At 53.4% G+C, this 53,136-nt stretch overlaps 1 protein-coding gene across 1 annotated transcript; it reads right to left on the minus strand.

Moving 5' to 3' along the window:
• Positions 1-5,418: 5,418 nt before the first annotated feature.
• On the minus strand, positions 5,419-29,147 carry WNT9B (Wnt family member 9B). Its single transcript, XM_061176942.1, has 4 exons — positions 29,068-29,147; positions 12,372-12,628; positions 10,126-10,391; positions 5,419-9,239 (listed from the first exon to the last, which is right to left on the minus strand). The coding sequence occupies exons 1-4, from the start codon at positions 29,145-29,147 to the stop codon at positions 8,766-8,768; spliced, it is 1,077 nt and encodes a 358-aa protein (XP_061032925.1). The 3' UTR covers positions 5,419-8,765.
• Positions 29,148-53,136: the final 23,989 nt, after the last annotated feature.

Below are 53,136 nucleotides of genomic sequence, written 5' to 3' on the forward strand. Positions count from 1 at the left end.
AGCCAATCTGGCCATGTTCCTAGCTGTGGGTCAGGACAATTTTCTCCTTGTCAGCCAATCTGGCCATGTTCCTAGCTCTGGCCCAGGTCAAGGGTCAAGCACACACAGCCATAGGTCCTCTGCAGAGTTGGAGGGAGAGGCAAGAGGGAGAAATTCATCCTGGGGAAGCAGGTAGAGCTGAGTGGTGAGGACCACATTGGGGAAGGTGGGTTGGCCCACGCACCATCTTTACCAGGGGACCAGTAGGCTGCTTTCCAGCTAGATTAGCTCATTCCCTGCCTGGGGATTCAGCAAGCAGCCTGCATCTTGTGGAAACTCCAGGTTCAGGCTTCTGCATGGCCTTGTTCCTGGTGGTCGAGGCAGCCAGGGATTCTGGGGATTGGGTAGGGGAGGAAAGAGGGAGGGAGGGGAAGGAAAGGGAGAAGAGAAAAAGGCAGGGAGCATGGCTAGTGAGGAGCCAGTGTGTCAGGGAGGGACACGGTTCCAGGAAGCCTGCTATGGTAAGGTGCTGCTGGGGAGGGAAATGGAGAAGGGGGGAACAGGACACAGAGCAAGATTCATAAATTCATTTGTTCATCTTTTCCTTCATTCATCCAATAAAACAAAGGATGCCAGTGTTGTGATAATTGCTAATCAAGATACAGGCATATGCAAAAGGCGAAGAAGATTTAAAGAAGGAGCAAATAACTTTTTGGGGGGTTGCAGGAGTGGGGAAGTTAGGGGAGCAGGCAAATTTCACTGAAGACATTTAGGTCAAGCCATGAAGCAAGCAAAGGAGAAATCAGGCCCCAAGCCCTCCCCGGCTCTGTGGCCCATCTCTTCCCAGACCTCCAAATCCCGGTCCAGCTGCTGCCCTCACTGGGTTTGAGTCTGAGCTCTGCTACGTGCTTGTCGTGTGACTTCAGGGAAGTGATCTAACCTCTCCGAACCTCCATTTTCTCAGCTGTAAAGTAGGGACGACGCCGACTTGGAGGGTGGTCGTGAGATTCAAATATGACAGTGCATGAGAGGCACTTTGCAGGGTGCCTGGCCCCTGTATAGCACATGCTCAGAATGATCTGCTGTTGATACTGTCAGTATCAGCAGTGGCAGCAACTTCATTTCCCCCCAAGTCTGGGCCTCTGTCTTTGGGCGGAGAGGAAAGCAGAGGCTGTTCCCATCATCCCCCATCCCTGGCCCCCCTGGCCCTTGGGGAAATATGAGAAGCAGAGCTTGAGGATCTAATGTGTGCCCCCCACGCCCCTTAATCCTTCCTGAACTTGGGGGGGTTGGGTGCGGGGTGGGGGGCGGCACCACTGTAACACCTGCGCAGCTCTGACATCTCCTGCCTCTGGGCAGAGAAAGCAATTTCAGAAATGACATGTTGCCAACAAGCAGAAATCAGCTTCTGAATTAAAATGTGTCGGCGTCAGGTGACCCCAGGCTTGGAGGGCCGGCTGCATGAAGACAGCTGAGATTAGGGCCTGTCAGCCAGGGGAGGGGCTGTGCGGGAAGGGGTGCGGGGACCCCAGGGGCTACCGTTGGCCGCCCGGGATTTGTTCGGACAGGGGGGCAGGAATTCGGACGCTGGGTCAGCTTCTCCTGCGGCTCTGACCAGCCACCACCTCGCAACTGTCTGCTCTCCGTGGTGGGGGGCGGGGTGGGAGTGCCCGGGCTCTGCTCCCCTGGGATGGCTCCAGCGTAAACACTCTAATGGGCCCGAGAGAGCCAGGGAGGAATGTGGGCCCCACAGCCCCTGGGGACTCGAGGACGGATGGGAGTAGAGGGGATAAGACACCCAAGAGGCTGTCAGCCTCAGCTCTGCAGGTATGCAGGGAGGAGAGAGAGGGAGAGGGAAGGAGAGGAAGATGAGAAGCAGGCGGCCCGAGGGAGAGGGAGGAAGATGCCACCGGCCAGGCTGAATCCTTGCAATTCCCCGATGCCGCCAAGGTGTCCAGACCTTGGCACAAACTGTGCTCTACACTGTGGGAGAAGACGCATGAAGAGGCCATTTAATTTTCAGCCCTGCTATTTATTGTAGGGCTTTGGGCGTGTCAGGGAGCCTCTCTGAGCTTTAGTTTCCTCCTCTATAAAATGGGGTCGTGGTTGTATGTACCCCTAGGGTTGCCATATCCGTTAAATGAGATAATACAGGGAGATGGCGCAAGGGTTTCGGTGTAGTCGGGCGCCTGTCACAGTGCTTAACCACTAGGGATCTCATTCCTTGTCTGTCTCTTTGTCTGTGACTCCCTGAAGGCTGGGCCTAAGTCTTGTCGCCACAGCACCCCGGCACGTGCCTGGCACACTCTTTAGGTGGCCAGTCAGTGTTCGCTGAGTGAGTGTTTCCATGAAGGGACCACGTGTGAGATGTGTAAGTAAAGAGTGGGAAATGAAACGGGAGGGTTGGGGCTTCCCTGGTAGCGCAGTGGTTGAGAATCCGCCTGCCAATGCAGGGGACACGGGTTCGAGCCCTGGTCCAGGAAGATTCCCACATGCCGCGGAGCAACTAAGCCCGGCCGCCACAACTTCTGAAGCCCGTGCGCCTAGAGCCCATGCTCCACAACGAGAAGCCACCACGATGAGAAGCCCGCGCACCGCAACGAAGAGTAGCCCCCGAAGAGTAGCCCCTGCTCGCCGCAACTAGAGAAAGCCCACGTGCAGCAACGAAGACCCAACGCAGCCAAAAATAAAGCAAATAAACTTTTTTAAAAAAAATAAAATAAGTGAAAAGGGAGGGTCGGGGTAGGCAGGGGACCCCACTGCCACTCTCCCTCCAGAATGTCCCCACTCCGATCACAGGTCATCCCTCTGGCCTTTCTTCTAGAGCAGAGCTTAGGCAGGATATGCTTGCTGGCCAGACGGTGACCATATCTCCCCAATGGAAATCGGACATAGGGGATCATTCCACGTGTCTTTAGGAGTCATTGGGCAGTCATCAACCTTGGGCCCATCTGAGGAGCTCCAGGACTTGGGGTCACCACAGTCATGTTCCACAGCGCCGGGAGCCCAGCAAGGACAGAGTGGGGCTGGCAGGGGTGAGGGGCCCCCAGGGGCAGCAAAGAGGGAGGCTGAGGCACTGCTGAGCCTCTAAGGTGGAAGGCAGGTCAGGGAGGCTGGAGCAAGGCTGTCTCATGATTGCAAGAATGGAAATCTCCCTTCCTGACCCCCCACCGGTGCTACTCTAAACGCCTTCCCCACCTGCTACAGGAATTCCATCAGGAGAAGGCATGGCTTCTCCCCCCTGCTCAGAGCTAAGTCATCAGAGAAGAAACCCAGGAATTGGAGAAGATTCTAGAAGGCAGTGGGTATGAGCTCAGGCATGAAAAAGGCCTGAGTTTGAACCCCAGCTCTGCCACTCACTCAGTGAATGTTTCAAGCTCCCGGAACCTCCATTTCCTCATCTGTAAAATGGGGATAGCAATTCTTACCCTGCTGGGTGATTGTGAAAATTAAAAGGAATGGTATGGGGCTTCCCTGGTGGCGCAGTGGTTGAGAATCTGCCTGCCAATGCAGGGCACACGGGTTCGAGCCCTGGTCTGGGAAGATCCCACATGCCGCGGAGCAACTGGGCCCGTGAGCCACAATTACTGAGCCTGCGCGTCTGGAGCCTGTTCTCCGCAACAAGAGAAGCCGCGATAGTGAGAGGCCCGCGCACCGCGATGAAGAGAGGCCCCCGCTTGCCGCAACTGGAGAAAGCCCTCGCACAGAAACGAAGACCCAACACAGCCATAAATAAATAAATAAATAAGAGATCTTCTTTAAAAAAAAAAAAAAAAAGGAATGGTATGGTGGTAACAGAGAAGGAAAAGCTCTTCTTTACAGAAGAATACCAACTGAAAAATAGGCAAGGAATTATGGAATCAAAAAATCACCATTTGCAATTGATTTGGACAAGGATTACCAATGGATGCTGAAACTATTGGGTAAAACGTTGCTGGGCAACAGGATGGTCCCTGAGTCTCCAAGCATCACCCTACAGATGAGTCATGAACCACAAAGGGAAAAAGGTAACTACATGGGAGAGATTTGGGGGAAACCACCTTAACCAAGTGATGAAATTCAGCATCACCAGTAATGTTGACAAACCGTGGCTCCTGACAGCATGCACAGAGAAGGGTGCACACCACCAAGTAGACCTCTTGCCAAAATGTTTAACCAAAATCTAATCGTAAGGAAACAATCAGACAAATCTCAGTTGAGAGACATTCTACAAGACAGCCAGCCTGAACTCTTCAAAACATCAATGTCATGAAAACAAAGAAGGCAAGGAGACCCTTCTAGATTAGAGGGGGCTAGAGAGACATGACAGCACATTCAATGCCCGATTCTTGAGTGGATCCTGGATCAGGAAAAAAAGCTATGAAGGATATTTTGAGGGACAATTAGGGAAGTTTGAATAAGGAGTGTGTAGTAGATAATATTGTGTCAATGTTAAATCTCTCAGATGTGATGACAGCCTTGTGATTCTTTTGGAGAATGTTCTGGTTCTTAGGAGATTGGTGATAAATTATTTGTGTCTTGGTGTCTGCAATGTTCTCACAAATGGATCAAGAAAATATACATGTATTTCCCTCTCTCTCTCTACCCCTCCCCCCCCCGCCATCTACATAGGTATATATATATCTGCTCCGTGTGGGCACCTCTGTCACTGCTCAGAACCAGCAGGTCTCCGGGCCCAGGAACACAGGGTAGAAGGAACAGGTCAGAACAGGCACGCAGGTGGAAATGCAGGTGCCCTCATGGTTGGACTGTGGCTCTCCTTCTGCCTGCCCCCCTGGGGGCCCCGTGTGGATCCCAGCAGGCTGAAGAGCCAGGGCAGGGCAGGGACAAGGCTTCTCTGCTGACCTTCGCTCCAAAAGAGGCCTCCTCCCCCATCAGACCCCCAGGAGCAGCAGCTGGTTGAGGACATGCACTTGCACTTCCCAAAGCATGCTGGGAGGGCAGTGGCCAGGGAGGGACTCTGAGGCTGACAAGTAAATGACCAAAACCACTGCACGGCCGTGTGTCTCATTTCTCCTACGGAACCTTAAGTCCCTGAAGGCTCCTGCTCTGCCTTAACTTGCCCTACCCCAACCTGCATGGCTGGACATAGGATGCAGGCACTAAAAATACTTGTCATCTCCAGGAGGGGACCCAGGCTCTGGCCTGGTCCAACCTGGTATATAACCTTGGATGGGTCACCTCTTTCCTCTGGGCCTCAGCTTCCCCAGAATCCATAGAATGGGATGACCCATCCCCGTGCTACATACATCTGAGGGGAGGCAAGAACTCATACTTTGGAGGCCAGCAGCTCTGTGTTCTAATCCTGAGACCATTGCTTGCTAGTGGCATTCGGGAGCCTTCACACCTCATAGCCTCCGTTTCCTTGACCATGAGATGGGCATGGTCGTGTCCAATACGCAGGGTTATTGCAATAAAGCGAGACAAAATAGGTACAAATAGCTGACACGTGGTTTATTGGTTTATTGTCTCTCCTCTCCCACTAGAGTGGCAGCCCCACGAGGCAGGGACTTGGTCTCCTTCACTGCTGCACCCCAGCACCCGGGGTGGTGGCTGGCCCTCAGTAGGCGCTCCCTAAACCATCGCTGACTGAGTGGATGAACAGAACAGGTGCTCGATATACGATAGCTCTGGTTGTGATTCTAAAGTGTGCTGAGACAAAAGCGTTTGAAGTTCATGGTTGTTGAGAAAGGAAATTCTGGGAAGCAAGAAATAATCTTCAGGGCTGGCATGGGTGTCTCTGTCGCTCTGTCAGCCAGTGGAGGACACCAGGGAAGCTGGGCTTATCTGGACCAGGGGCAGACATGATGTGCCCACAAGAGCCAGGCAGCAGCATGCACGAGTGAGGTGGGAGGTACTTGGCAAACTGGGGAGCCCCCGTGCATCCTGTCTGATAGGGGTCCCTCTCTCTAGCTGACTGTGGCCAAGGTGGGAATGCAGGACCAATTTGCCAGTGCAGCTGATTTTACAAGAGAAGCCAGAAAGCCAATTGAAATCAAATCATTTTTAAAAGAAAAACACAAATGAGAGCAAACAAAGCCCAGCTGTGGGCTGGGAGGGGTCCTGTGTTGTAACCCAACCCTCTCAGGCGGTGTGGGCAGAAGGAGGGAGGGCCCGGTGGTGGGGCCCCTGGAGTGGCCGCTACGGGGTTCTCATCTCTCCAGGCCTCTCAGGCAGTCCCAGCCCCTGAGACACAGGAAATGCTGACATGCTGCCGAGATCCAAAAGGCAGGGTCACACACAGCCAGGGAAGCAGCCGCATCCCTGGGCTCTTGGACTCAGGGTGGATCCAGACTTGGGGCTCCCAGGCTCTGGGTAAGTCAGCTCCCATAATCTGGCCCAGGTTATTAAAGTTCAGTAAATATTCATTGAAAGAACCTCTTCAGTGTGACTCTGAACACAGCCCTCCATCTCTGGGCCGCATCTGTAAAATGGGCACAGTTACGTAGCCACACCTACCTCACAGGGATAATGGGGAAATCAAGTGAGATTAAAGGGACAAAAGTGTTTCCAAAGATCAAAAGTGCTTTACAAATGCAAAGTGTGGTCATCCTTGTCATCATTATTCCCATGAGCAAGACAAGTTTTGCCAGAGCAGAAGAGGGGGCCTGGGACCCAGAAGAGCAGAGAATTTACAACGACTTTACAAGGAGGATCTGGATCAAGCCCATCAGAGTTCTTGTGCGGAGGGGGTGCTGCTCACTAGCTCTGGGACAGACCCGGTCAAGGGACACGGAGCCCACAAGACCTTCTCCCCAGCCACTTGGTGTCCAGCTCAGTGGGCGCCCCAGTCAGGGCAGCTGTATCTCCCCAGATAGATGGCTTCCAACAAATTCACACGCCCCAGAGCAGCTGCCCATAAAATATAGAAACTATATAAATAACATAAATATTTTCTCATATATCTTAGCTATATAAATTATTCTCTTTTGCCCTAAAAACTATATATGCGAGGTAGACAAAAAAAAATACCCTGTGAGTGTTTCCCTTAAAGCTGTAGAAGGAGAGGTCAGTGGTCACTGGTCCCAGGGGCCCCAGCAGGGCTGAGGTGGACCTTTGGGGGCAATTGGAAGAGAACGGGGTGGGAACAGGGAAGTAGAAGAGGGGAGAGGGCTGCACAGGGAAGACCTCACAGGCCGAGGGGTCCTCAGAGCCTGACCTGTGCCCTTGGCCTGGTCAGTGTTAGTGGCCGACTGTGGCCACAGCCCCTCCGAGGCTACCCTTTATCTTCCTGCCACCCCGGCACTGCCAGCCATGGACTTGGGATGCAGATGGCATGTTGGTGGACTGGGGGCCCTCTTCCTGCTGCCTTATGCCTAGGGCTGAGCCAGGGTGGAGGCAGAGTTGGGGTCTCAGAGGAGGAGGATGGAGCGGGCTGGCAGAGAGAAAGTCTCCTTGCGGTTGGGGAGCGGAAGAAACTAGGGAAACAGCCCTCTGTCCTTTTTCTCTTCCTGCCAAGATGTGGGCCAGCTGCTTGGGTCAGCAGAGTCACTCTCAGGAGGGGCCTCAGGCTTCTCATCAGAGCCTCTGCAGCCAAAGATCCTTCCAGCATCCCTCCGGATGCTGCCTGATCCACCGAAGACGGGGCAGCTTCTCCTCACCCTTGGAGATCGCAGGGAACCCCGGGGGCTTCTTCCTGGGGCTTGCACAGACGGTTTCTCAGCATTCGGCTGATTCTGAAGAGTTTCCTGTCTCAGCAAAGGGTCAGCAACTCTGGGTTCCGGGAGAAGGGAAGCTGACAGAGGGCGCGGCAGGGCCAGCAAAGCAGCCAAGGGCGTCCCGAAGGAGGTCACTTCCTCCCGGCTGGCATCGGGCTCTGCTCTGGGAAAGCACACAGCTTCCAGCAAAGTGACCCCTGCAAAGTCTTGATCCTGAACCAGAGAGGTGTGTGTCACTGAATGAGAGCCCTCAGCCTGGCAGGTCCAAGGGCTGTGCATGCATGTGTCTGTGGGCTGCCTGTGTGCACCCGTGTGTATGTACCAGCTTCTCTCTCCTCCCTCTCAGGGCCTCAGTAGGCAGCAATGGAAAGGTCCACAGGATCAGAGGGAATTAGCAGTCACTTCTCTTCCTCAGGTAAGAGCCAAGGTGGGGGACCATTAGTAAATGAAGGGGTCCCCCAAGGAGCCAGGCTTAGCAAAGACTTTCCCACGCCTATAACGCTAGCCCTGGTAAAAATCTTAATTAGATGAGTAGCTGTGAGTGCACAAGTGTAACCGAATCAGAACTCATAAACCAACTCTTGTGTATCACGAATGCCAGCTGCACTGGGGCCTCACAGCATAAGTGGACCCCGGTCACACTTACAGCTGGACTGACCCATCCCAGGCAGACTCCAGCCTTTGCTTCTGACTGACCCTGCCTCCCTGGGCCTTCGTGGCCCAGAAGCTCACCTCCCAACATCTTGCTGGCTTTAGGCCACTAATCCCAGGAATCGAGATGGAGGGATGTACCCCCTCTCCTCTCCAAAACCTCAGTCCTGCCCTCCTCTTGGCCTCCCTTATTTCCCTCCACATCCTTCCCGCTCTGCCCTCCCGCTCCAAGTCCTCAACAAGGCTGGGGACCCTTGGGTTCAGGGGTGGGGCTCCCACCTTTCGAGTTGAGGGAGGGGAAGGCTGATGGGACCCAGTGGGGAGAGGAGCACAGGTGCCCTGGCACGCACATGGGTGAGTGCATGCACGCTGCGTGCACCTGCCCAGGGGGGCTGGCTGGACAGCTGGGTGGCCTCAAGGTGGCCCGGTGCCATGCAAGGTCCTGGCAGAGCCCAGCTGGCACGCTGGGCAGTGGGCCTAATGCTTACAGGTGTACACAAGCTCCTCCTGCACGCATTGCTGGCACTCCACGTAGCAACACCACTGCACCTGGCAGTGGCAGGAGAAGGCCACCAGGCGGCTCTGGGTGTCATAGCCCCGCCCGCAGCATAGGCTGCTGCAGCTGGCCTCCCGGGAGCACACCCTGCCTGCCGTGCCGGGCGAGTACTTGCTGGGCCGGCAGAAACTGGGTGAGTCCTCCATGTAGACCAGGTCCCCAGGCCGTGGGGCCGGGCCCTTGGTGGAGCTGCCTGCTCTGGCTGGTGCCCACAGCTCCAGGCGGCCCAAGGCCTCGTTGGTGGCACTGGACACCTTGACGGCTGAGTCGTGGCGCAGCTTTAACACCTGGCCTGTCTCGCGGAATGGGGAGAGCTGCTTCCAGCAGGTGCGCACGGCGCAGGAGCCCGACACGCCGTGGCACTTACACGTGGTCCTCAGGCCACTCTTCACGGCCTGCGAGGAGAGGCAGAAGGGACGCGTGGTCAGAGACCCGGGCCCACAGACCCTAGAGCACCAACCCTGGCCGGGGAGCAACAGGAGGATGGGAAAGAGACAGGGGAAGGTCCACATGGTGTGGAGGGGGGGGCAGATAAGACTCAAGCTGGCCCACGTGGCACCTTAGTGCAAACTAGCTCTAGGCGCCCCTTCCTCTGGGCAGAGACGGTCCTCACATCTTGGTGAGAGCAGTGTGGGCCGGATCTTAGCCCCAGCTCCTCCCCTGGCCCGAAGTCCTTGTGGAGCAGACAGCTTGCACAACTGAACACAGCAGCCCTGGTTTACACAAACTCAGTGATAAGGAAACAGAACACAGAACACAGTTTCTTAAAGAAATGGAGCCCTAGCCTCTCCCAGCTTTCTGGTCCGAATAGACCTAGATACTTTTTACCCTCCAGCCCTCCCACTACTGTGTGACCTCAGCCAAGTTCCTTCCCCTCTCTGGGCCTCCTCTGTCTTCCCATCTGTAAAATGGAGAAGGAACAGGGGTTGTACCAGATCAGTTTTCAAACTACCTTGGCTTCTAGGACCTCCAGGAAGGCCAGTGCTTGGAATGGAGACCCTTCTCCAAACACGTTTCTGCCTCACCAAGGCCCCGTCCTGAGCCAAGCGCCCACCTGCTGCCCAGCCGACAGTGATGCCCAGGATCCTTCCCTACTTCCTGGTACCTGGTAATGGTCCAGAATGGATGCCCAAGGAATGTTGGTTGAAAGGATGAGGCTCATCCTGGGCCGGCTCTGTGTGTGTGCTAGGGGGTAGGGCGGATAATGGCCTCCTAGAGACCTCGCTCCCCAGCCCTGCACTCTGGCTGGGAAGGGCTTGGGTCACCCGGGAACGTGCTCACCTTGATGCCCACGTGGGTGTTGTGGGCGTCTACTCGTGCCCGCAGGTCTTTGCTTCCTCTCTTGGGCCCCAGGAAGTTGTTCAGGAACTTGGTGCTGTACTTGAGGTTGTCGCCGCACACGCCCCACTGCCAGGCCTGCCGGCTCTCCAGGCCCGGAGAGTCATCACAGGTGCAACGCTCCATGCGCCCGGCGCTGCAGGCCCGGGCCAGAGTGTGCGTGAGGGCGGCCGAGGACACCGCGTACAGGAAGGCCGTCTCCTTGAAACCTGGGCCGGGTCCCGGGGGGGTCGGGAGGGAGGAGGAGAGTGGGCTCAGAGGCTGTCTCCTGCCCTCTGAGGATAGAGCGGGTGGTGGGGCCATTGTGGCGAGCAGGATGAAGGGCCTGTGAACCTGAGGGCACGGCTCAGGGCAGCCCCCCTGTCACCTGCCCCTTAAACTCAGGATGCAAGTTGCTGTTTAAATGGAACTTCCAATTCCCAAGGGAGTGTGTGCCCAGGTTCTAAGGGCGGCAGGACAGGGGCTGCTCCTTCTACTAAACAGGTGAGAACACAGATGCAGAGAAAAGTGACATGGGCATCTGGCGAGTGGCGAAGCTGGGTTAAACCATTGACCTTGACTCCAAGCTGATGTGTGAGCAAGTTGGACCGACCCGTTTCTGAGCCCCTGATCCTCTGAAATATGCTTCCTGTGCTTCCTGATGCCTCTCAATGTCACCCTCTGCTACCTACTGGGGAGTAGGCCCAATGACTGAGTGACCTTGGGTCTCCCGCCTGACTGGCCCCAAACCAACCATCCACCCACTTCCAGGACAATCACAACGCTTGCACTGTGGGGTGCAGCCCAGAGCTGGCCTCCCCTGTGCGCTCGCTACCTTCTACCTGCTCTCTGATGTACCTGGGGTGCTTGCGACACTGAGATGGGGGGGGGGCATCAGCTCTGCTCAGACCCTCCCAGCCACGGGGAACAGTTGCCTAAAAGGGGGTGGGCTGCTCTGATCCACCATCACTCCCTTTTTTGTCAAAGGCCCGTTGATGCTTGGTGATAGTCACAGGATGACCTTTTCCCCCACTTGGGCTGAATGCTTTCTGAGGGAAGATGGGGTCTTGTTCGGCTCCGTATCTCCAGCATCCAGCACAGTACCTGGCTCGCTGAGAGCCTCACCAGATGCTTAGTGAAGTGATGGCCAAGTGGAGACATGGGGCGGGCAGGGAGGGAGGGAAGTAGGGTGGGAATGGAAGGGAGGGAGGGAAGGATGGACTGATGCTAATGATCAACAAAGAAACAGGTGAGTGAATGAACAAATGAAGTCTTTTGTTGGCCTGTGTCATGTCACTTGGCCAACTATTAACTGCCATCCCTCCTTATCTGCTCTCATACCTTTGTGAGTGTGAGTGTGTGTGTGTGTGTGTGTGTGTGTGTGTGTAGGAGGCTGAGGGAAGGGACTGGGGGACCACCCATCTCATCTGTGGGCTCTTCCAGGAATGGGTGGTGCTCCTCCTCTCCTCTCTTGTGTCCTCCTTGCTCCCCTGCCCCCACCAAACAGGGAAAAGCTAGGCCTCATTAACTCCAGGACCCTTCTTACTCAGGACTGTGCTGGGTTCGTAAGGGCAACGTGGCCCGGGGACAGGGGCCTGGGGAGTGGGAAAGGCAGCCTCCTCCTCCCCAACCCTCCTCTTCCCAGCCCTCCTCCCCCAGCCCTCCTCCCCACAGCCTTCCTTCTCCCAGCCCTCCTCCCCCAGCCCTCTTCCTCCCAGCCCTCCTCCCCACAGCCCTCCTCCCCCACAGCCCTCCTCCCCCCAGCCCTCCTCCCCCAGCCTTCCTCCCCACAGCTCTCCTCCTCCCAGCCCTCCTCCCCCAGCCCTCCTCCCCCCAGCCCTCCTCCCCCAGCCCTCCTCCCCACAGCTCTCTTCCTCCCAGCCCTCCTCCCCCCAGCCCTCCTCCCCCAGCCCTCCTCCCCACAGCTCTCTTCCTCCCAGCCCTCCTCCCCCCAGCCCTCCTCCCCCAGCCCTCCTCCCCACAGCCCTCCTCCCTCCCAGCCCTCCTTCCCGCCAGCCCTCCTCCCCACAGCCCTCCTCCTCCCAGCCCTTTTCCCCCCAGCCCTCCTCCCCCAGCCCTCCTCCCCACAGCCCTCCTCCCTCCCAGCCCTCCTTCCCGCCAGCCCTCCTCCCCACAGCCCTCCTCCTCCCAGCCCTTTTCCCCCCAGCCCTCTTCCTCCCAGCCCTCCTCCTCCCAGCCCTCCTCCCTACCTCTCTTGAGCAGCCCCGTCCTCCCCTCTAGGCTGCAGTTCCAGCGCTCATGCCGGAACTGAAACTGGCACTCGAGCAGGCTGAGGTGTGCGGCATCCTGCAGGGTCTCAGCCAGGCCTGGCTCCCGCCGGCAGAGCTGCTTCTGCCGGCGGGACAGCTTCAGGAGGTCACACTGCTTCAGGTGGGCCCCACCCTGTGCTGGGGCAGGGGCGGTGCCCAGACCCGGGAAGGGTGTCAGGACCTCCCGCCCGGTCAGGCTAGAGGAGGCAAGAGAGAAGGGAGACCAGTGACCCTTGGATTGTGACAGGGGAGGAGGAAGGATGACAATTCCTAAGAATGTGGGGCAGGTGAGTGGAAGGGCCTTCCTGGGGGCTGCATTATTCGCCCTTCTAGGAGGGAGGCTGGCCCCATGGGGTCATGCCCCCAATTTACCGAGTAGGAAACCAAGGTGCTTATAACAAGAGCTAGTGCAAGATCTCAAACCCAAGTTTTCCAGAAGCCAAAGTCTCTGCTCTTCTCACCCACCTTATTTCCCAAACTTGCCCAATCAGAAAAATCATCTGAGGTGCTTATTAAAAATACAGATGCCCAGGATTTATACTTAGCAATTCTGCTTCTCTTGGTCTGGAATAGGACCTGGGAATCTGTATATTTTCCACATTCCCTGGGCAGCTTTGAGGATCAGGGCAGTTTGGGAAATATTGCACATAGCATTGGCTGCTGCCTGGCTTGCATGTTCCTAAGAGGGGCAGGCAGAGGGATGTCGACATTAAGAAGACGTCCAGCCAATTTCCCTGGTATCCCTCTCTCCCTTACATTAGGTTGCTGCCCAAGTAATGCCATGCCAACCTAACTTGTTTCCATAATCCCCAGATAGATCTTTAACCATCTGGCCACTCCATGCCTGTTACAAAAAGATACTTAGGGAATACCCGAATGGATGGAAAGGTGGAAGGATGGAGAGATGAAGGGAGGAAGGAAGGATGGGTGGATGGACTGACAGGTGGATGAAGATGAAGGAGGTATATTTTCATCAGGCCACCAGCTCCAGACTCTTTGCTCTACTATATCTGAAGTCCATGGATGCTGAATCAGGCTGCCACATTCCAGTGGCCCGTCACTTCCTAGCTGTGTAACCTAGAGGCACTGATTTTCTCCTCTGGAAAATGGAAAGTGTGATCCTCGCTACCTCCTGGGGCTGCTGGGAGGATTATTTGAAAAGTTACTAACCACAGGGGCTGGGACTTGTTGTTTCACTTTCCTGCTAGCTGGAGTTTCTCAAAACTCTTTCCTCTTGCAAGATGCTTTACTCTCTAACCTGGGCAGAGTCTTCCCTTTGTACAGATAAGGAAACAAAGGTTTTACAAGGAGGCAGTGACTAACTTGAGTCTTACAGCTGATCAGCAGCAAGGTGGGGACTACAGTGATTTTTTTTGGCTGTGCCCCGTGGCATCTTAGTTCCCCGACCAGGGATCGAACCCATGCCCTCTGCAGTGGAAGCTCGGAGTCTTAACCACTGGACTGCCAGGGAAGTCCCAAGGTGGGGACTACAAATAGAGCTCACCTTCCCTCCGCCCAGAAGCGGTCCATGAGATGTTTCTCCCAGTTCAAAATATCTGCTGTCCTGTACCCTGGTGGCCCTCGGAGTGGGTGAAATATACATCACTCTGGCACCCAGGCTTGAGGAAGCAGACCCTTTCTGGAATTTGCTGGCCTTGTGGCCGTGTTAAAAGATCAAAGGTGGAACCAGGCGATGGCTCTTAAAGCTCCTGCTTGGATGTGGCACTTGTCACTTGTGTGGCCAGGTCTGGGCTGCACCCCATAGTGCTCAAGTGCCACCAGCCAAGGCAAGCCCTGTGGCCAAGCCCTGAGTGGTCAGAGAGGCCCACTCCCACAGAGCCAAGGGCACGGCTCTCCTGTTTGGAGCCACCGGCCCCAGCCAGGACATCTGGCTGGATGCCACACCCTCCCCATCTACCCCAGGGAGGGTGTGGGTCCTGGCCAGGTCCCAGGTGCCCCCAGAAAGTGCCCGTAGATCCCAAATCCATCAGGTGCAGCCAACCCAGTGTGGAGCAAATCTCCAAAACCCTCGAGCAGAGACAGATGCTATCGGGCTCCTCCTGGCCCAGCCCGGCCCTGGGCTCCCCTCCCAGACAGGGTGAGGGCAGGGACCCGTTAATCATTAATCTGGGGGCAAATGGGTAAATTTCCAGTCCACCAGGTCTACACCCAAACCCCTCCCTGCAGTCTGGCAGGAAACCCTTAGAGCTTGACCCTTGGCAGGTCCAGAGCAGAACCCAATGTCAACTCCAGCCCAGGATACCCCACCCTGACTGGCTTCCGGTGTGGAGGGCAGCTTGGGGGCTGCAGGAGCAAAGGGCGCAGCAGCCATCTAGCCCCTCGAATGTCTTCCTCCCCACACCAGGGGCTGGTGTGAGGGGCAGCTTCTGTTCACGCAGTTCTTGTGTTTCAGAAATTGGGACCTCCCTTGTAGTAGTGATTAACAGATGAGAGAATGAGCAGGGAATGATGGGAATTTTGGCCAACAGGACTGCAGATCCTTCAAGGCCTGTCTCAAATTCCATTATAAGAACAATAGCTATTATTTTTATATCATTAAGCTATATTATATGTTATATAATGTATAATTTATATTCTATTATATAATATTATCTACCACGGTTTTTTTTTTTTTTTGGCCATGCCATGTGGCTTTGGGGTCTTAATCCCCTGACCAGGGATTGAACCCAGGCCCAGCAGTGAAAGTGCCAAGTCCTAACCACTGGACCACCAGGGAATTCCCTTATCTACCACATTTTGAGTGCTTATTACTAAGCCCTTTAAATTACTCTTTCAGACACCTGTTGGGTTGGCTGCCTACCTGTTCCTTCTACCTACATGGTTACCCTGTCAGCCATTTTATACCATATGATCTTGCTGCTCTGGCCTGTTGATTGGATCACTGAGGATCACATGACCCAGGCTGGGCCAATCAGTTCTTTCTCTAGGAATTTGGAATTTGACTTAAGAGAGCATACATTTGCTTTCTCTCTCTTTTCCTCTCCTTCTTTGACTTAAGAGAGCATACAGTTGTTTTCTCTTTCTTTGGGCTTGTAACTCAAGAGATAGAAAGCTGGTCCAAAGAGAGAGAAAAAGAATAAACCAAACCCGTAGAGAGAAACAGAGGTGAGAATGGGAGGGAGAATTTGGGGAGCTCTTCAGCCCCTGGCCCCAGAATCTTCCTGTGGTCATCTCTGTTCTTACTTGAGACACTCCTATCTGTAGAACGATGTCAAGGCTGAGAGTCAGTTTGTCTAATTAAGGGTGCCGTCCCTGATCACCACCTTCTGACAGCTGTGGAGTACCAGCACACCCTACGCTGCACTTGTGAGCCAGGCTCGGCAAACACATTTTCCCCCCCATCAACAGGCCACTGTTTTTTTAATTTCGTGTAATAGACCCTGTGATTGATGGCCCCAGGAGTCCAGTATAAAGTCGGTTAATTTTATTAGCAGTAATGACACTTAGTAGCGATTAATGGTCAGGAAAGGCAGCCAACCGCACAGGAGCTTCAGGCCATACTGGGCCCTGGTCTGCCCAGGGCTGCTCTCAAAAAAGGCCCCCTCACACTGCCTCAGGGGCCCCCATAGGACCTAGGAAGACAACTGAGAGACATACCAGGACCCAGTTTCCCTTTTATTTGTTTTCTATGTTGCAGTTTGGGACCATTTTTCCTTTGAAGAAATAGTGCCAGGACATCAAACTTAGAAAATACCTCAACTGATTTCCTTAAACAGTGCTAGTAAATGCTCTGACACATGCCCTGTGGATGCCATGGCATCTGCTAGAGACGGTTTCTTCTTGGACCTCAGAAGAATTCTAGGTGTTGCAGGTTCCAATCTGTTCCAGGGTCCGTGGGCATGATCCGTTCCCATTGAAGAAATCATTCTATCTAGCACTCCAAGCCTGAGAACCCCACCCACCAAGCCCTTCTGCAAAAATCTCCACATGTTAGTTGAGCATCTTGAGGGTAAGATGTACAACCAGAGAAGATCGAGTGAGCTTCGTTGAGTCTAAGGAATCCAGACAAAATCTGGGGCTTTAATGAAGACACCTCCCCATGGTCAGGTCGGATGCTATCAGTCAAGCAAGCGAGCAGTGTTCTGGACTGAAGAGCAGAGGACAAATTATCTGCAAACTTGCTGATTACCCTTCTGGGCTGAGGGATAAGAGCACCTTCAGGCCCCTGCCTGACTCAAGTGCCCCTGAGCCACCTGGGACCAACCCTTCCCCATCAGTTGCACCTGCTTTGGCCCAGCTGGTCTGTCTCCCCCATTCCTGTTTCCTGTCGGGCTCTCCCAGGTTGACTTCCAGCCCCTTTTGTCCCATTAGGAAAGCAACCACCCCACGTGACCAGCTCCATTCTCCTCCCTTCTTTGCCCCCAGCCTGTGCCCCTCTGTCCTTTGCACCCTCAGCCCATGGCCCTTGGTGGTCAGGTTGATAAGACTGGAAGCCCCCACCCTCACACAATGAGATGCCTTTGGCTTTGACCCCAGAGCCTCCCCAGCCGCTTCCCAGGCCACCTCGTCTCCCTCCAAAGTGGGAAAAGTCAAGGGTGCCCCTCCGGACTTCATCTCACATCCTACCCACCCAGACCCCCTCTGTCCATGCCTGGTCTTTCCTGCCCGTGCCTTCTTTCACCCTGTTCAAGGCTCACCCCATCCACAGTTTTGGCTAAAGCTGCCCCATCTGGGATGACCCTGAAGGAAGCAAAAGTAGGTTCTCCCAGGCTTTGGGGAAGCCTCCCAGGAGACTGCTTGGGTCTATCGTCCACAGGACCCCAGGGACCAGCGAACCCCTGAGCAGAACTAGAGTTCACCCTGGAATGATCACCCGCCACTTGCTAGAGTGTGGGGACCAAAGGACCTCAGGCCCCCAAGGCTGTTCTGGCCTGGGTAGTCTGGTCCCAGGTCTGCCCTCACTCACTGGTGACCCCAGGGATGTCCACTCACCCCCTAAGCTCATTCTATCTAACAAATACACCTTGACTAGTAGGAGAGCATGACTGGAGCCAGACTGCCTCAGTTCAAATCCCACCTCCGCCTCTTACTAGCTGTTCTACCTTGGGCAAGGCACTTCACCTCTCTGTGCCTGATCTGTGAAATGCAGATAATCACAGGACCTATTTCACATGGTTATTGTGAGGATTAAATGAATTAACATCTGTAGAGCTCTTAGAATAGTATCTGTCACACGGTAAGCTCCAGGTTAAGTGTCATTCTTAAGCATCTACTACGTGCCAGGTGCTGTGCTGGGTGCTGGGACCCACACTCAAAACCTCAAGGAGCTCACAGTCTGGAGGGAACTTGGTTGAATTCAGAGCACTGCAAACTCTCCCCAGACCCCAAGGGGCAGGGAAGAAGAAGGCTCTGAACCAGCCCAAGTCCCAGAGGAACAATAGCTGCTCAGGGACCCGGATCAGATCTCCTAACACCATCTGGGTAAGAACCTGACCTCAGCCAGTCCCCTCCTGCCTGTAGTGGGAGGCCCGGGGTGGAGACAGGGCTGAAGGAAGCTCTTGGGAGCTCTCTGGAGAAGGCCCGGCAGGTGTAGAGCACTTCCCATCACCTGGGGGTGCCCAGGCTCTGTTCTTCCACCCCTACCCCCATCCCTGTTTCTGCTCGAGAGGGTCTGACGGTTCCAGAGGAGACCGCCCCCAGGATGTGGGTGGGTGAGCAGGTGGGTGGCACAAGACAAGACTGGCGGTTCCCAGGACACCAGGTCATGCCAGCCTGTCTGGACACTTAGCTGGAGGGACCAGGAGCTGTTCCTGGCACCAGGGCTGGTGCCAACTGCAGGCAGCTACCTGGGAACCAGGAAAGCCTTGCCCTGCCTGGAGCATTGGCCTTGGCCCCGCAAAACCCTATTAGATGCTCCGATAACAGGCTTCCGCTGCAGGGCCATTTGCATGGTAAGTGCACCTTTTGTGCTTTCATCTCAAATATCTCAGCCCACCTCTCCCGCCCTCACTAAATCCCCCTACACACACACACACACACACACACACACACACACACACTCACACTCACACTCCCCACCCCCACCTGTCCTCTCCAGTCGCCACCTCTTCCCAGCAGGGGAGAGTTAGCCAGGACAGTGTCTGGCCCAGGAAAAGAGGACACATGGCTCCGGGCAGTCCTTCTTCAGAGAGGGGGCCCCCTCCACACCCCTGGCTCCTCTCCCCTCCTCCCGTCATCTGAGGGGCCCCGAGGTTTACACTGCTGAGAAGCACATCCCTCTCTCCATCCTTCAGACTCCTCTCTCCTTGACAAGACTCACTGTCACCTCATACCTCCTCCATGAGGACGTCCTTAGTGAGCAGCCTTAACGGCAAATTTGGCAGGTACCATTTCCCACTTTTCCTCCAACTCCTCCTCCCCCATCCTTTCACTCACTCTTCTATTTAAATATCAGTATTGAGCATCAGCTTCAGGCCACAGAAGACCAAAACAAACCAGACTGCTCGCTGTATCCCTGTCTGGGTCTCAGCCTTCCTCTCCTCCCCACCTCTTAGCCTCAGAACCCACCTCGAGGACTGAATCAGCACACCTCCCCGCCCCCCACCAGCCCACCCCTGGCTCAGAGAGAAAAGAGACTGGCCCAGCTGTGGGCTTTCTCTCTCCGAGAACAGCTCCACTTCCTGTTTTGCAGCCGCCCGACTGGGCTGCCTGCTGAGGATGGCATCGTGGAGACGGGTGCTCAGGAGCTAAGTGGGCAGCAAGCAGGCCGCCCAACAAGCTTGCTTTGCATCTCAACAATCTCGGGCATTTAGAGCCTGGCTGGTGCAACATCTGTGGAGGAAATGCTTCCCCCTTCTTCCTTCTGTCTCCCTGCCTCTCCACTCAGGCTCAGGCTGAAGCTGAGGAGGGGAAGTCTTTGTCCCTGGCATGGATAGATCAGGTGGCACAGTGGCCATGGAGGGTCCCAAAAGTCACTCCCGTGCAAAGGAATCCCTCCCCTTCACAAGTCTGGGATGATAAGCATCTCCCCCACTTCCCTGGCTGGGTCTAAATGTACACCACTTGAATCATTATATTCTAAGGCTGGGGAAACCCTTCAGGATCAATCACCCAGTCCAGATGTTTTGCCCTGATGGCTTCTGGGAGGTACCCCAGAGGCTTCTGCAGTGCAGGCAGGAAGGCAAGAGGTTTGCCAAGTATGCAAGTCTCTGCTTTGATCTGTCTGGTGCCCTGGAAGTTCATGTAAGATTTTTGTCCAAGATGATCCGCTGAGTTAGTGGCAGGGCTGGGACTGCACCCCGGGTCTCCCGATTGCTCCCATCAAGATTGGCGGTCTCTGCTTTCAGTTTTAATGTAACACTTCAGGGAAGCAAAAGCAGCCTTCATCATAGTAAACGTCTAGGGTGATCGGAACGCAAGACGGGTAGGATTGAAGGGAAGGAAGACTGGTCGGGACTCCTCTGGCTCCCTGAGCAGCTGAAGGGAGAGAGGACCCTGGTCTAAAACTCAGTTTCTTTTCAGCCAAGAGTCAGAAATAAAGCTTGGAGCAGTGGCCTGCCAATTCATATTGAAGTGTGAGAGTCTGATATAATAATGCCAGTACCTGAGAACATACTTTGCTAGACAGAGGAAGCTCAAAGGAGAGAGTCTGGGATCATGAAGAGAAGAGAGAAAGGGGAAGTCTGGGGTGAGGAAAGGAAGGGGAGGAGAGAAGAGGGGCTGGAAGCCTTAAGATAAGCTTCCCCAGCTTCTTGGGTTCACAGGCCCAGCCCTGACCCAGGGAAGGAGTCATTTAGGGGACACAGCATGGGAACGGCAGGGAAAGGCAAGTAGTCGCTGAGGCTGTATCATCTTGGGGCAACCAACACCCACACCCAGCTCTGCCCCGACCATGGGATCCTGGCTCATGGGCTGGACAACTTTGGCCAAGTTTTTTTAACCATGGTAAGTTGACCAACTAACCAGCTTGGCAGGCTCTTGGGTGGTCACCCTTATCCCTGAGCCCAGCAGGCTCAGGCTGGGCTGTGGACCCTGGGAGGGCCTGGCCCCTGGTGAATGCCTTGTGTGTGATCACCCTGTGATGTGGACAATTCCATTGTTTACATATGCTCTAGGAGGAGATGTCCCATGCTGCAGATTCCATTTGTCCTCCTGCAGGTCCCAGGGATGGCTCATGCCCCTCCACACCCCTCCCCTCAGCCCTAAGGATAGCAGGAACCTCCAGCCTGGTCAAGGAGCCACTCCCTGAATATGCCTAGTGAGGGCCCGTGTGGTCAGGACAGCCCCAGGGTATGGATGGAGTTATAAGTGGCTTCCTTGGGAATACAGCAGGGTCCTCCAGAGCAGGACCAGAACAACTTCCCACCTCAGACTCTCCTGGATGCAGAGCCAACCAGGGTTGTAGCAAAGGGCCCCTCCCCTCATGCCAGGCCAGGCTCCTCCTTGTCTTCCTGCCATGGCTAACTCAGTCCAACCTCCATGCCTCTCTTCATGCTGTAATTGCTACCTGGGTTGCCTTTCCCAGTCTAAAAGCCCTCATGGATCCCCTGGACTCTTATAACCACAGCCTTTTTCAACACTTGACTCAAAAATGCAGGGAATGGGAAAGGTGATCCTGAAGCCCTATCCAGCTCTAGTAGCCTAAGATGCTTGTCTGCCTCTTCCAGGAAGTCCTCCTTACTTGCCAGCCCCATCCCACTCTAACCATCCAACTTCTTTGTCTTCTCCCAGTTTTTCAGATGTAGTACCATTAGTTCTGCACGGCTCACATTTTTTCTTCCCCCTCAGGGCTGTATAGACAGTCTCTCCAAGTAGGCTGTAACCCCCTTGGCAGAGGTCCTGGTTCCTCATCCCCTGAGGCACCCCCATCCCCAGTCCAGGCACCTGCTGACTGCATACATCCCTCAGGTGTTAACGCCAGGCGCAGTATAGCTCCAGGCTCTCCCTCAGTCCCCTCCACACCCAGGTCCAAACCACTGGCCTCCCTGCTGTCTCACTCCCAGGCTGCAGGGGTTACCTAATATCCCCCATCCTCACCACCAAACCTTCCCAAGCTCAAGCCTCGAAGGCTCTGGAAGGGCGTGGCTCTGGAGAAGCTTCCCTGTGGCCATGCCTGCCCCAGCCCTCAAACTGGGATCTGGACCGACCCAGATCTCAGGGCAGTCCGGCCTCGGTCAGTCAGACCCTGACTCCTCCAACCAGCTCAGCCCCTATGGGGACAGGGAGAGCCAGGCTGCTTCCCTCTGAACCTCAGTTTCTGGGGACAAGCTGTGCTTGGGCAGCCAGAGCCTCCCTTTGATACACAGTGACAACCTGGCCCAGGTCTTTCTTTAAAACTCAATGTACCCAACCTCTCGTGATGACACGTGACAGGTTCACAAAATTTTATCCACGATTCCGGACTCCAGAAATCTCCGACAACTACAGTTCTTGGGTACAGTTGTGGCGAACTCATGTGGCAGCAAGACTTGAACTGAACCAAAGTGATAATATTTATGGTCTATATTTATCCCAACATGTAGATGTTTTTCTGCAAAAATAATCGTGTCTGATTACTGGGGGCTGCCCTATACCTTGCTAGGGATATTATGTTATACGTGGTATGCGTATTGTATTATCTTGCTAAAATTTGAAAACTCCTGAAATCTGATACACATCTGGCCTCAAAGGGATTGTCCCTATGGGGAAAGCAGACCTTCTCTGCTCTTGCCCTAAAACTAGTCTCTTTGGAATTTCCAAGACAGACTGAACATGGTGGTTTGATTTTCTCTAGGCTCTTTGAGACTCTTCACCTTCTCTCTTCAGTCTCTCCAGTGAGAGGGTCTGGGCTTGAGGTGTCTGCCCCACCCCCAGCTCATCTCTGCTGCCCCCAGGATTCCCATGGAAGGCCAGGTGTGGTTGACTTCCGGAGTCTGATGGGGGCTAGTGCCTGCTCTCTGCTTTGCTTCCCATTCCTATCCTGACAGAGGCCAGGTCATGGCCAAGCGGCATGTGCCTGAGAGGGCCATGCAGAAAGAGCAAACGTGATGGGGCAGAGAGGGAGGTTCTGGGGGCGAGGAAGGGTCAGCAAAAGGGAGAGGGGACTGCCCACCCCGACACTCACTGTGGACCAGGAAGCAATGCTAGGGACCGTGGGTGGAGTCAACAAACAACAGGGCCCCAAGACTTCCGCTTAAAGGGCGCTATGCACGCTTAAAGGGCACTATGCACGAATCGGAGACATGAGCACATAAAAAATTAGGTAACAAACCAAGAGTTGAAGACATGCAGTGCAAGAGATACCTACAACGTATGCCAAGTGAGAGATGTAGGCTACAGGGTGGAGGGCTCAGAGGGTCAGAGCTGCCCAGGGGAAGGCAGGCCTCAGCTGGTAGTCAACAGACGCAGGAGGCAGGGATGAAGAGGTTGGCTCCGGGTTCTGACAGACTAGAATTCAAATCTAGGTGCTGCCCACCACTGGCTCTGTGGCTGTGGGCAAGGCACTTGGCCTCTCTGAGCTTCTCCCCACGCCCCCACTCACCTGTAAATGAGGATAATTCCACCAGCATCTACCTCCTGGGATGTCACAATGGTTAAATGAGATTATGCACATAAAGGGCTGAGTATAGGAAGGATTCAAATTATATAATGACTGGGATAAAAATGAAGAGAGGAAGGAACAGATGTCAAAAAGATACTCCTTAACCTGGGATGCTCTAAGACGGGCCACTAGATTTCCTAGACTCCATACATGTGGAGAGCATTTCAGCACTTTTATATACATAAAACCCTCATAACAACCCTACAAGGTAAGGATTAGCTCATTTTATAGATGGGAAAACTGAGGTCAGAGCAGTTAACTGACTTGCTCTGGGTCACAGTTAGTGAGTGGTTGGCTGGAGGATTTGAACTCGATCTGTGTGATTCCAAGTCCAGCGCTCCTTACACTATAGCAGGGCATTAGGCTGGCTCCCATCCTGCTCAGGCTGATGCCAGGGTGAGGGTCTCCCTCATAGCACCTGGCCCACCTCCTCCTGAGCCCAACTTCTACCTGAGCACACAAGCCTAAAGGCACCAGGACCTCTCTTCCTTAGGAGATTCCAACCCAGGTGTCCCCCCGACCCCTTGCTTCTCTCTCTTCTGTTTCCTCCCCACTCAGCCTCAGAAACTCCACCACCGTCCATTGAGGAGGCTGGTTTGACCCCAGCTCTAAAGCCCAGCTCCACATGGGTTACAGCTGAGCCCAGAGACAACCTAGCTTAAATTCCTTCCCCCAATACAATGATTCTTATCAGTGATGTTTGGCTTGCAATCTACCACCCCAAAGCAGTAAAATTTATTTTACCCTTTCTTCCCTCCAACCGTGTTTTTCTCAGGACCCAGTCAATTCCTAAAACTGTTTTTAAAAAAACATCCAAATACATAAAACACTTAGGAATAATTTTTTAAATGTTTGTAAGACCTATACACTGAAAATTACAAAACACTGCTGAAAGAAATCTTAAAAGCCCCCAAAAGAGAGATATGGGTGGTTTATAAACCTGAAGACTCAATATTGTTAGAATGCCAATCATCTATAAATTGATTTATAGATGCAATGCAATCCCGATCAAAATCCCAGCAGTCCTTCCTACAGATATTGACAAGTTGATACTAAAATTTATGTGGAAATACAAAGGATCTAGAGTAGCCAAAACAATTTTGAAAAAGAAGGACAGAACTTATAGTACTTGGTTTCAAGACTTACCATACAGCTACGGTAATCAAGACTGTGGTATTGGCTTAACGATACACTTATGGAATAGAATAGAGAGTCCAGAAATAAGCCCTCATATATTGGGTCAATTAATTTGCAACAAAGACGACGATGAAAAAAGGATCACCTTTTTGACAAATGGTGCTGGAACAAGTAGATATCTACATGGAAAACAATAAACTTCAACCCTTACCTCATACCATCCACACAAATTAACCCAAAAAGAATCACAGACCCAAGTGTAAAAGCTAAAACTATGAAGCTTCTAGAAGAAAACATAGGAGGAAATCTTTGCAACCTCTAATAGGCAGAGATTTCTTGGATGAGACACACAAAAAGCACAAACCATACAAGAAAAAGTTCAAAAGTTGTACTTCATCACAATTAAAATCTTCTGTTCTTCATAAGATAACAATAAGAAAATGAAAAGGCAAGCTACAGACAGGGAAAAAATATTGCCAATACCTTCTGACACAGGACTTATATCCAAAACATGTAAAGAACTCTTACAACTCAATAAGACAAATAACCCAATGAAAAAGACATTCAAATGACCATATGATCCAAATATCCAGTCCTAGATATGTATTCAAGAGAAATAAAAACATATGTCCACAAAAAGGGATGTACATGAATGTTCATAGCAGCTTTATTTGGAATAGCCCCAAATTGGAAACGATCCAAATGTCCATCAACTGGTGAATGAATAAACAAATTGCGGTACATCCATACAATGGAATACTACTCAGCCGGAAAAAAGGAATGTGCTACTGATACATGCAACAACATGGATGAATCTCAAAAACATTATTTTGAGCAAAAGAATTCATATGCAAAAGGCTATATACCATATGATTCCATTTATATGAAATTCTACAATGGGCAAAACTAATGTGACAGAAAGCAGGGAAGTGGTGACGGGGTGTGGGTGGGAGAGTGTTGACTGCAAAGGAGCACAAAGGATCCTTTGGGATGATGGCACTGTTCCATATAGCAATTGTCGTGGTGGTTACACAGGGTATACATTTGTTAAAACCCAAACCGTGCACTTAGAATACATGCATTTTATTGTATGTAATGTTGATTTGGAAAAAAAAATTAAGGTTATGTTTTGCTTCTTCACAATGATGACACTCCCACAACCCAAGAAGATGGTTAGAACCCTAGCAACCACCAAGAGTGAGCCTGTACTGAACACTTAGTATGTGCCAGGCACCCTACCAGGCCCTTTCATTCATTGTCTGAATTAAGCCTCACACCAGCCTTTAGGATGGGTATTATCATCACCCAAAGCTCAGACAGGTTAAGACATGTGCCTGGAGTCACACAGCTAGCAAGAGGCAAAACCAGGATTCAAACTAAGTTCTAGATGACTCAAAAGCCTGTGCTTTCATAAACGGATCTGTACCATCCCTAGATAGGAAAGAAACCCAAACAGGGCAGAGGTCACACATTTAAAAAGCACCACCAAAGTCAACTACGATTTTAAAAGCTGCATCCACAGGAACTATTTCTAGATACAAAATTCATTGGGATGACTTAAAGACTGGACTGAATGACAAGGCCTAACATATACCCAGCTCATCACATAATACAGTGAGTGTTCATTTATAAGACACCACAGAACTTAATATTTGCAGAATTCCCAAGCCATTTGAGCCAAAACATGAGCTCTTGAGTAATCCTAGAGTTCCAAGCCAGGACCATCTGGTTAGGGAACATTAGGACCTCCAGATGCTAAAGACCTTGAAGGCAAGTGACTCGATCATGGACAACACTGAGAGTGGTCCAGAGCCAGGACAAACCTGGTCCACCTTCCATCCCACTGTCATCGTGCCATCCTCTGGGAGCCCACCTGATACCCGAGCAGGGCTCAGTGCATCCTATCTCACTGCTGAGGACAGAGGAGAATGCTGTGACCTCACCCATCCCACTACAGCCAAGAATCTGACAGATTTAACCAAGTAGGGGAGGGGGCAACTCTCTACCGCTTCACCCTCTGCAGCTCCTTTGCAGCTGCAGCTCTCCTGGGTGACCACACAGTATTAGCTCTAGTGGCTAATACTCTCTGTAGAACAAAGAGTCCAGATTGGCTGCAGGACCTGGTTTCTATCCTGCCTCTCCCACTAGCTTGCTGTGCGACATAGCGTGAGTCACTGAAACTTTCTGACCCTCAGTTTCCTTTTGGGAACTATTTACACCCATCCTGTATATACCTCAAGAATGGGTCTGAGGATCAGATGGCAGAGGGGCTGAACAAGAAAATTATTTGTAAACTGCAGTACTAGTTATGTTATTATCAGCATCACCAGAATTAGGTGCTAGACTCAAGTAAAAGCACCAGAAGCAGCTGCTGGCTCACTGATTTGGGGATGATGGTTCCTTCATCTGAAAAATAGGAGTAATAATACATGACCTGCTTGAAGCAGGGAGTTAGACCAGAGAAACTTTGCGGGTCACTTCCAACTCTAAAGTCTGATTCTATGATTTTAAAAACCCCAAGAAGATTGGCCTCACCTGCTCTCCTGATGTCTGAATTTTCTTTTATCAGGATGCCAAAACACTTGATCTTATAATCAGAAATGAGACTTCAAATGCAAATGACCTAGAGGAAGGAGAAGCACATTGCCTCACATTCTCACTACAGTGTTATAGATTCCTTCCAGAGAGTGAATTCGGATAGTACGATGGAAAACCTGGCCTAACTGAGTCATGACAGGGCTTCCTCAGCGAGAATTCAGGCTGCATCCTGTCTGTTCTCTGAGACCAAACACAGAACAGCACAAAGCCCCATTTTTAGCTTATTCTCTGAACATTTTTCCTCCTCCCCAGACTGGGGTGGTGGTGGCTGGAGTGTATTTTGCCAGCTCTGTCCAGGGGGGCTCATGACTTGGAAGAGGTGGCTCATACTCACATGTTCCCTCTCAGCCCCAACCCATGCCTGATCCACCATCTCCCTTTTCATTTCCAAGACCGCCCCCTTGCTCACGGCCCTCAAATTCTAACCCTGTGCACTGCCACAAACTCCTTTCCCTTCCAACCGCCTGGGTGGTTCCAGCTTCCTGGAGCCCCTCTCCTCCCATCTCATCTGGCCCTTGCGCCATCCTCAACCTCCAAACCCAAGCAAACACAAGGATTGTGAAAATGAGCTGATATCCAAGAGGATGCAGGCACCATTTGTCCACACCCCTCTCCTGCCCCCACTCTCCATTCCAGCTCAGAAACCCCTGCTGGGGCTGGAATATCAAGACACTGTATCTCCTTAATAATTAGTAACATTAGTTGAGCATTTACTATGTGCCAGACCCTGTTCTAAGTGCTTTACATGTACTAACTCACATGATCCTCCTATGAAATAAGCACTATTATCCTCATTTTACAGATAAGAAACTGAGGTACAGAGAGGTTAAGTGACTTGGCCAAGAGCACACAGCTAGCAAGCAGATGGATTGGGGATTGAGTCCAGAGTCTGTACCCTAACCATTTTATCCCGTCTGCTGAGGAGCAGTGCCTTTTCAAGCCTGAAATCATTGGGAAACGAACATGAATGCACAGTGCTCTTGAAATGGATAGAGAGGCTCAGTCATATCAAGTTTAGCCCCTTCTCTGTACAAAAGGGGACACTGAGGCCAGAGACTAAGTGATCTTCCCATTTCACCAGCAAGCTGAGCCCTGAGCTAGGGTCGGGGCTGACGCCACCCGCTATATATTTCAGGAGCGGCCACTGCCCACAGCCAAGGCATGTTTTAACCAGGGGTCATGACCTGGAAATTAGCCCACAGCCCTTATTCCAGCCTGCGCAGGACCTCTCAGACACTCTCAGACCCTTATTCGCCCCCTTCCTGCCAGGTCCTTAAGAGCAGCCTCTGGCAGGTCACTTGCTTGGCGGTTTATGTTTTTTGGTTTTTGTTTGTTTGTTTTTGCCTTTGCTGGGGTCAGACTGTAAACCTCACCTTGATTTGCGGTGAGAATCACAAAAAGTGCCATGATTTAAAGTAAGAGACTGTATATATTTAGAACAGGCTTTGGGTGGAGGTCAGGAAAGTCCCTTCACACCCACGACCCCATCTCCCACCCCAAGTCCCTGCAATTCAGGGTCAGAGAAGGAGGGACAACTGCCCTATAACTTGCTCTCCAAACACTGCCCACTCCCACCCATTCTCTCCCCAGTTGTCACCCCCAACTCTGACCCTCCTTTTCCAATCATGTATACCGCCTCCCCTCTTACTCTCTTCGTCATTCTCCTGAGAAGTCACCCGACGCCAGGTCTGAGATTTGGTTGGGTTTCCCCCACGGACGGTTCCCTCCCGCTCTCCAGCTGACACTCCCCACGGTCCGCAGGTTCCCCCATCCCTCTTGGATCAGCGCGATCCCCTCCCCCGGCCTCGGTAACAACCCACCCCACCCATCCAGCCAGCCCTCCGGGTCTCCGCTCTGCGGGGCGAAGGCAGAGGGTCGGGAGGGAGCCCCAGGCAAGGACGGGTGGCTGGACAGAGCCCAGGATGGGGGCGGACAGAGCACGGAGTGAGGATCCGAGAGGGCATCCGAGCGCGGGAGGGACGCCTCGGACAGGCAGGGACAGGGAGCCCCGGGGAGGACGGTGACAAGGTCCGAAACGCCTGCAGAGTCCGGGAGCTTGGGTGGGGGTCTGAGACCCGGCCGAGTGGGCGGGATGAGGTCTCGGACAGGACAGGGTGAGAAGAGCGGCGGTGAAGGGGACCAGAGCTCGGACGCTAGAAGGTGCGATCCGCGTCCGAGTCGGGGAAGCCAGAGAAGGAGCTCTGGACGCGAACTCCGACCCCGAGATGGGGCTGGGTACCACCGGGGCTAAGGTCTGAGTTCGAGATCCCGCCGGGGCCAGGGCCAGCGGAAGGGAAAAGTTGGCCTTGCTGCAGCGGGAGGAGGGGAAGGCAGGCGGGCCGGGGCGCGGCGGGCACTGACCCGAAGTAGGCGGCGGCGGCGGCGGCGGGCAGCGCCAGCAGGCAGAGCGCGGCCAGGGCCAGCGCGGGCGGGGGGCGCATGATGCCGGCGGCGTGGCGCCCTGTCGCATCTCCTCGCGCCGCTCAGCGCTAGCAGCGCCGCCACCAGCCGCCCGCGGGGCTTTAAACCCGGGAGGGGCGGAGCGGGCGGGGGGACGGGAGCGGCGCTGGCGGCGCACCCCCGCAGGCGGCGAGCCCCCCGCCTCATTGGCCCCGCCGGCTTGCCCCGCCCCATCGCGGGTGGGGCCACGGCCCCGGGTCCGCCCCCGCCCCGCCCCCAGCTCCCGCGCCCACCCTCCCCAGGTGAGAGCTCACCTGACGCGGTGCGGGCCTGGGGACGCGGCGGCTGAACATGAAGGCCCCGCACCTGGAGAGGCGAGGATGGGGGTACGAGTCGGGAACCAGGGTGTTTTTGCCCCTCCGGGCGGGGTGGAGGCACACACAGGATACCTTTCCCCAAAGAACAAGGGGGCGTAGAAGGAGGGAGGCGCCTGGAGTCTGAGAAGAAGTAGTGTCTCGTCCGCTCTCTAGCCGGGCCGGTGCGGGTCCCTCTGCCCGGGCTCCACGTCTCCGAAGGCAGGGCCGGCTGTGGATGCAGAGCCGCTCTTCCAGAGCAGGAGAAATGCACGTCTAATGGCAAAGGGAGTCCTGGTGGGGGGGCGGGGGGTGTCCCTTGGTCAGAGCGGAGGGGGAAGAAGGGAGCCCAGTTTCTAAACAGGAGACTGTCTGTCAGGGAGGACGTCTCAGTGAGCATTTGCTGATGTTCATGGAACAAAAATCCAGATCCTCTGGTCAGTGGGGCAGGCAGAGCCAGGGTGGGGGTGGGAGAGGAACCTGCTTTCCAAAGAGTGTGGACGCCAGAACTTCTGTCAGACAGGGTGGAGATGTCCAGTGTTGGGCCACAAAGCTCTGTCTTGCTTATTCTTTTTTAAAGTTTAACCCCAATTCCTGCCGTGAAGGTGCAGTGATCAGGGCAGTGTGTGGCACCCACCTAGGAGGGAGACACAACAAATGGCCCAAGCAACATTTAATATGTTTTTGAGAGTCTTGAACACTGGGTCAAATCAAGCAAAGCAAAATAGAACTTGCACTGAATGTCAAGATCTGCATGTAAAGTTTCCAAAAAATCAACCATGCATGCAGAACATCAGGTGACAGTGACCTTGGCTTTGTGGACACAAAGGCGCTGGGAGACTGGTGGGAAGACGGGAGCTGCAATATTAACAGAGGAAGCCCCCAGCCATAGTGAGCCTCTCTGGGCTCAGTTCCCCTGTCCAATGAGGGGAGTGATTAGCTAATCAATGATCTTTAACAACTCTGCCAGCGATATCACATCTCATGGTTCTGTTTATTGAGGCACACGGTCCAGTGTGGTGGGCAGAGACCTGAATTCAAATCATGTAAATTATGAACCTCAGATATGAAATGGGGCTGACGATAAATATCTCACAGGATTTTTGTGCAAATAAGAGTGATGCCATGGGAATTCCCTGGAGGTCCCGTGGTTAGGACTCCATGCTTTCACTGCCAAGGGCGCAGGTTCAATCCCTGGTCGGGGAACTAAGATCCTGCAAGCAGCACGGTGCGGCCAAAAAAAAAAAAAAAAAAAGAGTGATGCCAAATGCCTAGCAGGTGCTGGCACTCAATATCAGGGGTTGTTATAACTGCAGGTATGACCAGTGGTGTGCTGCACTGCAGGGTGGGTGGGAGTCTGATTTATATCATTTGCAGATTCCCGTGCTGCAAATATTGCCACTGTGGCTGATTTCAAGCTACCAATGTGGCATCATCCTTGATCTAAGGAGTTAGGAAGAGATTTGCACAGGTGGCTCCACAAGCCAGTCCAAACCAGCTTCAGCACACCACTATTAAGACCTTGAACCAGGCTCAACGAGGCTCAGAGGAGGGGAGGCCAAGCTGGACCAGTGTGAGTCAGAGAGGAGAAAGAGCCCCCACCAGGAGCCAGCCACCCCAATGGGCACCTGAGCTCGGGCAGGTGAGGAGGGAGCTGCCCCAGCTGCCCCTCCTGCCCTCATGCCCATGGGCACCCACCATACACACAAGCATGCACATGCCTGGGGGGGGGGAGGGGGAGGCACCTTCTCCCGAAGTGACACATTTTCAACGTTTCATAAAAGTTACATGTTGACATCTGACAGTTAAAGCTGTGATGCAGGGAAATTGGAGAAAACACCAAAGATTCACCAGGGACATTAGTGGTTGGATGGTGAGATACACATGGAAATATCCAGAAGGAAGTTCTTTTTAAAAAATTTTTATTTTAAGTATAGTTGATTTACAATGTTGTGTTAATTTCTACTGTACAGCAAAGTGATTCAGTTATACGTATATATACATTCTTTTGCATATTCTTTTCCATTATGGTTTATCACAGGATATTGAAATAGTTCCCCATGCTATACAATAGGACCTTGTTGTTTATCCATCCTATATGTAATAGTTTGCATCTGCTCATCCCAAACTCAGATGGAAGTTCTTGAGCCTCCACCAGCCAATGGTGTGAACCCCACCCTTGGGCCCAGCATGTCTCACTGAAGCCTCAAGCCTCCTGAGAGGTTAGGGCAATCATTATTCCCATTGCACAGATGAGTTAACTGAAGCTCAGGAAGATTAAGTATCTGGTGCTTGTGACCCAGCTGTAAGTAGTGGAAGCAAGAGTTAAGCCCAGCCCCAGTGGGTCTATCACACTGCTTGTCACTCATGATTGGCCACGGCTGGCTGAGGGCCACCCAGGCATAGCCTGACTCACAGTGGCCTTTGCATAATTCATCCTTACAGGGTATCATGTACCTCCTAAGTGCCAATCATCATTAAGGGGCTCTAGTCTGCAGGAGGAGATGATGGTGAAAACAGATTATCTCCACAGTTGTGATATTGTGGGACCCCTGAGGATGGACACAAGGATCAGCCCTCAGGGCTTACAGCCTGGGCCATAATGATTTGTTCCTCACACCTGCCCCTCTGCCCTGTGAGCTCCTCAATGGGGGGGTGGGGGGGGAGGGCGAGTTTTACTTCTTTCTCTATCTCCAGGGCCTGACACAGGGCCTAGCCCTTAGTATGTACTCAGGTAATGTGTGTTGTCGTAACTTAGGTCTATGGCCTTTTTACGGGGCTGCAGAGATGGAAAGTGTTATTCTGACACAATGCATGCTCACAGAAACACCCCCTCCCATGCCCAGACACATGCTCCATCACACACACACACACACACACACACACACACACACACACACCTTGATACTCTACAACACAAGTCCAGGCATTCAATGACACACAGACTCCCCCATACCTCCCCCGTGGCTGTCTAAATTCCTAGGCAGACCCACAGCTGCTCCCGGACCTGCACGTTCACACAGGTATGCAAGAGAAGCATTCTTAGACATCCACATGCAGCTACCTGTCTCCAAGAACCAGCCCAAGGCAGCCACGGCTTGGGGATGGAGTTCTCCTGGCCCCCTGCGCGCGCAAGCGCACATACACACACACCATGGAGGTCACAAATTAGTGATCTGAAAGGCTTGTGTAGGCTGTATCAAATCCAGCTCCAGGCCCCTTCATCCTCCCCCCAAAACCTGCCCCCAGACCAGGCCACCCTGCCTGAAGCAAACCCCCAGGAGCCATTCATCCTTGTCTGGCCCCAGGTCCCCCAGGGCTCCAAAGTCAAGCCCAGGCCCCAGGCAGAGCCCGGCACTCACACGATCCTCTGTGTTCACCACCAGGCTGTGAACAAGTGGAAATGAGGAATTCCAGGCTGGCTCTCTCCCTCTAATCACCCTCAGGGCTGCACCGGAAATGGACTCGACCCAACAGGAAGTGGGGCAAGTGATACCCAGTGGCTCGGAGGGAAGGCACCAGTGCCCAAGCCAAGCCCGAGGCATGGCTGCTCAGGGGAGCTGGTCCTGGGGAGGACCCAACTGGGCTGGTGTGGGTGCGCTCACTTGTCCCTCTGCCTGGGCTCCCCCACTCCCTGTGACCTAGCTTTCTGTGCTATGGCCTCATTGTAACCAGTTCTGTTCTGCCCACTCCCATCCGTCCTACCCCAGCACATTTGAACTGGCCTTAACTCTCACCCTCTCTCTGATTTGGCTCCAGGGGGCCATGGGTTATCACATGGGGCACCACTGTCCCCCCTTTACAGATAGGACACTGAAGTTCAGAAAGGTAAGTAACTTCCTCAGCATTATGGAACTGATCGGCACTTGGGGGCTGGGTACTTGATCTTCCCAGAACATCAGACTGAAATAGGACTGAAACTAAGTGGGGAAAGTGGGCCACAGAATTCCACAGATGGGAGACACAACTATGCTTGAAAACAGCCAAAAAGATGGGAGAGAAGGATACGAAGATATTATTTTTTTAGTGGGTGCCTTGGAGGTTGCGAGTGTGTGTTAAAAATGTTTTTATCCTCTTTGTATTTTCCAAATTTTCTATCGCAAGCATATTTAACATTTATAATGAAAATTTTTTTTCTTAAAAGGGGGAGGGGACAAAGGCACAAGAATAAATCTCTAATGGTAGAACTTTAAGCATTGGCAGGAAAAATATTTGGGAGGGGAACCGGGAAGGTACTCCTGGACATTCTCCTATGGCATCCATCCACCTATTCTATAGGAAGGGCTCCTGTCCTCTCTTGGAGAGCTTGTGCTATAGCTGGCAGGGCACACCCCACCCATGGCAATTCCAATTCGAGGCCTTCTTACCTCTGTTCCTTCCTCCTTTCCTAGCCTTCTTTGCTCCTGAACTATGCTCTGAGTGGAGGTTGTGTTGTATGGAAGGTGGTATGACGCTTCCTTGCACCTCTGCCCCTGCCTCAGGCCCTTCTCCAGCCTTGATTCAACAGCATCTTTTTTTTGGCCACACCGTACAGCATGCAGGATTTTAGTTCCCCGACCAAGGATAGAACCCGTGCCCCCTGCATTGGGAGCATGGAGTCTTAACCACTGGACCACCAGGGAAGTCCCACAACAGCATCTTTGAGCTTGACCAAGGAAGACTGAATGCAGAGGTAGGTAGAGAAATGGCAATCTGGATGGACAATCCCAATTTCAAACAGCCTGCTCCATTGTCCCCATAAGTGAACTGAGAACTGTCAGGTGACATATATGCCTGTGCTCTGCCTGGGCACTGGGCTCACCATGAATATACATACCCACCCCCTGGGTTCCCACTTCCAGAAGCATTAGAACACAGTGAGATGACCGGGCAAGCAGCACCGAGCAGCATGCTTTCTGCCTTCGACTATTGAGAATCCACTCCAGAGCCATCCCACTGGCAAAGCACTAATGAAAGATTCTACTTTCGGGTGTTTTATAACAGAAAGGTGTTCCGGACAAGCCACGGCTACTAACACAGCTCAAAAGAAAGAAAACAAGGAAGGAAGGAAGGGTAGGAGGAGGGCAAGAAAAACAAATTCTTAGGAAATAGAAATGAGAAATCATCCAGAATTTACTATCAATAATATTCTGAAGATTTGACTCTGAACAGAGGCACACTTCACATATTCTTTTTATATAGTATGTTTTCATCTGAGTAACTTCTTGCTTCTGAAAGGGAAGGGGGAGAGGAAAGCGTTCCCATCTTGTTCAGAATGTCCAGCTGGTGCCTGGAGAAATGCAATCCCTTGCATTAGTTCTAGAAGGTGTCCATCACAGACCACCTTCTCCAGGTCACATTTGCACAACCACAGGTACACATTAGTTTGCAGGAAGTGCTCATTAACAAAGTCTTACTAGTAGACAGTTGGACCACAGCATGTTTTCATAAACTCAATGTGTGTGTTCAATGGCCCAGCCAGAGGTCTTTCTTGAAACTGGGGAGAGGCTCAATCTTAATTTATCTCTGGGAAACATAAGCTCAGGCTTAACTCCTCACACACAAGTGCACACACACACACACACACACACACAGAGTGACTAATTCCATTTTACTACAAAATTTCCTTTTCATAGAAAGTATGATTATATACTATTCAATTTAACAAACTTTGACCATCTGATGTTAAGCCCTGGGAGTAAGAGATGATGAACCAGGTCCTGTCCTTGAGGAGCACAGAGTTTGTTGGGAAAGACATGTCCATAGGTACATATAGCATTTTGACATTTCTATATCAGTATAAGCCGTTATTGAGTACTTACTACGTGCCAAGCATTGTTATAAGTCCTATGGGAATATTAACTCATTTTATCCTCAGAACATTTTACAGATGAAGAAACTGAGGCACAGAGAGGTTAAGTAACTGCCCAGCTAGTAAGCTTGGGATTAGAACCCACGGAGCCGGTATGTGTTTCACCACTGAACTGCAGCAAAGAGAAGTAAGTGCCAAATGAGATGGGAACCCAGGCAAGAGGACAAGCCATTCTGAGGATGATTATAATTTTTGTGACTTTCTGTTTGAATAAAAAAAAAAAAAAAAAAGAGGACAAGCCATTCATTGTTCCAGGGAAGGTATGTCTGGGACAATACTGAGATGTAGTGATATTTGAGCAGGATCTTGCAGAGTGACTTTTTTTCAGTCCATCTTTCTTCACTTTGCCAAATGGTACAATCCATCCTAATTTGCCACATAAATGTTTGAGAAGAAATCAAGTTTTACCACTGGTTGTCATTATAATTCTAAGAGATGATCCTGTGGAACATCGCTTTGCTATTCTGAGTTCACCTTTGGAGTGAGAAGTAGATTGAAAGGGTGTTGGGGACTGTAGAATAGGAAATAGGAAATGCCTTTGAGACTTGCTGAACCTTGTCACTCTGTGTTATTGACTCTGGAATCTCATTTTTAGCCACCAGCTCCAATGTCAAAGTCTACTCCGGTCTCTCCTTCTCTGGATTTTGGACCCAGGTTGTGCCTGCATGTCTCCTCATGACCAGGCATTGTGTCTACTATGACCTGGATGTAATACCACATGTCTCCAATAGGGGTCGCCGACTACAACGGGATGGACACCTGCAGTTGAACGGAGAGAACCCTGGGTCCTAACCTAACCTTGTCCTGTGACCTCGGTTTCCTCATCCATAAAATGGATATAACACTCCCTGTCTGTCTCCCTCACACAGCAGTGGTGAGAAATGTGAGGATGAACGTGGACACCTTCCAGTGTCATTCAGAAGAGGCAGCTCCTGTCTGACTTTCTCACAGCTCCGGTCTAGATGATTTCAAAAACCCAGTCATTCCGCAGCTATCTGTTGAGCATTGCTCATTGAGCCAGCGCCATACAGAATCCAGAAGTCATTTCTACCTTTGCATAAAAGGACTTCGAGTAAAAGTTTAAAGCAAACTGTAATCCTGACGGCGAGGGGGAGGCTCTGGCGGGCAGTAAAAGCAGCGTCCCCTGTCCTGGGAAAGATCATGGAGTGTGAAATGGCAGGACATCTACTTGTCCTGGACACCTACTGTGGTTGGAAGTCTTTCCCACCCAATAACTCGTCTCTTCTTCCCATAACCCAGAAAACAGAGGCACAGAAAAGGGAAGTGACCGGCCCCCAAACCTGGATTCCAGGAACCTCCCTGCCAGCTAATCCCAGAAAGTGGGGTGGGAAGGAGCAGTGCGGGAAGACGAGTGACCCGAAAGGGCTGGGAGGGACGGAGAAGGGAGGACCTTCCTGTTCTGACCCCCTGGCCAGGCAGACGGAGCCGAGGGCGGCCGCGGCGGCCAGCCTTCTGCAGGAGCGCCCCCTGCTGCTCACCGGTGCCGCCCGTTGCGGAGGCTGCGGTTGGAGGAGGACGCTCAGCGCTGGAGGGGCTGTTCTCTAGGCGAGCCGAGATGCCCCCAGAGTAGAGAGCAGGGAGGACCCAGAGGAGTCGCCCCAACCTCTTCACTTTGCACATGGCAAACGCGAAGCTCGGAGGAGGAAGTGACTTGCTCAAGGGCTCTCAGCGAGCCAGCAGGAGGCGGGTCTCTCAGATGTCCTGCCTGAAACCGCAGAGCCCTCCATCTCCCCTCCCCTCCTACCCCGAGTTTCTGAGCCCAGAGGGCGCCTCCCTCCATGCACTGCGCCTGGCCAGCCCTCCCACCCTCCCCCCCCCCCCCCCCGCCCCATTCCTCCTCTCCAGTCCCTACCCGCCGCACAAGCCCATCTCCTCCAGGAACCCTCCGGCACTGCAGCCCCAGAGCTCTCCCTTTTCCGAAGCCCTATTGCCTCCAGGGGCCGCGATGACTTTCAATTCGGAGACATGGCTTTGTCAGGCAGTTGGCACGGTCTTGGGAACCATAAATGAGGCCTCTTTCTTTGGAATTCTCTACTCACCTCCCCCCCAGCCTCTCCCCACGCAGAAGTGCCTGGTATAGGGCTGAACTCACTGGGTGATGAATGTTGATGAACGCCTCTTTCTTCTTCCCACTGCAAAGCAGCCCAGCAGTATCTGTAGCCCTGGACAGCTAGGATGCCTGTGCTGGCATTGGGGCTCTCCTTCTGAGCCAGTGACCTTGGGCAAGTCACTTGAAATCTCTCAGAGCCCTGGTTTCCCCGACTGTAAAATCAGGCAGGGATAAAGCTATTCTTTGGGCTGGTTGTGAGGATTAAATGAGGTAACGTGTACAGTGTGCCTGGAACATTGTAGGTGCTCAATAATTGGCAAGGTTGATTAGTCAGGCTTCCAGGGAGCCTTAGGTTGGTCTCTCTGGCCTCATCGTTCTTCTAGCTGGAATCCTCTTTCCTAGATGTGAACCTTCCAACCCTAAGCTCCCCACCTCCTGTCCGCTGTTGTAAGCAGCAACAGGGAAGGGGACACACAGTGGCTATGTAAGGATCATAGGAAAGGAGGATGCTGTTGGAAGACAGAAAAGGCTACATAATGGGGGGTAGTCAAGTCACACTGCCAGGCTGATGCTTCTACTAACAAGGCTCTCAGGTACCTGGGTCTGCCTCTCTCGCTCCCCTCTTTGTGCTGGCTTCCTACCCCTGAACTCTTTCTAAACAGGTCTTTCTGCTTCTGCTTCTGTGAACTCCTCGTTCCTGCTTCTCTCAGAACTTACAGCCTGCACGTGGCTCATCATGACTGCTGTGACACCCCCATGGTGCCACTGCCATTCAGCTCTGGGGCCCAGTGGCATCTGCCATGTATCCTAACACATGTCTGAGGGGAAAAGGGGGACCCCACATTGGCACTTCTGGGACCTGTCAAAGGCTGTGGCCAGTTGTGAACTGGCTGCCCAAGGGTCAGGCAGCCACACCTGGTCCAGTTGGCTGTGGTCGTGAGGACAGGGTATCTGCTGCAAGCATGGCCACCAACATAGTTGCATGTCTAATAGAATAAATATTCAATAGACACTGTTATTAATAATAATAACAACAATAATGATAGAAACTCATGGAAATTCATTTGAAATTCATTAGTAAAGGAAACAACCTCTTGTGAGCTGTTCTATGTGGTGAATAATTCCCTCTACCTGCACAGACCTCATGCCACATTATCTGTTTTGTACACCCAAATTTTATGGACTGCATCTGCTTGAAGCTTGATATACTCATATGCTTGTTACAACAAATACTGCTCCAGGAAACAGTCCCAGGGTCCCCAAGCTTGACTGAGGCTATTGGGAGGACTTTCCCCTTTCCCCAAATGATCTTTGATGTTATTTAAAAAATGAATTTGTGATGTGAAAAAAAAAAGGCAGCCCCTGCTCTACATCTTCCCTTTGGCTCACCCACGGAGCTCCAGACTCTTCCTTTCCTCTCCCTCCTTCCCTTCCCTCCCTCCTCCCCAGTTATGAGGTCCTGCCCCAGCAAGGAGAGCAAAAGCCTGAACCTTCAGCCAGGAATCTCTGAGAGGAGACAGCAGGACAGGGGGACAGTGAAGGCTTTCACTCCCTGTTGCCCCTCTGATGACTGCTGGGAGCAATGAGATGGGGCAGAAAATGTTCCTCCACTTCCAACACCTGCTCACTCCCTTGGGCGGAGGTCTCAAGGAAGATGTGATGTACATGTGGGAAAGGCTGGCAGGACACTGCCCACCCACCATGAAGCCCCCCCGAATGATTTAGAAACAGCTATTTCCTCCTCCAGGCATTTTATTTCCAACTGTCAGAAAGAGTCACTGCAGATATGCCTGTGATGCGGATGGTGCCCTCCTATGTGGGGTACCCTTTTGCAGTGCACAACCTGAGCAGTTGTACATGGCAGTCCTAATGGCATATACCCGATCGTCCTCTGCCCCATGAGTGGGAAACTGGGCCTTGCTGACCATTAGCTATCTATCCCCCCCAAACATTCCTCCATACCCATTCCCAGCGGGGTCACCACCACATTTCTGTGTACCCAGCCCCAGCCCTTTGGAGTCACCCCTCACACCCTGGCTTCAGAGTGAGGTGAGGTGGGCCTGGATGCACATCCCCGTTTCAGCACTTACTAGGACTGTGACCTTGGCTAGGTCACACGGCCTCCCTGGGCCACAAGTCCCTTATTTGTTGTTGTTGTTGTTTTGGCCATGCTGTGTGGCTTGTGGGATCTTAGTTCCCCGACCAGTGATCAAACCTGGGCCCAGCAGTGAAAGCACGGAGTTCTAATCCTTGGACCACCAGGGAATTCCCACAAGTCCCTTATTTGTGAAGTGAGAGTGGTACCAGGTCTCATGTGGGGCTTTATTGAGGATTAGATGGGAAAGCAAATGAAACCCACCAAGACCAGGGCCTGGCACCTGCTGAGTCCCCAACATTAGTCCCACTTCCCAAATTTTCCCATTTAAACTCCAAACTCTGCCCAAGGAAGGAACATCAGTATCTGGCTAAATGGGTAGGTTATCTCTGTAGCCCTGTCGTTGCGGGTGGAGTTCGATTATCCAAGTTAAGGGGTGTAAGAGCAAAACAGATGATATGTGAACTACTTGCAAGAATCCTAGACTGGGTTCTTCCCGAAGTGAAGGGTTATTTGGCAAACTGAAATCCTTACCCCTGAATTTCTGTATTCGCACATCTGACTCTTTATTTATCCCAGGGAATTACTGAGCAGCACACCTCCACGTTAGAAGGGCACAGATCAGTGGGTGGCTTCCAACCGAGACATCAACCTGTGGCCCTGGGCACCTCTGCTGCCCTCCAGCCTGGCTCACCAGGGAGGCTGATCACCCCCCACCGTGGAGGAATTGCCCTAACATACTATTTATCAGGTGTCAGGCACTGTGCTAATTCATTTCACTACCTTATTTATTCCTCCCAGTTTCTTCAGAAATTGACTTTACAGTAATCACCTGAACTGTTTTTAATCATTGACATTTGCAGTATTACATACTTTTCTTCCTCTCATGAAGGCGATGAAACACAAAGATATACAAAATGTGTCCTTGTTCTTTGCCCTTAAAACTCCATAGAAATGCAAAGAACAATCTCAGACTTCCTCTGGGTACATCCCTAGAAACCAGACTCTGAATGAAGTTCAAAAACTACCACCGGCTCCAAGGAATGCAGCTCACGTCCCTGGGAGCCCCAGGTGGAATTCCCCAGGCCCTGTTTCCTGTGCATCTTCTTGGGCTCCCCTCCTGGAAAGGGGATGAGGGTTTAATAGCTGAGGCGAATTTCAGGATCTGTGGTGAGAGGTTACACGAACTGCCCCTAACCACCGCCCCGCACCCGGCAACACTCATTGTCTGTGCCTCCCCAGCTGCTGTTCCTAGAAGCCCCAGCAGGTGTCACTGTGACCCTGGTCATCCTCACAGGCCCCGGTTCTGGGTCGGTGCACGGAACACGTTTGTGGCCTGGGGGACTCTCAGAGGTGGGACCTCACCACTAAGGAGTCCCACAGGGAGGGTCTTGTCCCAGAGAGAAAGGCCCTGTCTCTGCTTCACTCTTTTCCAGGACCATTTTAGGGAAGGGCTGTGGTTCAGTGAAGGTTCAACCTCATGGTCAAGGGGCTGAGGGTGCAGAGGGTGGAGAGTGAGGGGCGCAGAGGGGATCTAGACCCTCCTCCCCTCCCTCCAACCCAGCGGGACATCTTCTTCCATTGCATTAGAAGAGTGTCCCCCCCACCAAGCCCCCTCCCCCCTTCAACCCCCCTGACCACCAGCCCTGAGCTTTGGGGACAAATCTTGGTGACTGCTGAGGGCCCCTCAGGGTCAGGAATCACTGTATTGATGAGGAGCCAGAAGGTACAAAGAGGGCTGTAAGTCAGGGAGGCTTCCTGGAGGAGGTGAGTGTGGACCCAAGAGATTAATTCATGGCTCTGCCCCACACTGATAACAAGGGAGATGAGGGGCCGATCTGGGGGATTCAGTACTGTCTTGGGGGAGGAATGCCGATGGATGAGTTCATCAGTGGCCATCTGGGGAGATGTTTCTGGGCTCAGGGTGGGCTTCTCTCCCCCCACAAGTCAGAGAAGCAGGAGCCACAGAATAAGAGAGTGTGAGGGGATGGGAGGAGATGGGCAGGAGTTATAAGGGGAAAAAAGGGGAGAGGGAGACCTTCCTTCAAAGCTAAAATTGGGTCCTCTGAATGGGGGAGGGGTGTGACAGCCCAGGAAGTGGGAGGGGGCAGGGAGGAAGGACTAAACCCTGTGCCCAGCCTTCACAACAGCACTGAGCCACCAGGTGTGTTTGCTTCCTTGAGCCCTTGGCCTTTCTTGGAATAGAAAGTCAGGACAAGCCAGGGAGATGGGCTTTTCCACGAAAGACTCTCAACACCTCCCATTGTAAAACCCAACCAGAGGACTTCCCTGGTGGTGCAGTGGTTAAGAATCCGTCTGCCAATGCAGGGGACGCAGGGTTCAAGCCCTGGTCCAGGAAGATCCCACATGCCGTGGAGCAACTAAGCCCGTGTGCCACAGCTACTGAGCCTGCGCTCTAGAGCCCGTGAGCCACAACTACTGAGCCCGTGCGCCACAACTACTGAAGCCCACGTGCCTAGAGCCTGTGCTCCACAACAAGAGAAGCCACGGCAATGAGAAGTCCGCGCACGGTAACGAAGAGTAGCCCCCGCTCGCCGCAAGTAGAGAAAGCCCTCACGCAGCAATGAAGACCCAACACAGCCAACAATAAATAAACAAGCAAACAAATAAATAAATAAAAATTTATTAAAAAAAAAAAACCCAACCAGACCTCAGAGGGCCCAGCAGAACTTCCCAGTCCCCTAATGGCCCATCTCTCCACCGCTAACCCTAACCCTCCTGCCCAGCCAGCCTGCCCTCCCCCAGAGGCCCTCAGGCAATCAGTACTAGTCACCACCCACCCCTTCAGCCACTGAGCAGGACACCACCAACCCCCTACACCCACACCCCATTCTCCCCTCTGAGAGTTGGCAAGTTTGCCCTTTTGGTTATCACCTCATGGAGATTTGGCCCTTCTGGAAGCAAGTCTTGACACCTGGGGTGGGGCCTGGCCCTGGGTGGTTGGGGACAGGAAAGAAGAGAACTAGGAAAAACACATGCTTCAGCAGGAACAAGATGCAAAAGAAGTTGGAGGAAAAGCAAGCCTTCGCACCAGGAGCCGCAGACAGACAGCTTCTAGTGGGCAGTCTCACCCGCCTGCTTTCTCCAGGAGTCCTGTTTTCCTGGACACTGCCTTGCATGGAAAACATCTCAATGCACACATACATGCAGAGTCAGAGATTTCTTCGAAGATGCAGCGACTTCTCCATTTCGTGCAGAACTGGCCTCTGCTGAGCTATTCCACTCCCTCATTCACTCCCCGGGCGCCAACTCTGAGGGGCAGCAGGGGATGCAGGGCTGCCCACTGCCCGGGGCAGGAAACAGGTGTTGGAGCCCAGGCAAGCCTCCGGCAGTGCCCCTGAAGTTCAAACAGAACTTCCCAGACGACCAGCTGGGAAGTTGGGGTGGGCTGGCTAGCTGTGTCTTTCCAGCACTGACACTTTGATGCTTCGAAGGGGGTTGGGAAGGCTCGCAGGATTAGAACTCAGACCTTAGCGGCTTCCAGGGGAGCAGAAGAAACCCCTCCTCCTCTAATTTGACTGCTACACGAAGCAACAGATACGGCAGCCTGTTTTCAGTGGGGCAGAAGAACACAATGTTGAAGGAACCCTTATACCACGGAGCTCACACTCAAGTCCATGACGACCGGTCGGGCCTCCAGATGAGCTGCCAGGCTCACCTAGCAGAGGATGCCCTGGTCTCATTTACTGACAGTCCCTGGGCTGAGCGCACCATGCACAACCCTCACGGTTGACATCCATCGATTGACAGCCAGGGCCTGTGACACCGGAGTCCTCGTGTTGCCAGCAGCCCTCGCCCTCCATCTACCCCCGTAGCTGTGTGGCAGAGTCCTCATGGAAACAGACACAGTCACCAACTGCCCAGGCTGCAAAGACACTGTCCCCAGGTGCCAAGGCACACCCTAGGGCAGCCTGTTCCCACCATGGGAACTGTGACAAGGACCAAAGGGCCAGAGTGCAGGCAGGGGGACTTGTCAGACCCCCAGCCCACCCTTCTAAGTCCTCCGTTGAGGATTCTCAGACACCTGGACACCCCCAGGCGCTAATGGCCCACCCTGAGCCCACAGAATACTATGACCTGTCTTGTCGGATTCCCCCAGTAACCCCACCCCAATGCCGCCGGCCCTGCCAGCTTCCTGGGGCCCCTGGCTGGTGAGTTTCACCCCAGAGGTGGCTGTGGCATTTTGGTGGCCAGGGCCACCGCCTTCCCGAGTCCTTTTCCGTTGCTCTGTAGCCCAATCTCGTTCATCCATAACCCTCAGGAGCGGGTGGCAGGGCTGGGGCGACAGGGGCTCTCTCCAGGCAGCGGCGGGGGCGGGGCCGGGGGCTCCCCTAACTGCAGAGGCTAGCCTTACACACCCAGCAACACATGTCCCCCTTTATGGACAGGGCTTTCTCTCCTTGCTTAAAGGCAACTGTGAAAAGAGCAGGGCTGATTCTGGCTGCCTAGCCGTCTCCTGGCAACAGGCCTGGCAGGAGGTCTTTCTTTCTCCACCCCCCCACCTCCCTTCTCTCCTCCACCCCCCACCCTTTCTTTCCCCCCTGTGTCTTGTGTTGTGTATCATTAAAACTTCCCTCCCAGCCACTTCGCAGCCAACAACCAGGCCCTTCTGGGGCCAGTTCCCTTGGGGCAGCTCAGCCAGCCGGGCCCTGGGGGTGGGGGACCTGAGGGGTCAAGCCCCCAGAGAAGAGCCTTTGTGTTCTGGAACCAAGGCTTAAACTCAATTTGGCAACCTTCCGCATGTTCACGAGAGCAGCCACTAGAACTGCCTCCACCCAGGCACCTCTCCCTTCTCTCCTCTCCTCCCTCCTTCCTTCCCAGGGCTCCGTCTCTTCTGTTAGTGCCTTAAGCCTGCCAATAGGGCCCCTGGGCACTGCTCAGCCCTGCTAGAGCCTCACCGGGCTGGACACCAACAACCCCTTACCTAGAAGGACAGTCCCAGCCACAGGCCTGCAGCCAGCTCTGGCCAGTGTCCTAGTCTGCCCTGAAAGGGGCAGGAACACAAAGGGTGGCGGTCACGGGGATCATGGGGAAGTGGACCATCCAATCCATGATGTCAGGACCAGAAGGACCCCTCACTTGGCCACTGTAATCTAGAGAGACGCTGGGACCCAGAGAGGGTAAGTGCCTTGCCAAGGACACAGAGCCAGCTGGGAGGAAGCTAAGGCTGCAGCCCTGGTTTCTTGTCTCCCTCTTCTGTGGCTCTTCACACTCCTTACAGGAGGGAAACAAGTGGCTCTCTGAGGCCGATGCACCTCCTGGGTCTTGATCTGCCTCCTCAAGTCCTTCTGGCTCCCCCAGACAGAGAGCTTCTGTCAGGCCTGGGCTGGGCACTCAGCTTCCCCCTCCACCCCTCCCCTGACAGGAGTATCTGGGTCACCAAGGCCTGGTGCAGGGCCACCCTGTCATCCAACACATTCATAAGGCTGGATGGCTGGCCCCGAGGCTCCTATCTGATACCTCAAGGCAGGGACGATGCTGGGGTGACTCTCAGCTCACAGCGGGGGTGGCTGCCAGTTACAACCCCAGTGCCCTCCCATTCTGCCAGCTTCTGGAGCTAGGTCACCCCCGGGGCCCTGGCCAATCAGCAGGTGCCGGCCCCCAAGGTGCCCTGACCACACAGTGGGACTTGCAGGGCACCCTGACTGCAAGCGCTCAGCTCTGTTGTCCCCACGATCCAGTGTTTTCCAGACTCCAGGCATTTCCATGCCACCTTCACTTTATAGGTGTTCTGCTATGAACACTTGTCTTTAAATTGATTTGCTTTCCTTTTAATAACTTCAATTACAGAAGAGACTTTAGATCACTATGATTTTCAACAATTTCTTTCTAACCAGATGCTACGCCCCTCCAAAGACTGAATGTGTGACCTTCTCTCTTTATTACAAAGGGAACTTAGTAAGCGTTGCTTTAGCACCAAACAGACTTTCTCCTCCCTCGACAATAGTCAGGTGGAGTGAAGGGAACAGGGATAGGAAATATGAATAAATGAGCTTTCTCACGTGTGACTCCACGTGGTTTAACACCACACTTCATCTCGTGGGGCATCCATGGTCCTCTCCGGCCTCTGAGAAACATTACCATTAGCCATAAAAATGCTCTTGAAATTCTAGCCTTTGGCCAAACTATATTTCAGACTTTCTTAAATTCTGGAGCAGAAAAAAAAAAAAAGATAAGAGAAAAGAAAGTAAAAGAAAAATATTTTGTTTATGCCACGTTCTCTGATTTGGGTTTCAGAAAATGCTTTCTCCTCTTAGCACTACCCTCTTAAATACGTAGAACAAAAGGCAGAGGGGCCTGGAGACCGTCAAGCTCGGGGTAGGTAAGGAGGATGAGGGGAAGGAAGCCTCTTGGGCCACGCAAAGCAGGAAAGCTGGGAACATCATCATGGGCACCATCAGCCTTGAATCATGAGACAGTCGGGTCAAGATTTTGCCATTTGTTTGGTCACAAGTTAATAATAAGTTTTGGGGAACCAGCATTTGTTGTCAACTATATGCCCCAAGCTCTTGGGGTAAATTATGCCATTTGACCCTGTGAGCTGTGGTATTAGTACATGTACCCATTTGCCAGATAAGGAAACAGGCACACAGAAGTCTAAATAACTTGCCCAAAGTCACAGCTAAGCAGTGCAGTCAGGGTTGGAAATTGCCCTTGTCTGATCACAGAGCCCATGCATCCCCACAGTATTATTCTGACACCCTCCCCCCAACCCGAGGCCATCTGGCCGGTGCGGACAGACCCGAGGAGATCCTGGCCCCTCAGATAAAAGGGTGAGGCTGATGCGCAGACGCCTGAAACGGTGCGTAGAAAGTAGAACTCAGCTCTCTGTTCACAGATGAGTCTTCCGCCAGCCCCTCTGAGCAGCCTCAGGAAGCGGTGTATGGATGTGTGGGAGGGGGGAGCCTAAGGAGGCCAGCGACTGTAGGGCTGAGATCACAGGTGGAGGAGAGAGTGTGGAAGGAAGGCAGGGGAGTTGCTGCAGCTTGTTTTTCTTTTTTTAAAAAATGAAGATATAATTCGCACACCATGAAATCCACCATTTTACAGTATACCATTCAGTGGCTTTTGGTATATTCAGTAAGTTGTGCAACCATCACCATTATCTGATTCCAAAACATTTCATCACCTCTAAAAGATACTCTATACCCATTAGCAGTCAAGCTGCAGTTTCTTAAGGAAAAGGAAAAGGCAACACCAGATGGAACGCTATTCTGGATTAGTTTTAAGCCCCACCTCAACCCTACACACCCTCCCTTTTGTTGTTCCCTTCTTCCCCCAAGCCATCTCAGAGTGAGTCTCCCAGCTCCAGGCTCCAATTGCAACCTCATTCCCAACCAGACTAAACCCCCAAACCAAGAAAAAGAAAACCAACCAGCCCTTAAATTAAAGCAACTCAATTTGTAAGTCAATTAACAACACTTTACCTAACTGCCCTATGCCAGACACTATGGGCAGGAGGATACAGAATTCAGTTAGAAGGACTTTGGGTGCAAGTAACAGCCTGAAGTAGCCTAAACAACAAGGAAAATATGTTATTTCACATAACAAGAATTTCCGAGGCAGGACTCCCCTGGGGTCAGCTAATATGTCAGCAATGGTGTCAGAGACCCAGTTTCTTTCTTTCTTTTTCTTCTTTTCTTCCTCTGCTAGTCAGCCTCATCCTCAGGCAGCTTCCCTCATGGCACAGAATGGCTGCTGCAGCTCCAGGCATCACACCCAGACACAATAATGTCCAAAAACAGGAAAAAGGGACATGTCTTACTATCATTTTAAGAGCCCCAGAAAACTTAGGGCAGAAAAGTTTTTTAACCCTCCAGCAGACCTCCCCTCATGTCTCATTAGCCTAAACTGGGCCCCATGCCTGCCCTTAAACAAATCCCTGGCAAGGGGAATGGGTGTCCATGATTGACCTAGATGAATCAGAATTTACCATTGAGCCAGGTTGGGGAGCCAGAACAAACTGGGGACCCTTGCCAGCCTGGAGCAAGAGGCCACCAGCAGTGTGAGCTACACTACAGCCTAAATAGAAGTCTTTGCCTTTGAGAGGCTCAAAAAAGAGCAGCTGACTGTCACAAAGGAATGGAAGGGGCACTTACCCATCACTTAACATGTCCCAGGTGCCATTTCTGACACTGCAGAAATCACTCCACTGAACAAGCAACAGCCCTTTGAAGCAGGTGTTATTATAACCATTTTGCAGGTGAGGAAACAGGCTCAGAGAGGGTAGGTAATGTGCCCAGTGTCACACAGTTGAGAGGCAGCACTGGGATTCATTGGGGTTGTGGTGGTGCCATGAGATCTGGGCTCTAAGACCACCACTCAGACAGAGGGTCTCTCCAGACAGATACATGAAACTCCATTCAGGCCTTACCTGGAAGCCAAGGCAAATGAGCAGAGGAGGTGGGCTATGCCAGGTGTGGGAGAATGCCAGACAGGGGCCCCTGGTCTGCCCAAGGACTCTCCTACACCTGTGCCAGCCACAGCTACCTGTTCCTGGGTACCTGCTAGTGAGGCAGCTCTGACCCCATTGCCAGCCCACTGGATCCACATCCTTATGTCCAGGCTGCCTGGACCCAGAGCCAATGGTTGGGCCCGTGTGAGTTTCCAGCAATGGCTGCTGCTGGCTGCATTGTTTTGTGGGGAAGATAATTAGCTGGCAGAACTCTGGAGGGTACAAACCAGGATTTGACCAGTAATTTCTGTGTCATCTCCAAGGATAATATTAGGCTTGCTCTATCCCATCTCCCTAATGGGCCCCCACAAAAGTCTCCCCACGAAGACGCCTGAGATGAAAAGAATCTTCACAGCTCTTACCTTGGTTTAAAGGAAATATTTATTTGATCTTCTGTTGGAAGACTGTCTCTCCCACAGATGGCAAGGCCTGGACAGTTTTTGGTCATCAGCGCCTACCCTGTGCTCTATGAAAATGTGCTGAATGAATGAGCCATCCCCCCACCCTGTGCACATAGAGCACCCACTGTGCTCCTGGGGTCCCCTTGAGGATGGACCATTCCTCCCCCAGAGCTTGGCCTCAGGCTTTGCTCACAGCAGGCGCAAAATATGTGTTTGTGGGTGATGGGAAAAACAGAAACACTTTCCTGCCCTGAAGCCCAGGTGAAAGGGGGCCACAGCTTGGCTGAGGTTGGAGACAGAAGAAAGCAGAGATGGTTCCTGGGTTGCATCTGGGGCTCCCCTTCCTGGTTATGTCCCACCCACTGGGGAATGGAAAGAAAACTGGGAGCAATAGTCCTGACCAAGAGAAACTACGTCAGCCATGCATAGACAGCCACGTAGAGGTCTGGCTCGACTTCCCCAAGGAAGGAGCACTTCCCTGGGCAGGAACGGACCTTGGGTTAGAGCCCCAAGGCCTCAGGCAGGCCCATCATGTCTGGGTGTGGGCTCAGGGCTCCGAAGCAAAGGCAGAATAAAGAAGGATGGAAAAAGACCGAAGAGTTGGAAGAAACGGAAAGCGGGGGAGGGAAAGAGGGGCAGAGATGGGGGCTGGCAGCAAGAGGCCCACCAAGCCCCAGGTGTCCTGTGTTGTGGTAACTTCCCGACAGGCTGCCAACCCCTGATCTCAGCCCGCTTGGGGCAGTGCAGGTGTCATCTGAGAGGGAAGCAGGTGCCAAAACCAGAGTAGGGTAGCTAGGGGGGAGTGGAGAATTCTAGGTGCCAAGATCTCAAGATGGGGACCCCAAAGGGCCATAAGGACCTCAGACAATGGTCCCCCATCTGAGGCCTCAGCCTCTGCCTCCCCCCTTACTCCCTCAGCCAGTCATCGGCAACGTTTATAAGGGGCCTGCTCTGTGCCAGATCCTGCTCTGGGTGTTGGGCCTTCAGCAGAACTTAGATTTTAGAGTAGGAAAGAGACAACATTAAATGGGCAACTTAACAGACACATTCAATATGGAATATATGAAATATCAGGTCAGTGTTTAGGGCTATGCAGAAAAATAAAGTGGAATAAGAGGCCCAGAGGGACAAGGTCGGGGAGCAGCTAGGAGGATGGGGGTGAGGGTCTCGCCGAAAAGGAGATTGTGAGGTGGGTCTCAAGTTGGGATGTCAAACAAGATTTTCCTGAACAAATCCTTCCGGAAGAGGCTCCTGGGCGCCTGAGGAGCTGCTTAGCTGAGGCTGACAGGAAGAGAAGGAGCAACCCAAGACAGCCACTTATTCCTCAGCCCCTAAGAGGAGAAGAAAGAAACCCAATATTTATTATTCACCATCCTCGGGCTGGCGTTCTGTCAGCACGGTTCTCATTTAACGCTGACAACTCCCTATGAGATATAAAGTATTGTCTCCACCTGGGATGGCACAGAGGAGGCTCAGAGATAACAGGCAGCTGGCCAAGGGTGCCGCCACCCCATTTTTCTGTTGTTCCCTCCCTTCTAAAGGACTTTGACCCCAAATCCCTTTCCAAAATGCCCTTGGGGAACTAGAGATGACTAAGACAGGAGGAACTACTGGGACACGGAAAACCCCTGACCGCCCCACAGGTGGCACCTGTGATCTTGGCGTGCTGGTGGCCCAGGCCAGGAAGGACTCAGTGACATCACCCTGCCGTTTGCAGCCTTCCGCGTCTCGACACAAAGTTGAGGCAGCCGCACGGTCCCCGCCTGATGGTGCCCAGGAGTGGGAGCCCGGGGCCTCACATCACCCCGCCCGCGCCCGCGTCCTGCATCTCGGGCGTCCTGTGTCTGTGGCGCGGCCCGCTCTCCCAGGGGAGCCACCTGGATGGGGAGGAGAGGGGAGCCTGAAGCCACGCACACCTTATCCCCAGCTAAGCTCGGGGATTGCGACGTAGATTAAAGACATTCACTCACGAGGATGCCTACTTAACCGGGATCCCCAAAGATCCGGGCTGCTCACCGACAAAGGTTCCGGCTCCCAGCCCGCGGGTGCGGGCGCGGGGCGGGACCAGCTTCCTCGCCGGCATACTTCCTGCCTTATTATCAGCACCGCCGCCAGGGGGCGCGCCGGGGCCGGGAGACCGAGAGGCTGGCGGGCTCCGGGGCGCCTTTGTGCGTTCGGTTGGCGTTTGTTGCTCACCTATGTGCTTACCCAGTGCACGCTTCCGGCATTTCCAGGACGCTGCCTCTACACTGGGCGGTTTAAAGAAATCTTGTTTGATTAATTCCTGCACCACCACCCACGCTATGGACCACCTGCCTCCTGGTTGCCCTCTCCGGTTGTCTAGCTTTCTTTCTAGTGGCCTCCAAGGAGAACCTCGCTTGAAACCGTTCTGCGGCTCCTGTAGCTCTTGGGGTAAAGTTAAAAGCCCCTCTCTCGGTCGGGGTCCGTGGAAGGAGCTCCCACGCGCCCCCTTCATGCTGTTTCCCCGCGGGAGTCGCGAGGTTGCAGACCTTCCGCACTTGCTGCTTCCCCGCCCGCAGCAGCTTTGCCCTCTCCCTTCACCCTCCCCAGGCTGGTCTGGGCTCCTGGCTCCTGGGCCCCAGCAGCCTCGGGCAAGTTTCGAGCAGAAGTGAAGCGCACAGCGCTGGATCGAAGACGTCCACCTCCTCCCTCCCCGCGATAGACGGGTAGCCCGCTGCGGGCGGGGACAAGGCCGCCCCGTCCTTTGTCTCGGCGGTGCCTCCGCAGGGGGCCCGGTTGAGCGGCGCTGAATACACAGCGGCCGACTGCTTGCCCCGGGGGAGCGCACGTCAAAGGGAACCTCGGGGCAGCTAGAGAGGTGGAGGTGGGATGGAGATGGGCAGTCACTCGGCCGGTCTGAGGTCCCGGACACTCACACACACAACACAGAGTGCTTCCCATGTGCCACCGCTCAGCCCCCAGGTCCCTTTCAAGAGGCCACCCTCCCACTCAGGCGGAGGCCTCGGGGTCCAACGCCCGGGAGCCTCCACCTCACCCGCCCTGGCTGGCCTTGGAGAGAATTTAACCCTTTCCCCACCGCGTGCAACCCTTCGTGCGGTTCGGGTGCCCATGAGAGAGGGCGTTTCCGTTCGTGACACGTGGCTCTGGGGTGCCCTCCCCCTCCCGGGCAGGGACTATTCCTGCGTTCCCACCAGCAGCGTTGGGCCGGCAGGAGGAAGGAAATTAAGCCTGTGTTGAAGGAAGGACACCTGGCAGGGGAGGGAAAGGGCTCAGGAATCCCCTCCTCTGGGGAGCTTTCAAATGGGGGGAAATCCCCACACAGTTTCCATTCTCCAGGGCACCTTGCCCGGCCGCTAGCAGGTTCCCACATCGCCCCTCCAGTCCTCTCCTTCTTCACTTCCTCAGTGTGAGGCTAGCAAAAGTCCGGGACTCCACCCTACCACCCACTTGTGTCCCTGTCTCTCTTCCATTCTCTGCCCCATGCTCAGGACCGGGGTCTCCGGGTGCTCCCAGGCTGCCTGGAGAAGGCATCAGGATACACGCATCCCTTCAGGGAATGGCCAGCCTTGCCTACACAGCCCAGGGCCACTGGCTGGGCAAGCCAACCCCCACCCCACCTGCAGCCTCGGGCATCTCCTGCCCCCACCTCCCAGGCTGGCACCTATGGAATTTGGGGACCCAGAAATGACCCCGAAGAGGTCATCTAGTCCATCCCCTGCCTGCCTCCTGACCACCCTGAATCTGCAGTGGTGTCTTGGTGGCCAGGGAAGGGTAGCTCTCCTCAGCTCTCAGAAAGATGATTGTGGGGCTCCAGAGTCCCCCAAACTGACAGGCAGGATTGGAGTTCCAGCGGGCACGTCTGATCAGAAAACCAGCTGAGAGCCCCTGTTGGGGAGGACAGAGCTCCGGGTAGGACTTAGGGTGTGTGTGGAGGGCTCTCTACCCCTAGAGTCGGGGCCCTGAGGCTCCGCAGTCAGGGAAAATGGCAAATCCTCCGCAACCCCCTTTCCAGGTGAATCAGAAATACGGCACACCAGAATCAGCCCGCCACGGGGCCATCTCTGAAGGTCCCCATCTCTGCAGCCTCCACCCCGTCCACTGTCCAGGGCAGGTTGGGGTTTTCTCTTCGCCTTGTTCATCCTTCCCCATCTCTGCCTCTCCCTCCCCTTTTCTTCCCCTTCTTTCTCCTTGGGCTCTCTCTGCTAGTCTCCCCTCCCTCTCCTCTCTCTCTCTCTTTCTCTCTCAGGCCCTCGCTGGTGCTCTCTCTCTTTTTTCACTACTCTGTCTCTCCCTTTTCTCCCCTTCCCTCCCCTCCTCTCTTTCATCTCCCCCCCACCCCCCCTCCAGTCGAACACCGGGCTAGGAACGCGGCAGAAGCTGTGACAAGCCCAGGCGGCTCTCCCGACCCTTGATGCCCCCGGGCCAGTTTTCCAAGCTCCCCGCGCCCATCACAGCCTTGTGCGGAGAGGGCTCTCGGGATGGGCAGGGGCAGTGGGTTCAAGCTATGGGCACGGGTGGCCCAGATCAAAGGCTAGGAATGTCTGGCCCTGGCGTGGACTTCCTCCAGCCATGCCCCCATCTGGCAGAGGGCCTGCCACTCCCAGCCTCGCAGCACTGGGGGTCAGCTCATTTGCTGCCCCTTCTGCCACAGTGCTGGGAGTCACTGCCCTCAATCCCTCTTACTGCCCTTGCTTTCTTTGCCCCAGGCCCAGGGATGATGCTCCAGCACCCATCCCTCACCTGGGGTGCCTCTGGGGGCCTTGAGTGGCCTGGGAGCAGGGTTGGGGGGCAGGTGCCCAGG

The sequence above is a fragment of the Eubalaena glacialis genome, chromosome 19 (assembly GCF_028564815.1).
Source record: "Eubalaena glacialis isolate mEubGla1 chromosome 19, mEubGla1.1.hap2.+ XY, whole genome shotgun sequence".
In the NCBI taxonomy this organism is placed as follows: Eukaryota; Metazoa; Chordata; class Mammalia; order Artiodactyla; family Balaenidae; genus Eubalaena; species Eubalaena glacialis.

Bases quoted from the DNA above. Each gene is read 5' to 3' on its own strand.
- WNT9B (XM_061176942.1), bottom strand. From the start codon at position 29,147: ATGCGCCCCCCGCCCGCGCTGGCCCTGGCCGCGCTCTGCCTGCTGGCG. The intron at 12,629-29,067 runs GTCAGTGCCCGC...TGCCTCCTCTAG, and splicing joins GCCGCCGCCGCCTACTTCGG to CCTGACCGGGCGGGAGGTCC. The intron at 10,392-12,371 runs GTAGGGAGGAGG...GACCCGGCCCAG, and splicing joins GACGGGGCTGCTCAAGAGAG to GTTTCAAGGAGACGGCCTTC.